At 44.7% G+C, this 62,481-nt stretch overlaps 1 protein-coding gene, 1 long non-coding RNA gene and 1 pseudogene across 4 annotated transcripts; 2 read left to right on the forward strand and 1 right to left on the reverse strand.

Annotated features, from left to right (window-relative positions):
- The first annotated feature begins 14,022 nt into the window (after window positions 1-14,022).
- Window positions 14,023-20,697, forward strand: Alox15 (arachidonate 15-lipoxygenase). Of its 2 annotated transcripts, XM_003466277.4 has the most exons (14): window positions 14,026-14,424; window positions 14,624-14,825; window positions 14,985-15,066; window positions 15,149-15,271; window positions 15,387-15,490; window positions 15,631-15,791; window positions 16,619-16,762; window positions 16,921-17,130; window positions 18,539-18,625; window positions 18,807-18,976; window positions 19,067-19,189; window positions 19,619-19,718; window positions 19,822-19,989; window positions 20,101-20,697. In XM_003466277.4, the coding sequence occupies exons 1-14, from the start codon at window positions 14,290-14,292 to the stop codon at window positions 20,278-20,280; spliced, it is 1,989 nt and encodes a 662-aa protein (XP_003466325.2). In that variant the 5' UTR covers window positions 14,026-14,289; the 3' UTR covers window positions 20,281-20,697. The 2 variants fall into 2 exon arrangements, with proteins under 2 accessions (XP_063098040.1, XP_003466325.2); XM_063241970.1 differs by having other exon boundaries at window positions 14,023-14,424; window positions 14,624-15,066.
- Window positions 17,112-30,188, reverse strand: LOC111755726 (uncharacterized). 2 transcript variants are annotated; one of them, XR_002790295.2, is made up of 5 exons: window positions 26,687-30,188; window positions 26,010-26,065; window positions 19,255-19,390; window positions 18,873-19,093; window positions 17,112-17,762 (listed from the first exon to the last, which is right to left on the reverse strand). It is a non-coding gene; the product is annotated as an uncharacterized LOC111755726 (long non-coding RNA). The 2 variants fall into 2 exon arrangements; XR_010045143.1 differs by lacking the exons at window positions 26,010-26,065; window positions 26,687-30,188 and having other exon boundaries at window positions 19,255-19,825.
- Window positions 30,189-58,858: 28,670 nt separating this feature from the next.
- Window positions 58,859-60,291, forward strand: LOC134474358 (major facilitator superfamily domain-containing protein 8-like; annotated as a pseudogene).
- Window positions 60,292-62,481: the final 2,190 nt, after the last annotated feature.

Raw genomic sequence — 62,481 nt, forward strand, 5'->3', positions numbered from 1 at the left:
TGATAAGAGGGTCTATAACTTAAGAATTAAGAACATAAAAGAAGAAGTAGGGACACAAACAAATGAACTACAAAAGCTACTCACAGAAATAATCCAGGAGAATTTTCCTAACTTAGCAAAAGGTAAAGATACTCAGTTGTATGAAGCATACAGGACCCCAGCCACCTACAACCCAAACAGAGCAACACCCAGGCATATAATAATTAAAATTCCAGAAATCCAATACAAGAACAGAATACTAAAAGCCATCAGAGACAAGAAACAGATCACTTACAAGGGAACACCCATCAGAATTAACAGCAGACTTCTCGGCACAAACCATCAAATCACGAAGAGCGTGGGGGGGGGATTAATTCAAGCTTTGAAAGATGATAATTTCCAGCCAAGATTGATATATCCTGCACAACTATCCCTGGAAATTGATGGAAAAACAAGGTGCTTCCAGGATAAAGAGGAACTAGGGGAATATGCAACCACCAATTCAACTCTACAGAGAATACTGCAAGATATTCTAAAAAAGAAAAATACGAAGAATCCAGAAATAGTGGCAGAGAGGCCACAATGAATGGAGCAGAAAACAAAATGAAGAAGACAAACTGACAACTAATGACAGAAAAAGAGCTCAACAGAAATGAGGCAGAGAAGATTGGATGGTAGGAACAGCTGCTTTGGAGAAAATGACATCTTAAGAGGAATACTGATTTAGTATCATCTTGTTTTGAAGTCTCATCAAGCTTTTGTTCTTCTCTCTCCATTGGTCTAAACAGGTGGTATCTTATTGGATTTTATTGTATATGATAGTATAAGCAAAACCTTTTATAGACAAGGAGATTATACAGAAACCATTGTTCATTTTCTGTTAGTCGATTCTAAATACCCTGTAATACTGTCATTCTCTTAAATGGTTTTACATTGTTTTGATATATTTGATGCTACAGTATACGAAGTTATACTCAAAGATTTCAAGGAAAGAGACAATATGGTAACTACTTTTATGTCGGGATAATCTTGTGGTGAAACACTATTTTGCTTAAATGGTTATGTTTTGATCTGCGCTGTTTCGCTGTTATGCCCTCTTTAATCTCAATCTCCATTTTATTATTTACTTTTTTTATCCTTTTAATTAAGGGAAAAATAAATTTAAAAATAGCAGGATATATTATAGTAACCCACTTCGACTTTCCATTATCTTGATTTAAAGCCCTGTATTGCTCTCACCATCTTGTTTTGACTGATGTTCCTCTATTCTGTTTTGCTTGATAGTACCAGGTTCGAAAGTTTAGGCAACAGCTGTGAAGATAGTAGGATTTATTATGACACCCGTTCTGGTTGAATATTATCTACTTTTGAAGACCTATAATGTCTCCAATGTTTTGGTTTTGTTGGTTTTGTTCTTTACTGTTTTGTTCAATTTTATTATAACTAATGATGTAGGCAATTCTATTAAGAGATAGCGGGAGGCATTATGGTAACCATTATTGATCACCTTGTATTATGCTTTTACATTATCTATTATGTCCACTCTTTTGATTTGATTGACTCTGTTCTGTTATGTCACATTTGGTTCTACTCTCTTTCAAAAAAGTAATAAGAACTGTGGGAGCAACAAAACTCAAAATGTGTAATTGTCATTGTACAAAAGACAGGAAAAGAAAGTGCTCTAAACGATATAACTGCATGTATATATAAGTGTATAAGATAGATAATGATATTACTGAGTTTTGTTGGATCATTGAACAGAACTGTTTGCAGTCTCACTGTTGGAATGTCCACTTTATAAGCTTTAATTTTGTAACTTGAACAATTATTTCTAAGATGACAAAATGTAATCCATTAACTAGTGATTTCCTACTGTTTATTTCTTTCTGTAAATCTGTATAACTTGTACCCTTTCTCTGCTTTTTTTTTCTTTTTCTCCTTAAATAAAATTAAAAAAAAAAAAAGAAATGCTGTCACTGTAAAAACCGGCCCCCGACACGCCCTTCTGCCTCGTCCTCCGGCCTGTTTATCCCACGTAAGCCCTGGACCACCAGCAGTCAGGCCTGTTCACTGGATGCTGGCAGCTGCTGTGGGAGAGGCTGGCCTGTCTTCCCACGCTGGTCAGCTGGCTCCCGGCAGCACCGAGGGACACTGGCCTCTCCACTGCAGCTGCTGGGACCAGGTGAACGGGCTCTGAACACGGGGAGACCGGCCCTTTGGCTGGGGCTACAGCTCAATGGCACCGCACCTGCCTGGCGAAGTGAGGGGTCATGAGTTTGATTCCCAGTTTTAAAAAAATAGCTTTTGGTGTTGTCTTTGTACACTTGTGGATTCCTGAGGATTTCTATTTATGGGCTCGTGCCGTCGTGAAAAGAGGTAGCTTTAAACTTCTTCCCTTCCATTTTAGATGTTTTTTTTATTTTTTTCTTGTCCAATTTCTTTGGCTTCAACTTCCAGCATAATGTTGAAGTGTTGTATAAGGTGGGCATCCTTGTTTATTCTTGTTATTTTTTAACTTTTGAGGCACTGGGCATTGAACCGCAGGCCTCATGTGTACTAGGTAGTGACTTACCACTAAGCTCACCTAGAACACATGTGTCTCACCCTGCCTGGCGGGTGGATTTATTATGATTATTATTATGATTATTATTATTTGTACAACCTGCCTCCCTGGAATAAATACAAGTTGATCATGGTGTGTGATTCTTCTGATATGCTGTTGGATTTGTATGGTTAGCATTTTGTTGAAAATTTTCGCATTATGTTCCTAAAGTATATTGATCTGTGGTTTTCTTTTCTTGGAATGCTCATGACTTCGTGTTTGCCAAGCAGGCACTTATGCTGCTGAGCTAAACCCCCGGATCCAAAGAACCCACTTTTAATTTTACTGTTTTTAAAATTTTTAAAAAATTTTTGTTTCCCATCCAAATTTTATCATTTCTTTCCCTGCTAGGTTTGGGTTTGGTTTGCTGCTTTTCCCTTGTCCCTTGAAGGGTAAAACTGGACTAGATCCGTGCACGCTGCGGGGCAGGTAGAGTCTCTGGTAAACGCTAACGTGTTCTTGGGAAAGAGCACGAAGCTGCGCCCAGCTGATGGGGAGCTGGCGGGGGCCGCGCTGTGTCCTTCACTAACAGCCTGGAGCGGAGCTTTTGTCTCCTGAGCTGGGATGGGAAAGACAGGGAGGAGACGTTGGCCTCAATTCCACACGGTCTCACTTGTTCTGGTGACTAAGGTCTAGATTTTCCTCAGTAAATGTTTCTTCATTTCTTGTACCTTTGGGACCCCTTCCAGAGACTTTATGTAGTTCCTTAAAAATTATTCTCGCTAGTTTCGTTGGAAGCAATCTACAGCTCTCCTTTTGCTGTCTTGGCAAAAGATGACATTTTCCATGTCTCCTACATTTTCAGTTCCTTCACACAAAAGTACTCGCCCGTCTCTTTGCAGCCCTGCGGGCGGTTGGAGGGTGACTGAGTTCTATTAGTAAAGGTTAAACTTCCACAAACTGTGTACTCAGCCAAGAAGAAAACTGGCTCTGAGGAGCTGAGTGGTCTTTCTTCTTCTTTGCTTCCCATGATTCTGTAAAAGTTTCAGCGAAGGCATGGGAAGGACCAATCCCAGGGTGCAGAAGTGGGGAAAGATACAGTGGACAGAAAGAGCCAGTAAATTCTACAGGGTGGAAAACAAACGTGGGGAGACGTGGCCGACGGCGTGGAACAGAGGAAGTAGCAGACTAGAGAAAGAAGTCTGCTTTTGGGGAAGAGTGAGTGGGTCTTTCCTTCAAATGTCTAGACGTTGTCAGGAGTTCAAGATTTAAAAATTATAAGGAATGGAGAAGGGAGCAGTGGAGCTAAAAGTGGGGTTCACGTGAGCTGCGTTCAGCGTTTCCCTGTGGTCCCTGCCACTGACAGGCACTGGGCAGCTTGTGTCTGTTCACAGCCCCAGACGCAGGGCTTTCCCGGGCCGGGACTGAAGATTCTGGAAAGCACCTGACGAGGTGTGGGTGCTGCTGCCCAGGCACGCTGTCTGCTGAGGTTTCTGTTTCCTGCAGAGGTTGCTGATCACTTTCCAACAACCACTGTCTTTTGTAAGAGGGGACACTGGAAAATAGCCCAGCTGTGGGATGATGATAGTGATCGGATCGTGTGACGCAGTGAAACTCTCAGGCCCTGCTGGTGGAGTGTAAATTGATAAACTGTCTTGAAAAACTGTGTAGCAATATTTCCTAAGAATGGCCTCATCCATAATGAATGACTCCACAGTTTTACTCCTGATTATATCTATTATATATAAACATAAATACGACCTAAAATATGTGTTTGCTACGTGTAATTTGCTGAATACATTTGCATGTAGTTACGCCATTAATTACGCTGGTGTAGTCTGCTGGGGGATCCTGGGGAGCAGCAGGGCCGGGCCAAGACGTTGGGCCTGGCAGGCTGAGGGGCTTTTAAATTCTAGTTTTGTTTATTTGCTTGTTTTTTGGTGATGAGGACAATGTGATTTTCAGGGACAGAGGAAGAACTCGTTGAATTTTTAGGTGACTTTACTGTGGAGATGATTTCTCTGGTCACTTGAGGGTAATGCCCAGGGTGGGGAAATTTGTCCTAACCTGAGAAAGTTTTCAACCAATGCAAGAAATACGCACAGATGCTAGAGGCATGGACACAGCTGTGAAATGTAGGAACTGAGTGTTAGTGGGGATTGTCTTCCAAACCCTCGCGAAGTGCCTCCTCGTTTTTGTGAGCCCGTGTGCCCCTGCGGGGAGCTGAGTGCGTGGTGGAGGACAGCACCACGGGGTCACCTGCCTCTGTGGCTGACAGTCCGCAGAGCCTGAAGAATTTCCTGATGAGGGCAGCAGGGCAGTGGAGGGCACAGAGCTTTTCCTGCGAGCCCTTCCTGTATTTGATCCGCTTTTGTCGATCTGATTTGTGCTCTGTAGAACCAGCAGCGTAGCAAAGGAGGTTCACAAATCGTTCACTGCTCTCCTCAGTTCCTAAACGCGTTGTTTCCTCCCCGAGGTGGGCTGGTCTGAACCATTCTCTGCGTAGTCAATGCTCTCTTAATTCTGTGTCGGACTTTCTTGTGCATTTCTCTGGGAAACTACACAATAAAATGCAATCTAACTGCCACCAGAGGAGCATTCTCCTGGGGCTGGCTGTCACCTTGTTCCTCCTTGGCCGGGATCAAATGCCCACCACTTATGCTATATAAGGCGTTAAGTTTCCCCACCAGTGATGGCCAAAGAGTTGGTTTAGTTTTTCCCACGACGCATAATTTTGTGAAGGCTGAATTTTAGGTGAGAGATTTTCCTTCTGAGTGTTTCCAAACTCCAGATGTGGGTAAAACACTCACCTCGTTTCCAACTGGTCTTTTCATCATCAAGGGATTTTAACTGATATATTTTAATTTGCTCACAGCATCAGGTGGTAATCTGAGCAGATTTAATATCTGGGTGATTAAGCCCGGCGTGGCGGCTCACCGCCTGTAATCCCAGCACTTGGGAGGCTGAGGCAGGAGGATCATTGCGAGTTTGAGACCAGCCTGGGCTACAAAGTGAGCTCAAGGCCAACCTGAACTGCATAGAAAGATCCTGTCTCAATTAAAAAAAAAATTTAAAAAAAATCTGGGCGATTGCGGTGAGGTCAGGACTAATTTATAAACTGCAGAATTTGCAGATTTATCTGCTAATGAATTTCCTTTTGCTGCCACAGTGTTACTTACTGCCTGTATAAGCTTCTCTTTTGAATATGACCCGCTCTAGGGGGTAAGAATCCTAGACTAGGGGGCTGGAGATTTAGCTCAGCGGCATAAGCACCTGCCTTGCAAGCAGGCAGTCGTGAGTTCGATCCCTGGTACTGATAAAAATAAAAAAGACAAAAAAAAAAAAAAAAAGAATCCTAGACTATAAGTCTGGTGAGAAATCAGACCTCCGGGAGGTCGACCACCTTTTCTCCTTATGACTTGTGTCCCAGCTGTGGTTAAACATCTTGGCCTTCTGTGACACACGAGTCATGTAACACCCAGTGGTTGTATCAGTCTACATTTCCACCAACAGTGGAGAAGGGTTCCCTTTTACCCACAGCCTCTCCAGCATTTGTTATTGATTTCTTGATGACAATCATGTTTTCTGGGGTGAGATGGAATCTCAGTGTTGTTTGAATTTGCATCTCTTAAATAACTAGTGATGTGGAACGTTTTTAATATATTTGTCACTTGTATTTTTTCATCTGAGAAGTATGTATTCATCTCAGATGCCTTGGGGGGGGTACCGGGGATTGAACTCATGACCTTGTGCCTGCCACGCAGGAGCTTATGTCACTGAGCTAAATCCCCTGCCCCAGATGTATCGGGTCTGACCTAGATCCCCAATCTCCCAAACGAGTGTACAATGGAGGCTTAAATAGAGACCAGGGGTATGATTTTAGGGCTCCCACAGAGTCAGAACCATTTAGCTGAGCTTGAGTTACCAAGCGCTAAGACAAAGACTTCTCTGCATCAGCCCACTTTTATTAGGACCAAGGACAAAAGGCGGGGAACCTGAGGAAAGCACGGGAATGAGCAGGACCTGGGAGTCACTTCCAAGACTTCTCCAGGTAGTAGATTAAGCCAATTTAGGAGAACTGTCTTATCTCCAAGATGACATTTATGGTAGGATGGAGACTGCAGAAGTAAAATTTCTTTAGCTGCTGTCTTAATTTACTTAACTAGTGTTGGAGTCGAGTGTCCACAGCTGTGGCCTCATCTTGCCCTTTGGGGTATCTCTGGCCTCACAGGCCACTACAGGCCTCAGCCAGGACCAGCGATTCAAAAGGTTCACTTACTATGACTCAGCTCCCATCGCCAGGCAAGGGGCAGAGGCCAGGACAGACTCACAGATAAGCATAGAAAGCCAATTAGTAAAATTTAAATCTGCTCAGAGCCGCCTCGCAGTGGTCTCCAACACCGATGCCCACTTTTAGATTGGTCTTTGAATTAGGGAGGGCCTGAGTTTTTTCAATTCTTTATATGTTTATGTTCTAGATAGAAGTCCTTTGTCTGAGGTACAGTTGGTTAAAATATTTTTCCACTCTGTGGGTTTTCTGTTCTTTCTGTTGGTGATTTCTCTTCATGTGCGAAAGCTTTTTAATAAATGGGTTTTGTTCATGACCTCTCTACCTACACTTACGTCCAAGATTTTTACCTGCTTTCTCTTCCAGTAGATTTAGGGTTTCTGTTTTAATATTCAGATCTTTGATCCATTTAGATTTTAATTTAGAACATGGTGATATGCGTGGGTCTAGGTTTGGTTTTTGGCATGTGGAGAGCCAGTTTTCCCAGCACCATTTATTAAAGAGCCTGTCTTTTCCTCCAATGAAAGTGTTTGGCACCTTTGCCCAAGACAAGGGGCTGAGAGTGTTTGCAGGTGTCTGCGTCCAATCTGTTCCTCAGGTCTGTTTATTTTGACAGTAAAATGGTAGGTGTTTTAAGTCAGTAGAACAACATAAAATGTGCCCCAGCCCCGTATCATCTGTGGTTGGACCAGTTTTGCCGTTTCCATCACCGCTGCGGAGCGAGGAGGAAAATCTTGAGCTACAGTGTGTCACGTGGAGGTGATGCCACGGCGCTCCTGCTCTTCTGTGTCTAAGACAGGACACCTCACAGATGTCAGAGTACACAGACGAGCAGGGAGAAAGGCAAAGTGTGGGCTGTGAGTTTGAAGACAGAAGCAGAGGAAAGGGAGGGTTTGTTTTAAAATCTTTTTGAGCCGGGCTCTCGCTCTGCAGTTCAGGCTGGCCTTGAGCTCACTGTGTAGTCCAGGCCGGTCTTGAACTCACAACGATCCTCCTGCCTCAGCCTCCCGAGTGCTGGGATTACAGGCGTGAGCCGCCTCAGCTGGTTTGAAAGGAAGGTTTTGGAAGGATCCAGTGTGTTGCTGAGGCTAAGTCCCCCTGTAGGGCTCAGGTGCTGTATCTTTAGTCATATTCCATAAAGAGAAATGCTAGAGATGGGAATGGAGGTCCAAATCCTCAAGGGCCCCAGCTTCAAAAAGTTCAAGAATTCTGCCATTGTTTTAGATAAAGAATCACTGAGGGCCGGCTTGATACACGTGGAGACAAAGACGGTCTTTCAGGGAGCAGAGCCTGTTCTAGATAAGGAAACGGGAGGCAGCAAAATGACATGTTCTCTTTTGAAACTCGCATTCTGTTTGAGTTAGACCTTCTGGTAACTATTGGTATGTGCCAACAGATGATCAAGCGTTCAGCCTTCCACCAGTATCCTGTTAAATGGAGAAAAACTGAAAGCTTTCCCTCTAAAATCGGGAACAAGGCAAGGAGGCCCGGTGTCCTCACACCTTAACTGTGACTCTGACTGTATGGCAGACATTTCTCCAGTCACATGGCACGGCAAGTGTGATTAATTCCCAGGTAGGAGCTGGTGATGCTCACTGATCAATCGGAACAAAACTGTGATAGTGTTATAATTCAGTAAGTGTATGTAACGTATATGGTCAAACCTAATTAATGTTTCTATCTCCTTATATTTGGTTTGTGTTTGGAGTCTTCAAGCGCTTCTGTTGTCGTTATTTATAAAATACGTATTATATAGGACCTCAGAAAAAAAGACAGAGGGAAGCAGCGTTTGCAGGCTGAAGCACTTGACACACTCCTTTTTCAAAGCAGGCTTTTCCCGGTAAATTTATCTGCCTTTTGGTTGTATTTCCTTCCCGTGCCGAGGGCCAGAGGGTGCTGGCCGTTGTGTTCTGCTGTCCCAGCGCAGCTCTTGTATCTCGCTCACATCCTGCCCATCCTGTTAGTCAGCCCCTTGGAGAGCAAACTTCCTCTCAATCATCTTCATTTAAACGTGTCACCTGTTTTCTATTGGCAAAGTGGCAGAATATGAATTCCTAGAGCACTGAGTGCAGACTGGTGCGGTAAGGTTTTGGAGACAATTCTGAGATGGGCCACGGGGAGGAGAGGCAGACGCCAGCCCTTTCCTGTGAGCGGTGGCCATCCGGGACCGCAGGGGAGGAGGACGAGAAGCCAGCAGGACGCCGAGCCCTTGTTGCGAGTTGGTGCCACGTGTGGGCTGCCAGGAGGAGAACTAGATGCCAGCCCTTCTGGCACGCAGGCTGAGGGACAAGCAGAGCCGAGCGGCCCCACTGCGCCTGTGAGCACAGGCGAGGGGCCGGCGAAGTGAAACACAGCTTAACGCCGTAGGGTTCAGGGTCTCCCTGGCCTTGCAGGCCTGCAGCCCGCAGTGCAGCCATCTGCTCAGAGGATCACAGTACGCAAGGAGGCATCTGTGGGGACCTCCTTCTGAAGGGGCAGCCACTGTTAATTCCGTATCACCTTATTTTGATGTTCTGTATTATTTCATTGTTTTGTTTTGCTGGGTTTTATTCTGTTTTGTCTTGCTTGACATTATCATGTCTGATGACATGGGCAGCTATTTCAAACATAACAAGACATATAATGGTAGCCATTTGGGATTTACTTTACCTTGTTTTGGAGTCCTGTATTGTTTTGTTTTAAGGTCCTGTTCTGTTCTGTCGTGCTTGATTTTACTGTGTCTGAAGGTACGGGCAGCTGTTTTGAGGACAACAGGAGGCATTCTGGCAGTCACTGCTGATTTCCTGTCTTTTTGTTTTGAAATCCTGTGTCACACTACTTTGTTCTGATTGGCTTTATTCTGCTTTGTTTTGCTTGGTTTTATTCTTTTTAAAATAAAAATTACAAAAAAGGAACAGTTCTTAGATCTTAGAGTTCTGGGCATTGCCTTTCATTCCTCTTCTTCCATTACATCAAAGATGAAAAGGAGAAGGAGTAGAGAAGAAGAGAAAGAGGACCTATTTGGATGTCTTCTGAATCTGAGGGCATGTTTTCACACAGCCATTTGTTTTTGCTTGGTCCTGGAGGGGTTTTTCTTCTGGGAACTGAACTCAGGACCTTCCACTTGCCAGGCAGGCACTTGTGCCTCTGAGCTAAATCCCTGTTGTACTGCCCAAAAAGGCCCCCTGAGATGAAAAATGGGGCAAGATGACGTCATTTTAAAAAGAAGCGCTTTTATTTTAGCTGGCCCAGCGACACAGTGCAGATGGAATTTGCAAAGCTGTGTGACTGAGTTAGAATTCTGATTGATTTTTATAGTTCATTTATGATTAGCTCATTGGTCATTAAGGACATAGTGATGAGAAGCAGAAACAAGGTGGGCCTATGTTCCTCTTTGCTTGAGGTCAGAGGCATTTCACGGTGGGTGGTTAGCCAACTCATAGCCCTTGGTCTGCCAATTCCAGGAACGTTTGTCTCTCGTACAGGGAACAATGGTTGACACAGCATCATTTGTCCCTTACAAGGGGAACAAAAGTTGACACAGCACACAGGTTACTTGGGGGGGGGGCGATGCATTACAGAACAGCATAAGGACGCAGTCAGTTTATCTATAACTATGTGGTTGGTGCTTGGTTACTAGGGTAATGAGCTCAGCACAGAATGACAATAGTGCTAATAACTATCCTTTTAACTATTTTTGCTAATAACTATCTTTTAATTAACTATTTTAATTTTTTGGCATCTTAATACAACAATCCCCAGCACTTTTTTTTAACATTTCAAAATTTAACTTCTTTAATTTTTCTCTTCCCTACTCTGTCCATTTTATTAGTACTGATGTCTTATTAATCTTTAGATATTTAATTGACTCTATGCTACTACCTTTAAATTATCCTCTATTGTTGTATAGTTTTTACATTTAATAGGTATTTATTGTATTGCAAATCTCCTCCCTATTGTTTGTAGCTTTTATTTGTTCTTAGAGTATGGCAATGTCCAGTTTATGTTCAATCCAGTCAAAAAAATGGGCAGCTCGCTTTCAGACAGGATTATTATCTTGCAGTAACTTTCCAAAATGCTGAATACGAAGGGAAAGAAGAGGGGAACCCGGGATGTGTTCTCTAGACCTTTCAGAAAGCCACATAATGCAAATCCACAAAAATGGTGCTGCTGTAGACATTAAGCGAATGGGTGCCGTGCAAAAAATAACACTACACAACTGCCACCATGCAAATCTGGAGGAGTCTGCCGTGCCGTGCAGCATGCTTCTGTCACTGCTGTAAACTAGCAGTTAAGGACTCACTGCCAAGAGGGTTAAGATGGGTACTGAGCTTATTTTTTTCTTTTTCCGGTACCGGGGATCCAACTCACGACCGCCAGCTTGCAAGGCAGGTTCTTATGCCGCTGAGCTAAATCCCCAGCCGAGCATCAAGCTTATTAAACACCAAGGAGTCAAGGCTGCTTCCTGAACCGTGTCAAGGAAACCGATCAGAAAAGGAAGGAAGCCAAAGAGAAAGGTTCCTGGGCTCAGCTGGGCACCGGGCTGCTGGAACCCATTCCCTGCGAATTCACGGTACAAGCTGGGGATGGAGCTCGGTGACTCAGCACCTCATTAGCAGCTGGCTGTCAGAGGCCCTATTTAAACATAAAAAATTGCCCTGTGTTGTAAGCATGGTTTTCTTAATTGAACAGGTGTGTGGTGACTTTCCCTCAGAAACAAATATTTGGAGCAGATTTTCACTGTCCCTAGGTAATAGTGTGTGGCCTTTACTCTTCAGTGTTTTTCTTGCTGAAAGATACTGCAGAGATATTGTGTAGTGTATACAAAAATGACCAAATATTTATGTTGTTTTAAAGATCCTGTAAATCACCATGCGAAAAGAATGTATCAAAATAAATGAAAGTCACTGTACGGTACTTCAGTTAAATAAATTGTTTAAAGCACATAAGCACACACAAAAGGCAACTGAAATGGATTGACACTTCTCAGAAGTACAGATACACGAAAAAATGTCCAGCACTTCTGGTCGTTATGAAATGCCGGTGAAAACAACCCTGAGGCTCCATCTTTATAGAGAATGGCCGCCATAAAAAACAAGCCACCCAGTAATAACAAATGCTAGTAAGTTTGCTGGGGAGAAGGAACCTTTTTTACAAGGTTGACAGAAAGGTAAACCAGCACAAGCACTATGGAAATCAGTATGGAGGTGCCTCAAAAACCTAAAGCTAGAAATTGCTTTCAACCCAGAGAGTCAGAGACATCACATCACAGTGACACAGCACAGCCACGTTCACAGCAGCACCACTCACAATGACCAAGCTTGGAAGGGGCTGTAGGCCTACCAACTATGAATGGGTAAAGAAAATGTGGTCTGTATGCACAGTGGTGCACTGTTCTTCCAAAAAGAAGTGTATATTTGAATCATGTGTAAGAAAATGGAGGTTCCTGGAGACCATGAGGTTACAAGGAATTAGACCCACTAGGTTACACAGTTTCCCTTACATGAGCTCAAAAGATAATTTAAAGAGCAAAATAGGGCCGGGAATTTAGCTCAGCAGCATAAGCACCTACCTGGCAAGTGTGAGGCCGTGAGTTCAATCCCCAGTACCCACATAAATAAATAAATACCAAATAAAAAAAAGAGCAAAATAAAAAGCAGATAATAGAAAGGAGGGCAGTGGATTTTTGAAGGCGACCAAGAGAGGGCTGAAGGAGGAGTTAAAGGAAGAGAAGGAGAATTTAAAAGCTCAAGATGTGTTACATACATGTATGAACTCTCCACATGACTGTGATCACTGTGTACTACAAACATGTACTAACTTGTTTTAAGCAGATGAAATATACTAAGAAATAGCTATCACAGACACCTACCCAAGATAGGCACTTTCATTCAACATACTGATGGATGTCCCAGCCAGAGCAATGGAGCGACAGAAGGAAATAAGGAACATCCACACTGGGGAGAATCAAATTGTCACTGCAATGAGACGATCTTATATTAAGAAAATCCCAAAACCACTATGACCACTGCATGAATTCAGCACAATTTCAGGGTCCACAGTGATTAACGCGCCATTCAAATAGCCAAGAAATGGAAAAAGTTTGTCCATCAACTGATGAATGGATAAAGAAATGCAGTACGTGTGTGGAGTAGGATAACCTGCAGTCCTAAAAATACTGAAATTCCGTCATCTGTGACAACATGGATGCATGTGGAAGACATTATGTCAGGTGAAATAAGCCAGGTGAGGAGGACAAGCATTGTGTGATCCCACAGACACTTGCAATCTTCAGAAGGTGTTCTCTGGCAAGCAGAGGTGGACCGGGGCTTGCTGGAGCTCGGGAAGGACAGGCTGGGAGAAGGTCTGAGGAGCGGTCGGTCAGTGGGGAGGAGAAAGGCACAGTACCGGGACTACAGATCGTGCACTGGACTTCTAACTTCAAGAAGCAGAGGGAAAGGATCATGAAAATTTTTACCACAATAAGGATGAGTCTTTGAGAACATAAATACGTTAAACCTGATTTAGAAATTACACCATGTACACGCGTTACCAGGGCCCACATGATGTGTACAACTTTTATGCTCTTATGGATCAGTTAAAAACTAAACGCAAGAAGGAGAGAGAGACAGAGAGAGAGAGAGCCAGACAGAGAGACAGAGAGACAGAGAGACAGAGAGACAGAGAGACAGAGAGACAGAGAGACAGAGAGACAGAGAGACAGAGAGACAGAGAGACAGAGAATGGGAGCAGGGCAGCCTTCTCCTTTACTCAGAGGCTTCAGATCGGAAAGGAAGTGGAGCTCGGCCAGGACCCGGGCAAGGAGCGCCTCGGACGGGCGCAGCTCTGGGAATGAGGGGAAGAAGCAACCTGCAATAAGACAACGCTACTAAATAAAAATGATCGAAAACCCGCGAGCTCAGGCCAATAAACTATCAAGCAAAACACGATTAAAAAAGGATGCCAAATTCATATTTATACTTCAACTCTCTAGATTGTCACTGCTTGGTTCTTTACCTTCTGGCCTCAATTCCTGTGACTCCTGATGGGATGGGGGGCGGGGGGGGGGCTGCATGCAGCAGAGCTGAGCGCTGTAGAAACCCTCTGGGCGCTGACTTGAGCAACAAATGGGGATTTGTTGGAAGGCCCCTGGGTACCTCACAGAGCCGGGCCTGGAAAATCCCCGGGGGTTTACCATTTCTTTTTCTTCCTGGTCACCGTGTTGGGGAAGGGAGCGCGGCCCACGGCTGGGCAGACCGAGCAGTTTACCTGCCGCCGTCTCATTCACTGCTTCCCACCAAAAGGGCGGGGTGACCCTGGCGATGGCTGTCCAGCGTCGTGTGCGCAGCTCCGGGCTGGGTGCGGCGGTGGCACCCGGAGGCTGCTGGGGAGGCGCCCCGGGCGGGCGCAGAGGCGGGAGCAGCGGAGGGAGCCGTGGCCCGGGGCGGGTCTCGGCCTTATAAGTGGCGACTTCCCGGGTCCCCGGCTAGGTCCCGGCAAGATGGGCAAGTACACGGTCTGCGTGGCCACGGGGCACTCGCTCTGCGCGGGCTCACTCAACCACGTGCGGCTGTGGCTGGTGGGCGAGCACGGGGAGGCGCCCCTCGGGTGGCTGCTGCCGCCGCGGCCAGGCAGAGTCAGTGCGGCGGGGACCCGGGGCGGGGGGGGGGCAGGGGGCCGCAGGGGGGCGCAGAGGGCGCCCTGCGACCGAGGACGCTGAGGCTGTGAGCGCTCACTGGCCCCGACTGTCCCGGGCGCGGGGGGCACGCGGGGCCAGGCTCCCCCGGGGGCCCCCGGAGCCGGCTGCCCGCTCTGAGCTGCGATCTGTCGCTCAGGAAAGTAAGACGGAATTCGAGGTCCCTCTACACTTGGGGCGCCTCCTGATGGTGAAGCTGCGCAAACAGAAACTCCTGCAAGACATCGACTGGTTCTGCAAGTGGGTCGCGGTTCAGGGCCCCGGGAGCGCGGACAAGGCCTTCTTTCCCTGCTACCGCTGGGTGCAGGGCAACGGGATCGTCTGCCTGCCGGAGGGCACTGGTGGGCGCTGGGGCACGCGGGTGCGGCTGGAGGCAGCAGCGGCGGGGGGGGGGGGGCTGTGCTGGACAGTAAATGGGAACGAGGGGGAGACAGAAGTTACAGGGTGGGGCTGGGGAGAGTCCGGGAGGGCAGGCGCGAGCCCGTGTCCCCGCCCCGCAGCCCGGACGGTGAGTGACGACCCCCAGGGCCTGTTTAAGAGCCAGCGGGAGCAGGAGGTGGAGGACAGAAGGAGGGCGTACCGGTGAGTCGCAGACCGCCGCGGGCCCCCTACCGGATCCCAGACCCGCTGCCCGCTCACTTTGCGCTCCGTGTTCTTCCTCCAGGTGGGGCTCGTGGAAGGACGGATTAATCCTGCCGATCGCGGGGCAGACGCGGGAGGACCTCCCGAGGGACGAGAGGTTCCTGGAGGATAAGAACATGGACTTCACCTTTTCTCTGACAAAAGGGTGAGAGCCACATCGAGGTCGGACACTTGGTTCTTAGGCTTCAAGGTAGAATCTTTCTCGATCTTCGCGCGCATTTTTAAATTTTAAGTTTTATTTTTTTTGTGTGTGTGTACAGGCTGATGGATTTGACTATTAAGGGACCATTGGACCTTGTAGTTTGTGTAAAAAGCCTGGAGGATTTCAAGCAAGTGCTCCCTCGTGAACGGACTCTCCTGGCTGGTCAGTCACCGCGCCCTCCCTACACTCCCCTGCACAGTTCCACCCGAGGGATCCGAGAGGCCGGCCGGGAGCGCAGCAGCCGTCGGGCAGCGGGCGGACGGAGCTCAGAGCTCACACGCGCGGTTCCCTGCTGTCCTCAGAGCGGGTCTGTGATTGCTGGAAGGACGACGCCTTCTTTGGGTACCAGTTCCTCAATGGAGCAAACCCCATGCTTTTGAGGCGCTCTAGGAGCCTTCCAGCCCGGCTGCTGCTGCCTCCAGGGATGGAAGACTTGCGCACACAGCTGGAGAAGGAGCTTCAGGTGCCGGCTTCCTCGGTGCACCACCGCCCTCGCTGGCACCGGCTCTCCCCCCTCCTCCCCCCCTCCCCCTCCTCCTCCCCCTCCTCCTCCTCCTCCTCCTCCGTCTCCTCCTCCTCTGTCTGCTCCATGTACACCACCGTCACCTGCATTCTCGTTTACCTGCACTGAAGGCCTCCATTTGGGCACCAGATCGTTCTTTGTAGTAGGGCACTGTTCTGAGTTACAGGATCTTACTACTGGCCCCTGGGTTTACTTGCCAGGTACCAGCTGCGTCTCCCAGCTGTGATCCCAGATGGTCTCCAGACACTGTCAGATGTTAGGCGGGGCACAAGATCACCCCTGCTGAGAGCTGATCGGAACAGTCTTTCCTGAATCTCCTTTCCCACCTCTCCTTCTCACCCACCTTCATGTCTTCTGAAATGTATCTCAGTCTCAGCTTTAAAAATGTAAGCTGCCAAGGGGCTGGGGATTTAGCTCAGCAGCATAAGCGCCTGCCTTGCAAGCAGGCGGTTGTGAGTTCGATCCCTGGTACCGATAAAAAAGAAAAAGACAAAACAAAACAAAATGCAAGCTTCCGCCTGGAGGGGAACAGCAAGGAGACTGAAAGAAGCCTTGGCGGGCTAGACCTCTCCGTGTGGGAGGAGAGGATGAAGGAAACGATGTGTGAAGTCAGGGGGAAAATATGGAATATTAAATCCCACATTCAGAGCTTTGGTTCTGGGGCAAACAATTGGTGTTTAAAGTGAGCTGCAGAGGCTGAGGAAGGGTTCACCTTGAGAGATCCAGAAGTGACCCCCAAACCTCTGTGCCTGCTCGGGTCCCTACAGGCAGGCTCTCTGTTTGAAGCTGATTTTTCCCTGCTGGATGGGATTACGCCAAACATCATCATTTTCAAGCAGCAATTTGTGGCAGCCCCTTTGGTCATGCTGAAGCTACAGCCAGACGGGAGACTGTTGCCCATGGTCATCCAGGTAAAAGGGCCCTGTTTGCTTTCCTGTGGGTTGGGGGATCAAACTCACAACCTTGTGCTTACAAGGCAGGTGTTTTTGCTGCTGAGCTAAATCATGTGTACTGATCTCCTCTGGGGACTAAGACACAGGCCTTCAGCTGCCGCGCTCTCTCCTGCTAGCTCCAGCCACCGCGATGGGGACAGCCTCCGCCTCCGCTCTTCCTGCCTTCAGATCCCCCCATGGCCTGGCTCCTGGCCAAGATATGGGTCCGTAGCTCCGATTTCCAGCTGCACCAGTTACAGTCGCATCTGCTAAGGGGACACCTGGTGGCTGAGGTGATTTCCGTGGCCACAAAGAGGAGCTTGCCCAGCCTACATCCTATCTACAAGGTACTTGTGAATCTCTGTCATTCTGCATCTAACTACCCTCCCCTCACACTGCCAGGCTCAGCACCCAGGTTCTAACAAGGTAGCCACCAGGTTAGGTTGGCCACAGTCTTAGTTGATATGTGCGCGCGTGCACACACACACACACACACACACACACACACAGAGGCATGTCCACACGCAACAGTGTGCTATTTGCTATGAGTTGAGGAAAGAGAACAGGTTTTACAAAGGAGATGGGGTTTTTTTGTTTGTTTTTGTTTTTGGTACCGGGGATGGAACTCATGACCTCACACTTGCTGGGCAGGTGCCTATGCTGCCTAGGAGCTGGAATTTTGCCCGAGGAAGTTGTTAGGTAAGGGGTAGCAGAGGTGAGGGGTGACAGGGGTATGGGTAATGGTGATGTAAGGTGAGGCTGAGGTACAGGGCTGGGGGTGGTGGGGGTGGGGGTGGGGGTGGGGGTGTTGGAATGTTGGGGAGGAGGAAAGGGAAGCAGGAGAAGATGAGAGGGAAAATTCTATGACTTGGTGGGGAAAGGAAACAAGAGCCCCGTTTGGCCGTGGGGAGTGCCTAGTACTTACAGAAATCCATTTGGAAATGTCAGAAGAGCCACTGCATAGAGGGGCCTGGAATTCCTAGAAGAGGTCAGGACTGATTAGAGCTACTGGGAACAGAAGTGTCTAAAACCACTGCACTAAATAAAATTTCCCAAGGTTAGTAAACAGCAGAACATATGGCCCGGGGTGTAATTCTAGGGTGTCCCGGCCTTTACAAATTGAGCAGAGAAAGTGGCGTGAGAAAGGCACAAGAAAAAAGACACCAACTGTGATTAAACAAACAACATGGTTCATGGCAGCCAGGAGAAGAGTGTTTCAAGAGCAGACAGAGCTATCTGGCTCGGGGGCCACAGACGTGCGCGGCAGGTACTGGATCTGGCCTTGTCAGTGTGGAAGCCTGCTTGGTGTGGACTGGACAGTCTGTGCCCTGGACAGGTGGCGGCAGGGGCTTTTGAAAAGAGGAATTGAGAGACCAAGAGCCTGCTGGAGAGGGCGGGGCCAGGCAGATTCCTTCCGCCGGTGTCAGTGCTGGGCATGTTCGCATGATGTGAGGGGTGGGTGGAGCACTAGGAATTCAAAAGGAGATGGGCTCATGCTGGAGCCTGCTGGATTTTGTGGTGTGAACCAGGAATTCCTACAATTCTGAGGAAGATGATGAGAAATCAGTGAACTCCTAAAACTTTGATCTTGGAAGATCCAAGAAATATTTTTCTAACTCTCTCCCAGGTTTTACCTCTCACCACGACAGCCTCTCCCTTTTCCTGCTTCTTCAAATGACCAGCCCTTTCATTTCTCTTCCCATTTTGGATTCTGGGAAATCTCATTTGTGCTCCCCCTTTTTCCCTCACCATCAGCTCCTGATCCCCCACTTCCAGTACACCATGGAGATCAACGCCTTGGCCCGGAGTAGCCTTGTCTCTAAATTTGGAATTTTTGATCTGGTATGGAAGGGCTGCATGAAAGGGAGGAGGGTTCAATGTTAGAAGAATTTCAGTGGTGGTTTCCTGCATCCCGTCTGCCCCCAAGTTCTGCTGCTTCCACCAGAGGCCTCCTGTGATCCGCCCTGCGACTGAATAACGGCCTGGTTCTCACCTGGTGTGGCCAACCCTACTCTGTTCTCAGGTGGTGAGCACAGGGAGTGGGGGCCATGTGGACATTCTCCAGAGGGCCTCAGCTCACTTGACTTACCGTTCCTTCTGTCCTCCTGATGACCTGGCTGACCGAGGGCTCTCAGATGTCAAGTCTTCTCTCTATGGCCAAGATGCCCTCAGGCTGTGGGGGATCATCAGTCGGTGAGAGGGGGTCAGAGAGGGACACGCTGCGGACACTGCAGGTCCTGTGCTGGCTGCCTGAGACCCATCTCCTCCTTCCCTCGGGAACAGGTACGTGACTGGGATGGTCGGGCTTTTCTACAAGAGTGATACAGCTGTGAAGCAGGACCCCGAGCTGCAGGCGTGGTGCAGAGAAATCACCGAGGTTGGACTGCAGGGGGCCCAGGACCGAGGGTAAGGCGTCTGTGCCGCCCGCCCTTACCCCCTTACCTTGTCTCAGCCCGCTGCCAACAACCCACCTTTCCCACAGCGTGAGACACTTTTGATTCTCCTGAGCTTTCAGGAATCCTAACAGCCGCTCCTGATCTCTCCAGCCGCTCTCCTTACACATCTTCGCAGACAGCGTGCGCCCTTCTCAGGCAGTGTGAGCCTTTTCTGGAATCGCATTATGATTTTAGTCATTTTCCCTTTCTTGTTCCTGCTCCTCCCCTAGAGCTCCCGGGTCCACTCCAGGTGCATTTACATTTCCGTGCACTCTCTGTGAACGGTAGCATCTAGAGGTCAGGGCGACGTCCAGTTCTTTCGTGTACACCCAGCTGACTCCTGCTGTAGACCTGTCTCCAGCCCTGGTCTCAGGTTCCTCACTCTGCCCATGTCACCCAGGTTTCCCCTCCACTTAGAGTCCCGGGCTCAGCTCTGTGACTTTGTTACCATGTGCATCTTCACATGTACTGGTCAGCATGCGTCCACCCACCTCGGCCAGGTAACCCATGTTCCCTCTGGCTGCGGGGATGCAGAAGATGGGAGGGAGGTGTCCGAACGTCTGAGCTATAACTTTGGCTTCTGCGTGGCTGTCCTACCCGCAGCTGGACTGGTACTCCTGGATCCCTAATGGCCCTTGCACCATGAGGAAACCCCCACCTACCTCCAAGGATGTGACAGAAAAGGACATACTGAAATCACTGCCTAATCTCTACCAAGCCCGTACACAGAAGACGATCATCAAGTTCCTGGGGAGACGCCAACCTGTCATGGTTAGAAGCAGGCACCTAGGTCATGGAGGTGGTAGGGTGGGGGTGGGGGTTGCTGCTTGGAGCATTCTTGGTGAGGAGCCCAAAGGACTGAGCCATCTTGCCCCACACCAGGTACCCCTGGGGAAGCATAAGGAGGAATATTTCTCAGGGCTCGAGCCCCACGCTGTGCTGAAGCAGTTCCAGGAGGAGCTGGCTACCATGGACAAAGACATTGAGGTCCGGAACGCATGCCTGGACCTGCCCTATGAGTACCTTCAACCTAGCAAGGTGGAAAACAGTGTGACCATCTGAGAGCCACCCGCTCACCCCAGAGCTCACTGTATCTACACTGATTAACTTTTCAAATTCTAGTAGCATAGTACAATCTCTAGATAGTTTGCTTTTTTGTTGTTGAATATTCTTCTATTGTTAGCAAAGATGAAGTTTTTCTACCGAGTAGATACTTGGTTTATCTTAGAATTCATGCTGTAATTACAGGTCTCTGTTCCATGGTTAAGGGTGGGACTTCATTTGTCCTTTGCGTTTGTCAATATTTAGTTTGCATTAGATGTTATTATTACTGTAGCTAAGGTGGCAGAGCTATTGGTATTAATTGATTGGCTTAGGGTATCAATATCTGGGTTACCTTAGGTTATTACCAATACTGTGCCCTGTTCCTGGAACTCTGCAACCTCCCATCTCAAGTAAACTGAGGTAGTTTTATCTTAAGACAGAGTGGAAGACCAGTAATTAACCACACCCAGAGGAAATCACTAAAAAGTAGACATTAAAGAGATCTCCATACTATCTCCGTCCTAGAAATAAAGCCTTCAACTACCATCAACCTGAAAACCTCAACACACACACACACAGAAACATGAGAAGACAGGAAAATACCCCCCAAAAGTCCCAAGTCCCCCAGTGCTCATCTATGCAGCATTACAAAGAAGGAAACCTTTTGGGAACACACCCAAATTATTTGAAAAGATATCAGGGGAGATAACAAAACGGTTCAATAAGGCATTTGGAAGACTCATAGGAGATATACTTAACAAGATATCTGGCCAAAAAACAAATGATCTCAGAGTCTACAGAAGACACTAATAAAAATTGAGAAGAGCTAAACAAAACAAAACATGCATGACTAGTAATTGTACTCAGGTTTCCAAGGGAAACAATGAATACAGGACATCATTTATAGGATTATTCTATAACATTCATTCAAAGGGTCAAATGCAAAAGAGGGCAAGAGATTTGTCCACACACCAGAGACCCCCAGAGTCCAGCTGAAGGCCTGAATCTCACAGTAATGTCCTGCACGTTTCCAGCTGAAGACCTAGAGCCCATAGTAAGGTCCTCTGTGAGTCCAGCTGGAGGCCTGGAGCCCATGACAGCATCTCATATGAGTCTGTACCAAGGATCTGCCCTGGGAAGGCCCAAAAGTCAGTGGTGGAAGCTGGAGAGTCTGCACCAGCGGGATGAAGGGTCTGTGGCCAGCAGGCTGAGGGTCTGCGCCGGGGCCAGGGGCCAATGCCCTGGGTAGGGGTAGCACTCACACCATCTGTGCCCTCCTCTTGCACAGCCTCGGGATGTTTACAAAGTGAGGACCCTGCCCCCTGCTAAGTCATTTAATTAAACTTTTAAACCTTTCAAGTTCACACAGTGCACAGCCTCCTAGTGTGGTAAGGACATGTCTTCATACACTGGGCTGCAGCCCTGCTGAGTTGGTTAATTTGTAGACTTCTCAAGTTGACACAATGTATCAACCATTACAACCCTCAAGGTAAGGACCAGAGCTCCAGCCAACCTCAGTGCTACACCTGCCCCAGGGCAGCTACTCTGCATACAGTAGAAGGGACAGAAAGAACCCTGTCTGCTCCTCTGGTCACTTTTGCTGTCTTCTGCCCCTGTGAATGGTGGCTCCTCTGCCATTCATGCTCCTCAGCCTCTCCAAGGCTCCTCTGGGCTTGGAGCCAGCTGATTATGGACTGAAGCCTCTATAAACTATGACTAAATAAACCTCTCCTGCTTTAACCCTCAGTGGCAGGTATTTTGTCTCAGCAGCGAGAGAAAAAAATAACACGACTATTGCAGAAAAGAATTAGACTCCTTAAGAAGCTCCAAATAGAAATTCAGGAAATTAAAAGTTCTGTCTGTCAAATGTAATGGCAGCGGAAGTGACCAAGGTGAGTTCAGAGCATCTGGCCTTGAAGACAGGACATTATTGGATTAATGAGAAATACTTTAACACAACCAGACCCCTTCTCCCAAAACATTAAAATGGACCCAATAGCTTCCAGGTGACACAAAGAAGACTACTCTAAAAATGAGAATTAGTGAAAAATTAGAAAATAGCACAAATGGCATAAAATACCTGTTTACTGAAATAATAGCAGAGTATTTTCCAAATATGGGGAAAGATTATAATGCACACATAAATAAAGCATATAGAACTCTAAATAGTTATGCTCAGAAAACAACCTCTCAGGGCCGGGGATTTTGCTCAGTGGCATAAGCACCTGCCTGGCAAGCATGAGGTCGTGAGTTCCATCCCCGGTACCAAAAAAGAAAAAAGAAAACAACCTCTCCATAACACATTACGGTCAAAATTCTAGGGTTCCAACACAAGGAGCAAATAGTTATGTCGTCAGCCACATCTGAAGTTATAGCAAATTTAAAATTCCTAAGTGCAAAGGAATATTGTAAGAGCTTTCAAAGACAAACATTGGGGTGAAGACCTACTTCCTGGAGGGCGAAATAGATACAAGAATTACCTGAGATTTTTCTGTGCACAGATTCATCTACTCTTGACATTTATCCATCCATACAATCATGTATTTCAGCTAGCTTGGGTTTCGAAATATTTATTTTATAGTTTGAATTGAAATATAAGAGTGCTTTACATATTTTATTGTTTAAATATAAGGAGAAAATATTTAGATTTTACACTTCATCTTAGCTGTATTGTGCAAAATAATGTAGTAGAGTAAAATTTTAAAATAAACTTATTTTAAAGTTGATTTACAGAAGAGTTACAAAGAAATTAAGAGAGTTCACAAAGGCACCATCTGGCCTGTACCCTCTGCCTCCCAGTAGTAACATTTTGTATTACAATGGTACTCTTGCTGAAATTACTCAACACATGCGAGTACATTATCGTTAACTAGAATTTAAGTAATTGCTTGTTTTTGTATCTCAGAATCTCATCCAGGACACAATGTGACATTTATTTCTCATTATTTTTTGGCTTCCATTTTCTGTGTCAAATTCTCAGATTTTCTAATTTTTAATGATAGTTTTGAGAAACGCTTGTTAAATATTTTGTGGAACATCCAATGGTTGGAATTTGTTCAATGTTTTTCCAGTGATTAGTTGGAGATCATGGCTCATGGAAAGACCTCAAGTATAAAAAAAAGTCACTCTGCGTTATCAAGTCATGATAACGAGTTCAGGCAGGGCTGCTGGGAGAAAGGAACCCTCCTGTGTTGCTGGGGAATGTCAACTGGTACAACCATAATGAAGTCAGTATGAAGATTCCTCAAAACACAGAAACTAAAAATCCCATTTGGCCCAGCTCTTCCCGTTCTAAGTATCTTTCCCAAGAGTTAAAGATGTCTTATCACAGTGATAAAAATCCCTACCCATGCTTACAGCAGCTCAGTGCATGACAGCTTCATCTTGGAAATAGCCTACACGTCCATCACGGATGAATGGACAGAAATGCGGTACTCATGCGTGGACAGATACGCACCTCTGCAGCATAAATAGACTGAATGTGCAAGAGTCTTTAAAAAGGAGACAAAGTTGTTTTTTTTTAATCTCCCCTCTTTTCTGTTTCATGCTAGAGCTTTACTGGCCTTGCTACTGTTGCTGTGACCGCAATACTGGGCTTTCCTTTCTCCTACCAAATGGAATTTGACCTTATATTTTGCTTAAAATTCACTTCTGTCTTAATTTCTGTGGTTCTTATTTCCCCAGTCATTAGACAGGGATAGTGATACCAACCACGTGGGGATGCTGTGGTGACAAATGAGGACCCTATATTTAAAGCGCCCCATAGAGCGTGACCTCCTCTTTCTGCAGTGGCTAGGACTGAGGGCTAGAGAGAATATGTATTTTGTTGTTGTTTGTTTATTTTTGTTTTTTTGGATTGGGAATCAAAACTTAGGACCTCACAGACAGGACCCCTTGCCAGACAGGAACTGTGCCACTGAGCTAACCCCCCAGCCCAGAGTATATGCTTTAACGGTAGGAAAAGAAGGCAGAAATGGAGGGGAAAGCTTATCAGGAGCCCTAGAACGGGCTGAGAGGTACAATGCTCCTGGGGAGGGGATGTGGCAGAGGGACGGCCAGGCTGGCGAGCTCCACACGCGAGGTTATTGCGGGTGACCCAAAGGACATGGCGATCGAGGAGTCATACAAACATCAAGCCAAAACCCATTTCTTGAGCCAGCTCCCTCTGCTCCGCCGGACCCTGTGTACCAGAACTGTCATTTGGCTTCGGGAGGCTTAAGGAAACCCTGGAAGGGATATTGGCCGATAGAAGGAATTTTTGTTCCAGGAAAACATTTTTAAAATTTTATTTCTTGGAATCTGAGTAAGAAGGAAAGAAACAAAGCGAAGCCTTTCCCTCTCATTTTTCCTTACCACATATAATCAACTTCATTGCTTAATCAGATCTTTTTATGTGTAAGTAACCCAGAAAGGGGTAACAGAGACCAAAGGTGAAGAAGCCAGGCCCGCGTGGATGTTAAAACAGGGAACCGTGAAGCAGTGCAGGTCCCAGCGTGTGTTATGGGCAACCCTGGGCACTCAGCTGCACAGTGGGCAGCAGGACAGGAGTGCTTGACGGGGTGGACGGGGAGGAGGAGAGAAAAGCCAGACAGGGCATCTGCTGAGGAGTGAAAGGGATTCTTAGTGACAGACACCCTCACGGGAAGATGCGCACGCACAACCGCCCGGCCGTGGTGGCCCAGGCTTGTAGTCCCCGCACCCGGGAGGCTGACACCCGGGTCTCAGAGGCCAGCCTGGCTGCAAAGTGAATTCCAGGCCAGGCTGAACTGCAGAGTGAGACCCTGTTTCAAAGAGAAAAAATAAATAAATAGCAAAAACAGGAATAAAATCGGTATTAGAAGACAACAAAGTTGAAAGAAAAAAAGATAAAAGACTTTTTAAAAAGCTAAAAGAGGAAAAATGGAGGAAAAAACACCAACCCGCCAAAACCTCATAAAACAAAGATAAAAATAATCCTAAGTAGAAAAATTTTAAAAAGCAAAACCAAACTTCTTGTTACTTAGTGAATGGTTCCCTCCAGGATCTGCAGTCCTGGGATCCAGCCTGCCAGGATTCTCTACGCCTAGCTTTAGGGATGTGGGTTTTAGAGGTGCCCCAGCACCAGAGGCACCCCTCGTCTGTTCCCTCCAGCTTGTGGTTACCGTCCAGGCCAAGGTGTGTCCTTCGTGGCTGGGGAACACGGTTAGCCCTCTGACCTCTGCAGGACGGAGGTTGCTGTGTAGGATTCCAGCAGCTGTCAGACCTAATGCCACAGTCATGGGGTCTGATTATGTTTCTCTCCTCAGGTACTGATCTCATGGGGATCAGCTTGGTTGGCTAGTCCTGTCCTGTGCTGCCCCCGTGCCGTGCAGAAGCAAATGTAGCGCTAGCTGGGAAGGGGAGGTTGGTGGTGCCCTGGGGTCGGGGCTGGGGAGGGGCACTGCTCATCCCGCAGGGCTGGGCTGCCCTGAGTGTGGGCATGGGCCCCTCATCGGTGCAGGTTTGGTCGCTTAGCTGCCCCCCTCATGAGTCCTGAGGCACACTGTACATCAGGATCACTTCCTTCTGTGGTCTCTCACCTACTTGGTCAGAAGACAGGGCACTCACGGGTGCTCAGTGATCACAGAGGGCCAGAGCCAAAAAATTGGCTGTTCTCTCGGCCCATATGTTTTTAGTTCTTGATTTATAAACCTCAGGAGAGACGGTAAATGAACTCACTGCGCCACTGCCTTGTAACGGGAGCGGTGAGCTCAGTGTTATAACTTTACCTGAATATCACACGCTGAAATTCCCACCAACCGTGGATGTTCCAGTAGTCAAATCTCTGAAATTTTAACAGACAACAGTTGGATAGTTTTGCACAGAAAACTTGAAATCAAGAGCCATTCATAATGTAACATGACAATCACGACAGCTTCACACCCACCTGGATGCCCACTGTGTCCTGAAATAGCCCTGACTCAGTTGTCCCTATCGAGCACATCAGAGGCTCTCACCTAACTTGGTGGCCTTTAACAGATGCACACACCTAAGCTTTTGTTAAAGGCAGAGGCCCGAACCTGAAAGGAGTCTCTCGCCATAAAAATTTGTGTTTCACATCTTGGAAGGACTGCGCAGCTGGAGGCTGAACAGGTGTACACTTAACACACCACAAGGCAGATAATGACCGATGGTCAAAGCCAAACGAAAGCTTTGTATCAGAGCACCTTCAAATCAAAACCTTATTGTCTCGAAAATTTAATCTTTTGACAGTGACCAATGTAAACATGCCGCAATATGCATTTTAAGTAATACTTCCGGGCTGTTTCCCGGAAGGCTCTGGAGATCACTGGGGCTTCCTACTGATGAAAAGGAACTGGACAGGTATGTCCAGGCAGCTACTCTGTATTCATGCAGGGAGTCTTGGCCCATGATTCCTCAGGCCGAAGGGCTCCTACTTAGTTACCTTTAACAAATTTCTGATGACCTTAGAGAAAACCATTTGGCGACCCAGGTGGAAATATGATTTTTAAATCTACAACCCGAGTTAAATTCTAAGCAGATGATCTGAAAGTACAAAAGAAAAAAAAAAAGAGAAAAAATTATTGAACTCAAATAAGAAACAGATGTTCACAGATAGGACAAACAAAAACTAACACCAAACAATCCACTTACAATATTACGGTGCACTCAAATATATTTTTGGCCAAATGGAATTATAATAACTCTTTTACAATTTTAGAAGTTTGTAATCATAAACAGACTGGTCGGAATTTTTGTAGGTCAGTTGGCAGAGATCTCTTATAAGAAGAATTTGAAAGAAAACCTTTTATCTATAAATAATATAATTTTTGTATTTCATTTTAAGAGTGCTGATAACTTTTGTGTCCCTTTCTTTTGCATAGATTCCAGATCAGTTATCTCCAGGTGCTCTATCACCTCCTCAGACCTTTGACTCCTGTTTCTGGTGACCGTCTCCTGGGCACCCTGGGCCAGTGTCTTTAATTGGTCCCCAGTCAGGTACAGCCCCATCTTGTCTGTCGCCGTGGTGCAGTCTCTGAGGCATCCCTGCCCCAGGACTGAGCATCAACTTTTAGAAAGGTGGAATCAACTCCTCTGGGTCTGGGCCCATGACCCAGCTGCTCAGCGTGGTCTGGCACCCAGACAGGCCGTTCAGTGTTCTCTGGAAAGACACGAGCATACCGTGAGCCCCATATTAGCATTCGGATGGGTCTCTCCATTGTGCAGGATGAAGATCTTGCTGAAGGACGCTTCGTAGCTTCTTTGCCTTTACGTGACTGAATTGTCCTTCCATTGCTGTGGTTTTATCTCAGCAGGACTTAAAAGTTAATGGTATATGGTTTTGAGGGTCCATTGTGAGGGTTCTCCTTTTGCTTTTGTAGCTGAATGTGGGGCATATGGTGAGCACGCTCAGCAATCCCTTAACCTAGCGGATTGCTGGGCATTCCCACGGAAAGGGAAACATGGAAAGCTGTGCAGAATGCTTGGAAGGCAGCACTTCCATAAGCTGGGCCACTGCCAGTCTGAAGTGCCTGCAGGCAGCCAGGGGTACGACAGGCGTCCAAGCAATGACCAATGGCGTGCTTAGCTGCTTCACCACTGTGAGCAGCAGCAGAAACGCATCCTCAGGAAGCAGCTACTGAAATGTGGGTGCAACATAAAGGGCCGAACTCAGGACCGTGAGTGAGTAGCATCCACCTGAGAGATGACGGGGTTAACCCTTTATAGGGAGGAGGGAAGATGTGTGCTGCATGAGCGACATTGTTTAACGAGTTGTCACGCCTGTTCCCAAGTTAAAAGGGACTGTTGTGCAAGGTAGCAGCATTGTGAAGGAAGGTGGCCTCGGAGGCAGAAGCCTGCTGAATGGCGCCCGACGGGAAACAGTAACGAGCTGGCAACCTGCCTGTCCACTGCAGCGTTTAACCTGAGCGAGAGGCCCTGGCTGCTGGAAAAGGAGCATAAGCGACTGATAAAACAGGGGAAATTGTGCAACCGAATAGCTAGTTGGAAAGTGTGCGACAAATGCGGAAGACCCTCAGGCCTGTGTGTACAGTGGCAGCTCCAACGCGATGCTTGACACCACAAAGGAGGGCGCTGTTTGAGAAGAGCGCGGTTATTGGAGGGTAGAAATAATCTTGCAGGGCTCACATAGCAGCCTGTAATTCGGTCTTTTGAGCAGAAGAAAAATCATATCCTGCACTTGGGCACCCGAGGCTACTGCTAGCCACTTCTGCTTCTGGCTGTGGCTCCTGTCCCCTCTCCTTGGGGCTGTGGCTGAGTCCCCCTGGCAGCATGGTGGCAGCAGCTCACCAGCCTGAGGAGAGAACTGCTGCCCCTTGGCTGTGCCATCTGGCACCTGCACTTCGGGCTCCATCTCCAGGCTGGCTTTGCTGTGCCCCCTTCCAGGGTGATGCCTCCTGTGCAGCCACGGCTACTGTCATTCCTGGCCTGACCGTCCTCTGTGGCTCGTGAGGCCCTAGGATGGGTGTGAGGTGCAAGGGGCTGTGGGCTGGTGGCAGGCGGGTGGGCATGGGGGCAGCGGGGCATCCAGGGTAAATCTGCCTAGGGCTGGACTGTGGGGCCCTCTCCGCCGCACCCCTGCCCCTCCCTCCCACAGCACTGCACTCCGCTGGGCTGGTTGTGCAGGCGACCAATCCATGCACAAATCAAAACACTTCCCTTCCACGGTAAATGATCCCCATAATTAAACACGTTTTAGCTCTAGAAATTCTCAGGGTGGAGGATGGTGAAGGATGAAAACTAAAGGCACGACTCAGAAGACGGAGAGCGCAGCTCAGCTGGGGGCCGCTCTCCTGACGGGAAGACAGGAACTGCTCGCTGACCATTTATCCGTCCCCTTGTCTGGCTGATGTCACATCAGAGTCCTCTGCCAGCAGCCTGTTTGCGCGGATTGTCTCAGTCTTTGCAGGTTCTCAGAGCTGGGATAGCTTCTTCACAGGCTCACCTTGGGTGCCTGCATTCAAGGACTGGCCTTGGTTTACGCTTGCACGTGTGATCGGTCTCCGGCCCCAGTCATCCCCACACCCTCTTCTCCCATTTGAGTCATGAGATGAACAATTTCATCACATGCACGCTGTATGAGTTGCTTTTCTATCACTGGGACAAAATACCCCCCCCCCCAATACAAAATTTAAAGTCAAAGAAGTTTATTTTGGCTTACAGTTTCAGTGGGTCTGGTCCATGGTCAGTCTGAAGGCAAAAAAGGCATAGCAGGACAGGATGGCAGAGGACACAGCAGCCAGCAAGCGGAGAGAGGAGAGGGATGGCGCCTGTGGCTATTTTGAAATAGGGGGAGAGGATGCAGCTGGTAACAGGAAAGCAGTCTGAGGTTTCAGTGACAGGAGAAGCTGGATGAAAGATTTAACATCTGAACTTTCCTCTCTGCTGAGTGCAAGGCACGCATTAACGTCCTCTTTACCCAGAAATCAGGGGCAAATGTGGAGAGCCCTGTTGATGGTTGGAAGTAAACAGCAATGCCGCACAGGAGCCTTTTGAGGGAGATGAAGTGATGGAGAAGGTACAGACCAGCTTTCTGAGCATACTGATTTATTTTTTCCATATCCTTAAAACACAATGATTGTTAAAGAAAAACCCAGGGAAGTGGTGACCTTTACAGCGCTTCTTTCTGTTTAGTGGTGGTAACTTGATGGATTCCATGTGATGGTGTTGTCATGGTTTATGTCTAAAATGTCCCTTAAGCCTCATGCACTGTCAGTTGGGGTTTTGGGAGTGGCTGGATCATAGGTGTGTGATACTGGATTAAGGCGTGATAACTGGATTACCCCATTAATTAGTCTAGCATAGTTCTGGTTGTGAATGATGGGCCGGCCCACACTTGGGTGTGGGTGGCACCACCCTGTAGGGCTGCAGTCTGGATGGGGTAAGAGGGAGAAGAAGGCTCATTGCCTCCTGCCTGCCTTAGTGTGGCCTGTCTCCCCTCTGCCACGCCCCTGCCACGCCCCTGCCACGCCCCTGCCACACCCCCTGCCATGCCCCCCTGCCTTGCAGCCAGTTAACTATGGACTGAAACTTCTACACACTGTGAGCTAAAATACACTTTCCTCTTTTGATTTTGGGTGTTTAGTATTTGTCCCAGCAATAAGAAAGTACCTAAGACAGCCCTGCAATATTTTTTTCCAGTTAGAGTAGTTAATACACCCAGAGTAACATGATCTCCAAAGATAAAATAACTAAACACTTGTGGAATGTGTCTCCTGTGGGAAAGAAAGTCAAGCAAATTAAGCCTACAACACGTTCCATCCAAAGCAGAGTTATTAGAACACATCAGCCATAAATTAGAGTTAATGTTAGAAACAGACCTTGAGGTAATAAATGAAGATATTAGTGCACAAAACAGGAAATTCTAACAAAGAATCAAGTACAATATTAAAATACTAAATATTTGAAATAAAGAACATAGTAGATGCAGTAAGTATCAGGGCTCTGGGTAAAAGTCAGTTTAGTGTGTGCCTATCAAAAAAGAGCAGGAAAACGTCACAGCTTGTACCTAGACGTCTGCCCAAAGCCTCATGCAGTCATAGGTGGGACTTTCTGGAAGCTGGATCTACATTCGTGCTGCTGGGGTCAAGAAGGTGATGCTAGCACTGATTCACAGTGTGATACTAGCCTTGAGGGTGGCTAAGGGCAGCCCGCCTGGGTGACACATGATGGACAGGATGGCTAAGGGCAGCCCACCTGGGTGACACATGATGGACAGGAAGACTGTGGATCCGTCTTTGGTCTCTTGTCACTTATTTCTGCTGCTGCCCCTCTGCCCTGCCACCTACCTTTGGAGCAGGACAACTATGAACTGAAGTCTCTACAAACTGTGAGCCAAATAAACCTTTCCTCTTTTAACACTGGGTGTCAGGTGTTTCGTATCAGCAATGAGAAAAAGTAACTCAGACAGGGAACATGTTCACTCTCCTCAGTTGTCAGATCAGGCAACAAAAAAACTTAGTCTCCACAAAAACTGTCTTAACAAAGTGAGTGTGTAAAATCAACACACAAAAACCAGTTGGATTTATACACTAATTAAGTAAAAAGGAAATTAAGAAAATATTGCATTTAGAATAGAGTTTTAAAAAGGAAAAATATTTAGAGCAAATTTGTTAAAAAACATGGGAGATTTCCCAAAAAAGCTGCAAAGCACTACTGAAAGATATAAAAGAAAACTTCAGTAAATGGAAAGACACGCTGTGCCCATCGATCGTTAAGTCTTGATGCTTTTTAAATGGTGGTGTGTTTTGTGTCCCCTGAAACTCATGTGTTGAAATTTAATGACAGTGTTGAGGGTGGAGCCTTTAAGAGATGGTTAAATCAGAAGGCGAGTCCTCATGGACGGAATTAGATTCCTTCTAAAACGTCCTGCGGGAAGATACTGAGAACAATGCGAGGCCACTTCCTTTATGTTCTCTGCAGAACTCATTCAAGGGGTCACCTTGAAAGCAAAAAGCACCTCTTACCAGACATCAAAACTGCCAATACCTTGATCTTGGACTTTTGAGGTGTCACTACGGAGAAAATGAATTTCTCTTCTTTATAAATTACCTGTTCTCAGATATTTTGTTATAGAAATACAAACAGGCGTTACTACATCCAAAGAAGTTCCTTATAAAATCCCTAGTGGTGTTTTGTTTTGCTTTTTAAAGAAACAAGAGAATCTACAATGCTCCTGCCCATGCATGTCACCATCTCCTGTGAGGAATCCTGGTGACACAGGACACCCCCGTGGGTGAGCCAGTTCAATGACCTCACTCTGTTTTGACTTCCTTCTCTGAAAAGTCTCCTCTAGACCTTTAGCACAGTTGGGACTGAGGGGACTCCTAGTCAGAGATCCTTTTCCAGCTCTGATGTGTCGCTTTGAAGGTCACATGTTTAACCATGACTTTCCAATCGTTCCATAGGGTCCTACTCTCTTGCTAGGAATAGATTTACTAGCAAAATTTAGGGGGATTCTCAAATTCTGGAAAAAAGCTAAAGTGGATTTTACCTATTATATTATACCAGGTCTCCCTGCCCTAATTAGCCAACAGGTAGATTCTGCTGCGTGGTATAATAAAATACCTGATTTAAGAAAACCCCTCTTGCCCTACATATCAGAAAAGAGGAATTGTTTGGGAATGTCTTGATCTAAAAGGTAGGCCAAGAACTCTGCCCAGAAAAGACAAAAATATATCTATATAGACTCTAAATGTCTTTCTGGTGCTACATACATATGCAGGAATCTGGAAAGAAACTAATAAGCAATCATCTATAAAGCACAAACAGGAAATTTTACAACTGCTGGGGCACGGATGATGAGCGTCTTAGAGCTTTCAGTGATAACACACAGCCCACCGCATCACGCATGCTGCTAATGTCCCGGAGATGACCCATCTCTCCAAGCAAGTTGTCCAGCATTGCAAGGGATCCCAAAGGGATTTGTCCAAAACCTCTTTTGAAAGTTAAAACACTGATGGGGAGGCAAAAAGAATTCCTTCAAGACCCCAGCCTTATTCCCAGTTCCTGAGAAACCTTCTGGTCCTTCCTCAAGGGATGTTGTGACAAGCTATAAAAATCCTACACATGCAACTGTCAGTAGAATTTTCACAGGATGAAAAAGAAAACTAATTCTCAGAACCTCAGGGGACCTGAGGTTCCGCTCCAGAATGCAGGACTCCAGCACTGCTCTGGGTGCAGGTAGGTAGAGTCACTAATGACCCTAATTCACTAGGGCTTAGAAGGGCAGTAGTGCTGAGGCTCCTGTTTCCGGTTAGATCCACTGTGTGGGCAGTTACCTTGTCTGTGGCTCTCAGGCTCCTGACAGTTTCCCTAACCTCCCTCTTTGCCTGGCTGTGTCCTCCAGGAGAAGCATGGAAGGGTGACCTGCTCCTGTTTGGCTTCTACATCAGCAACATAATAGTAGTTACTTTCTTTCTCTCATCGAACAGACAGCTGAATAGTTACTGGTTTGTTTGTTTGTTTTTCTGTCTTTTTGAGGCAGGATCTCACTGTGCAGTTCAGGCTGGCCTGAGCTCACTTTGTAGCCCAGGCTGGTCTTGAACTCGCCATGATTCTCCTGCCTCAGCCTCCCGAGTGCTGGGATTACGGGGTGAGCCACCACGCCCAACTCAATAGTCACTTTTTTCTTGTTGTCTTCTGTTAGATTTCCTTCTTCAACCCTGCCAGCGAGCCACAGCACCCCGGAGTACTTTGAGGGTGTGTACTCCCCAGTAGGTAGGGTCTGTAGCCCCCTCCAGCTGGAACCAGTCATAGAACGTAGGAAGCTCCATTCTCTCCTAAGGCATTATGGGAATACGTGTGTGTCTCAGGGAGAAACGAGACAGGAGATTAGGGCGCTAAAAAGCTGACTGGGGAATTAAGTGTGACCTGTTCAACATGACAGCCGCACTGAGCTTCTGTCGCTGTGTGCCTTCTCCCCTGCAGGGCAGCCGTCCTTTTGCTGTAGGGTGTATTTCTTTTCCTGCTTTTACCTGATACAAACTTGCTCTGCAGGGCCTGTCTCTTTTCCTATCTTTAATAAAACTTTGCTACCGTTAAAAAATATTTCCGTGATTGCAGTAAGACTGAAACAATAGATTAACAAGGTAGAGACAGATCCATCAAATAACCTGTTGGTACTACCCACCCCTTGACTCCCTGGTCTCTATCTTACCAAGTACGAGCGAGCGGTGTTTCAGCTCAGAACTTGCTTCATTAGAGATGCGTAACAGACGCAGAGATCATAGACACCTAGTGTGTTTGCCTGGGTCACACAGAAGCCTTCCTGGGGAGGCTTTGCAGAGTGAAAACTGAAAGGACTTGAAGAGTACCAGGAGGAGCAGGAGGGGGCTGGAGAGATGTGGAGGGGAGACTTGAAATTTCAGTAACGGCAGGATGTAGGAAGTGTGATTAAAATTCACAGCGAATGTTTAAATGTTTAAAAATTTATTACAGTAAGAGACACGTTTCCATTCCTCCACCCTCTAAGGCTTCCCTTTCTGAAGTACTGCTGGAGTCCCCTGCCATGTCTTTAGTCAAGCTGCCATGGCAGCCTCCATGTCCTCAATTGATTGCAAAGGTTCACCCGTCACGGTCATTGTGACTTTGGGGAAGAACCAGAAGTTATAGGGCACCAGATCTGCTGATTTTTTTTTTTTTTTTGTCTTTTTCTTTTTTATCAGTACCAGGGATCAAACTCAGGACCACATACTTGCAAGGCAGGTGTTTATGCTGCTGAGCTAAATGCCCAGCCCCTGGATCTGGTGATGTTTTTTACAAGCCTGCCCCTACGTCGGCAGCCTTTGGCACCAGCACTCACTGTATTTCTGGTCACATCTGGTAAATAAAGACATGAGAGACGGCTTTCAGAGTGATGGGTTACTCTGCCTGAAGCAGGAGGAGTATTCTGAAGTAGACTCGTTGCAATGTGCCTTTTACTGCAATAAATTTTTAACCTGTGCATTCACCACACAGTTGTCACAATTTGTTAATGACTTGTACCCAGAAGTCTCTCAAAGTCTCGTGCAGTCACAGCTGGGGCTTTGCAGAGGTGGCTGGCCCTGGAGAGTGTGCTCCTGCATGAAGGGTGTGAGGCTGGGATGGATGGATGGTGCCACGGTGGAGTTTGGGTGCCCCGGCCCTGGGTGTGAGTGGGGGCCTGGCCGGTGGCCGAGGTGGCACAGCCACCTGCTGTGGCCGCTTCTCCCTGGCCACCTTCCTACTTTACAGCTGCTGCCCTCTGCCCGCTGTGAGCTGTTTCTCCCCTGTGCCACCCTCTGCCTTGAAGCCAGCCAAGTAAGGACTGCAGCCTTTGCAAACCCTGAGCCGAATAACCCTTTCCTCTTTTCACTCTGAGTGTTAGACATTTTGTCACAGCACAGAGAAGTAACTAAGACACCTTGTGTGGAAAGAAAGTAAGCAGCCCACTGGTAAATCAGGCCCACTGAACTGTCACGGCTGACTGGGGGCACCTCACGGCACTTTTACAATCAGGCAGAGGAATAAGGTTGGGAAAGCGAGCTGGAAGCACAAGGAGGCTGGCAGTCCCCCGCAGTCCCCCCCTTTCCCGTTCCCCTCTCTAGCTCTCTCTCTGCTTCTCCCCGCTGAGATTTCCAGCAGCACCCTGACTTCCTCGGCAGCAGCACAGCTCTGATGCAGGCTTTCCGGCTGCACGTGCCTGGGCTCCCTTGGCCCAGTCCTGTCTCAGGGCACTGTGCCCTCCAGGGCTGACCGCTGCTGCCAAGGTGGGCGCCTACACTGCGTTCTCCGTCCCGCAGGTTGGACTGCATGGTGGGCGTCTGCAAACTGTAAGCGAAACGACCAAGAGTTAGGGTACCAAGATTTTTCTTTGGGGTGAGAGCCTACCCTAGATCACCTAACCCAGGTCAGCATTTCACCCGGCCTCTCGACCGCCGCTGGACCGTGAGCCCGTTATTCCGCTGATGGCCCGTAGAGGGCGCTCTGCTTAAACCATGGGCACTAACCTGGGGAGCCTCATCCTCTTCCCAGAATCTCTGACCTCTGTCTAGGTGAATTACATTATCCCTTTGCAGATTGACTGGAAAAACAATCCAGGCCAGGGAGATAAAAACATGTGTTATTTTACAATCCAGTCTGATGACGTCTTTTCCAGGTAAATATGTATATCTGCAATATTGATATACATGGACTTATATACCATATCTACTATCTTCTTATGAGTATAATGTCTCACCATGCTTTTTCTTTTTACTTTTCTCTGTTCTGTCTCATGGCCAATGTTTTCATATAAACTTTTTTCCTTTTCTGAATTACAAGCTACTGACTACTGCTTTTGTGTTTATGTCTGATATTATTTTTACATTTTAATTCACAAATCTAACTACATAGCAAATTTTTCTTTTAAATCTAAATGTTCTGTCATCCATCAGATGATAACTATATCTATACATGCACTTATTAAACAATAATATTACCTTTTATTGCCTAGAATTTTAAGTCACATCTTTATTTTAAATATACAAATAATTGTGATTGTTTCCTTACAGTCAGTAGTTAACTAAACCCCTTAAGTGGGTTTAAATTAATTAAATTGAGAAATATATTTTATATATTTTTTGTTCTGGAATCCCCCTTCATGCCTCTGGAATAACTTTCTTTCTCAATGAGGTACATCTTTTAGTAGGCCTTTTACTGAGAATTTCAAATAGTTAAAAATGTATCATGTTCTACATAAATTAATATGTATCTACATAAATAAATATGTATCATGTTCTACATAAATTAAAATATTTATATAATTTCATTTAATATACTAGTTTTATAAATTGCATTTTTTCATATGTATCCATTTCTCTTCTTATAAATGATAAAGAACAAAGAGAATATAAGACCTGTCTTTGAAAAGTCTAAGAGAAATCATGCAAGCTCAAAATTATGTGTAAATATGTCCAAAAGCAATTGACCCCGAACACCTGCACAGACGTTCTGAAAGGAAGAGTATGTGTGGGACTCTATGATTGGAGGAACTCGGATGTCACCAGTATAAAGGGAAAATGGCACCCAGACACATAGGCTGCGTCCTTTGGTGGTCGTAGCAAAGGAAACCAAGCCCCCTTGGACTTGCTAAGATTTGGAGAAAATGAAGGGAGACACATAAAAACACACTTGAAGAAAACAACACCTTCCTTGAGCTGCACAACACGGGGAAGCTATTCCTATCCCTTCACTGCCTAGTGACCACAGGAAATTTCTGCAAATAGATGATAGAGAAGAACCTAATCATTCAGATGAGAGTTTTAAATAGGAACTAACACAGCATTTATGTAAGATAGTACATACTTTTAAATGAGAAGTGGTTCAAAAGCATTTTTACAGAACGCATTCATCAGTAATGTGTTTTAATTAATTAGATAAAAACTCACATCCTATGTATATTGAAATACATATATTTTGTGAATGCACACACACACACACACACACACACATATAAAATGAATTAAAATCATTTAAAACAATCACCACTACAAAGGAACCCTACTAAACAAAGTGTGGAACAGTAATGTGGGGTGAGGTGACTAAACCACCTGCAAGTTACCACGAGGCTAATGGAACTCAGGAAAGCAACGGGGTCGCCTTTCAGACTGAGTGAGTGCCCCACGCAGGCTCAGGAGCCAGCAAACACAAGATATTTTAAGAGAACAGTGGTGCATTGCCGGGATGGAGTGAGGCGAGACACAGGGAGGTCAGTTTGGAGCTACACTGTGAGGGGTGAGAACCTGGGACAGCGGCCGGCCGGCAGGGGGAGGTGAGGACACCCTGTGGGAGAGAACGAGGGGTGAAGATGGGGACAGCATGTTAGGAAGGAAGGGGCCAGGGTGGGGGCAGATTAGAGCAGGGCAGGCTCGTGGAGGATGTGTAAGGCGACCTAGACGGCAGGCAGCCAGAGGATGGGTGGCAGAGAAAGGTGGACGTAGTCAGGCTGGGAAAGTCAGTGAGAAGCCAGGAGGAGGCCAGCGCTCCAGCACACGACTGTGGGGATGTAAGTGGATCAGTAAAATGGGAAAACTCGGAGAAGGAACACTGTCAGACAATGACTAACCTTCACTGTGGCCAAGCTCACACGGTAGTGGTGGAGGGTGACTATAAGGGGAGGATTCCCACAGGTCACAGGAACACGGACTCGGGGGCTTTGAGAGGAGCTAGATACTGGGGAGGAGACCAAGGAGACATGGGCGTGGAAGAAGAGATCTTCAAAAGCAGTGAAGCGGAGGGAAGAGCAAGAATCCCAGGACGGAGGCTTGAGATGCACCTCTAAGGGTGAGGCAGAGGAAGGGAGAGAGACAACCCGAGGCTCAGGGAGACCAGCACGGGATTAGGAAGCCAGTGGTAACAGAGTTCGAGGCTTAGGCGGGTAATGGGGACCTAGTGAATGTAAACTTGTGGAGCACATGTTTTGAGTGCATAGCTACACAAGGGCACTCATCGAATTTTTGGGAGCCATAACGAAGAGCAGAGGGCATTCTGTTACACTGTGTGGAGTTTTACAGTTAGTAGGTGCTATTTTTACAGTGTCCGCCCTCCCCCACTGTGGCCAGAGCAGGGCAGCGAGCCACTTGGTTCTCCACATCCTTCCCTGCCCTCGTCACCTCCCTTGCCTCTTCTCAGTCAGTGCCTTCACCTCTCCTGCAGTGACCCCTAATCTCCCCGCTGCAGCCTGCTTGGGTTTCCTCACAGTGCGGTCAGCCAGGCTCTGTCAGGAAGAGAGTGGACTGTCCCAGCGGCCAACATGAAGAGAGCTGCTTTTCGATGGAAGGCTTGGGTCTCATGCCAGTTTCTTCCTATCTAGTTGTTCCCATCTTTAGTGACATACGCTTCAGGGGGACTTCTAAGGACACAACGATGTGTCTGCACTCTGTGAGATCTGCCCTGAGCCTCTGCATCTTGGTATTTACAGGCAAGAGAAGAACATGAACACAGTGACACCCTGCTTCAGGGAAGCACAGGGGCGTTTAAAAGGCTTCTGGCAGGCACACCAGGACAGTTATTCTCCCCATGGGACAAAAGAGCCAAGGCTCAGGTGGCCTTCAGACTGCAGGCACCTAGAACAGCAATTAGAGCTTATGGCTTCCAGGTCAGTGCTTTCTACAGCGTCTCAGGGCTTTGTGTCGTGTGACTTCTTTACTATTCAATGTTAAATTATGTTTCATTAAATACAATTTATTATTTAATATTGTCACGTCCTTGGCTGTGTCGCTTTCCTTTGTTACTCATGAACAAAATTTAAGTGACATTATCATCACACTATCGGGACATCAGTTGGCTGGAAACCTTATTTTTACTGTAATTCTAGGCCGTCTTTAGCTTCTCGTCACACCCACACCCACACCCACGTAAGGTAGTTAGACCCTGCTGACTGCTCCTGTGGAGGTCATCTCTTAAGTTCTCTTCTTTCCTGCTCTCACTCCCAGATCCTCCTCTCCTTCCTTGCTTTCTGAAAACACATTTCTTCAGCATCATGATCAGACTATTTATTAGGAATCAACAGCTTGGATGCAAAGGAAAGAGAGTCTGTATTAAGACTCTTGGCTGAAATGGTTTATCATTTCCCCAGAACAGAAACTAAACCAACGTCGTGTAAGCACGTAGGCACAAGCACAGTGCTTTGTCTGCTGCCCAGGCCCACGGTGCGGTCTAACCACCTTCCCTGTGGTGGCGCGGCCGTGCTGCTGCTGTGCGTGGCCGCGGCAGCTGTGGCCTCTTTGCCACCTCCTGGGTCTCTTCCGCTGCTATGCTCTATTTCCTTCTGTTGCTATCAGAGTTACTGTTCCTTCCTGAACCACAACAGCCACCTTGATTTTGTGGTTTAGCAAAGCACTGACCTTTCCCACCCCAGGAGCAGAGTTCCTGCCTCCCTTCACGGGTCCAGAACCTGAAGACTGATTATTGCAGTTGCCAAAATCACAGTAGCTTCTACTGCCTCCAAAACTGCTCCATCACTGCCAAATTGGCTTTATGATGCCCACTTCCACCGTACCCACCACCACCACAGCGGCCACCAAAGCCACCTCAACCACTGGTTTCCTCTGAGACCAAAATTTTCTTTGCCACCAAAAGCACCTTCATGACAACTACCAGAATTTTCAGCAGCACTTTGAGCTCTGTGCTAGGTGAAGCACTGGCCATCTCCTGCCTGGACAGGGCTTTCCTCACGTCACAGCTGTTCCCGGTGTGGGATTTCTGCATGATGGCCTTACACACAGATCATGTCATCAAAGGTTACAAAAAGAAAGTGCCTCTCCTCCCAGCGCCCTGGTCAGTCATGGTTCGCTTCACTTCAACTTTCCTATGCTGCTCAGAATAACCTACGTGACGTTCTTCAGCATCTTCTTTAAGACCACCGACGAAGACCTGCTTCACAGTGAAGTGGGCACCTGGTCTTTGAAAACCATCTCCTGAGACCACCCTCTTTGGCTCCACGGCTCTTCCGTCCACTGTGCGGCCCTGCACGCGTGGCTGCCCCATCTCCTCCACAGTGGCGTCAGCTTCACCTCCTCCCTGGAGCACGTGGTGTTTGGGTCTCTCATTTCCACTGAGTCCGTGAGTGACCCCCGTTACTCACAGTGGCTTCTCAGGCTCGCATCAGCTGTGTCAGAGTTCAGCACCCTGATCAGAGCCTCCACAGCTACCTGGGCTCCTCGGGAGACTCCAAGTCACATGACACAGTCAGAAGAGACTTTCAGAAGGGGCTCAGTGCTGCCCACACCTCCTCTCCTCTCTTTAAACAGTTTCTTGTATTTCTGAGGGCAAGGGAATAATTCCTCAGACTCATGTAATGGAAAAGAATCAGAGAAAATAGCATGTAAAAAGCTGAAGATCAGCTGAACTACTATGGGACTTGATCTCCTGTCATTAAAAGTAAAATTAAAACAGAGAGTTTGGAAAATACGTGAAACAACCAGTTGTCAAACACTGGAAACAGGCAGCGCAGGGCCCTGAAGCAAAATCAGTGTGAGGGATCTTGAAATTGCCCGGGTTTTCTGTCCTGAGGCAACTTCTGACCTGCAGCTCAAGAAGGGGACTCCCGGCAGAGCTGCACAGAATGTGGGAGCAGAGGTCAGAGGCGGGGAGACTGAGGCAGAAGCCAGTGGGTGGAGTAGCAGGAGGAGGGGACGGCACAGAGAAAGCTCCAGAAACCCGCACAGAGCTCTGCTTGAATGTTTGGCTGAACACCGGTCTGGAACGGGGAAAATCCAATCAGGGTAGGCAAACAAGTGCCAGGAAGGGAAGAATTATTTGCAAGTCTGGAACTCACGAATTCTCTGGGCTCACAGAGGGCCAGAAGTTTCTCAAGCACCCACCAGAGTGGAGTGACCCCATTAAACACAGGGGGCATCCAGTAGTCACCAAAGCATCACCCTGAGCTCTTGAGATAAAAAGCCTTGTGTGCAGACTATTCTAGATGTACCCTAAGCCAGTGCCTAAAAATAAGACCCAAAAGATCAAGGGGATCCGCAAGTCAGCTAACCGTTTGACAAACCAAAGCACATCACTCTTTAAAGACACAAGAAAATCAAGCACTCGACTATGTAAGATTACTTGGGAGGCTGAGGCAGGAGGATTGCTGTGAATTTGAGGTCAGCCTGGGCTACACAGTAAGTTCCAGGTCAGCCTGGCTGAGAGTGAGAGCCTGTCTAAACCCCCCCCCCCAAAAAAAACTAAACTAAACAAAAGGACATAAGATTTATAATACCTGGCACTCAATCAAAAATGACCAGCTAGCCAGTCATGATGACACACGCCTGTAATCTCAGCGCTGGGAGGATCACCATGAGTTTGACGCCAGCCTGAACTACATAGAAAGACCTTGTTTCCAAAAAATTATCAGCTACACAAAGAAGCAGGAAAGTCTCTTTCCAGAAGAAAATGTGGTGAGTAAAATCAGACCAGATATGAGAGAGATGATAAAATTGTCAGAAAAGCCCTTTAAAACAGCTACTATAAATATGTTGGCTCAAAGATTTAAAGAAAAACATACAGGTAACAAAGAGAAATGAAGAAAATTAAAAATAACTAAATGGAATTTCAAGAGCTGATAAATGCTATATACAAAACATTTTACCAATGCAATTAATTGGTAAGCCCTGGTCAAACTGTGGTCTGATTGTCACTTTAGGATTGAATCTAAAATGTTGCTTTGGAGAAGTCCTCTGGCTTGAGGAGGACATTTGTTTCCCCCAAAACGATTGTTCTTCTTAGCCAAATATGGCAGCTCACATTTGTGATCTGAGAAGTCTGAGAGGCCGAGGCAGGAGGATCTCAAACTCGTGCCCAGACACCAACTTAGCAAGATCGTTACCCAAAGTAAAATTAAAGAAAAAAGATATGGGGCTATGGGTTTAATCTCTAATAGGTGCAATTCCTGTAGGTCTGGAATGGAATATCTATCTATCTATCTATCTATCCATCTATCTATGTTTTACAGGGTCTTGCTATGCAGTTCAGGCTGGCCTGGAACTCACAATGTAGCCCAGGTTGGCCTTGAGCTCGTGGAAGTCCCCCTGACTCAGCTTCCCCAAGACTTGGGGTTACAGGCGTGCCCTGCCACACCTGGCTGGAACAGGATGTTTGAGAGCGGGCAGTTCTGTGTTCTTGTAAGTCTTGCAATACCCTTGCTGCTCTTATCTTGGTGGTCTTAGTTTGAAGGGGAATGACACAGGACACAGGACAGTAAATGTAGGGATAATAAACCTTGTGTTCAAGTTCTTAGGGTGACACTCCTTAAGTGATTAAAAAGTTCATACACAGAGCTGAGCAGGGTCTAATTTAAGGCTTTACAATAATAAAAGTAGACAGAAAGCGAGGGCAGAGATGCCAAGACCGTCTGCTTCAGTTATGCTCGGTAACTGAAGGCCCAGTCTCTAGTTCCTGTCATAACATGAAAAAAGATTCAGTTTCACTCGTAATAAGACAAAACAGAGGAAACGACAACAAGGTACCACTTTCCACTAATCAGACTGCCAAAGTCCAGGGCTAATACACTTAATTCTCTCTTGCTCTGTGCCATTATTATTTTACGTGCTTTAGGAATTCTGACGCACATGTTTAACCTGCTTGTGTGCATGATAAGACAACAGAGAACTCACACCCACGTGCTGCAGGGGGAACATGCGCTGGACACAGCCCCAGGTGGGGGGGACTGGAGCTAACAGGATTATAAACGCAGGTGTTACGGGACCCAGCAGTGATGCTGGTGAGACCTTATCCACAGACTTGCACACAGGCTAATGCTTAGAAGGTTAATCACTGCCTTGCTATTTGCTTTAGAAGAGAACTGAGAAAGAGTCTACACGCCTGCCCGCAGTGCCTGGCTAAATACATCACAGTGCGTCCACACCACGGGGACAGTCTGCGGCTTTAAAAGGAAGAGCAAGTTCTCTGCGCTGACCTGGAAAGTTCCCAGGCACGCATGAAAGCAGCGAGATTAACAACAGTATGTTCGGTATGCTTTCTTTTTTGTGTGTTCATGTTTACGGTTTGCTCGTGAGACGCCTCTAAAACAATTTACAAAAAAGTAATCCCATGCTTTCCTGGAGAGAGGTGTGTGAGACTTGGACAGACAGAGACGGAAGAAGGAAAACATTCGATTTTATTCCTTTGTTATTTATCAAAGTGAAACCAGTACATTTATAAGTTCTTGGAGACAGAATGTATTAGAAGGAACTTTGGGGGGAAATTGCCACTAAATACCTGGAAACATAAAAATATCCAGTTACCTTTTCCCATTGGTTTCTCTCCTGGAAATTTATACTTCAGAAATAATTCAAAGAAGAAATGTACAAAATTAGTTTTAACACTATATTGCTACTAAATGCAAAATTTAGGGGCAGACGGAATCCTTGCAGTCTATTAAGTGGAGCAAATGAATTTCTCAATAACTTTAGGAGACAGTAGCCAGGCAAGCCTTGTTATAAACACTAAGAGGAATCAAAGCGGACACCAGCGGCAGTCATCTGCCTAAAAGGGTGGGCAGCATGGTGTCCGGCAGGGAACGACTAGGAGAGCACGTGGGACAGGACAGAGAGCACAGGACAAAGGCAGGTGCATCCGGACGCTTCGCCCCTGACCGCGATCGTGGCTACTTGACGGCTGATCAGGTGGGACGGGAGGAGCGATTTAATAAACGGTTCTAGGACAGGTGTAAGTACACAAATCTAAAACCTGGGCCTTTATATCACATAGTTTTAAGTAGATAAAAACTTTAAATGTTTGTTTCAAGTAGGTTAAATGTCTAAATATCAAAGATAAAATTATAATGGTTTTAAAAGAAAATACAGACATGACCAGGATAAACCAATACACATCAGCTTAGACCATCAATGTTAGTGGTCCCAGTTCACCAGTCAAAAGACACAGATGGACAGAATGAATCAAGAGGCAAGATCCAAATGAAAATATAGGAGAATACCCATAAATACAGGGAATGACTTAAAGATACAAATAGTACTAATCCTGAAGAAAAGAGTGATACAGTGAACTACACTAAAATCAAGAATTCTGGTTTTTGAAAAACTATCTAGTTATTGAAGATTGGTGATTGGAATGGTGGGGTTATTAATTATATTTTTTAATTTGAGTTTCTATTTTGTTTCAACATGGCCACTAAAAAGATTTTTATAAGAGGCATATAAAGAAAATTATGAAATAACTAATAATATGGGAGAGAATATTTGTAGCACCTATATTCAGAAAAGTGACAGTAACTGGCATATAAAAACAGCTCTAGTAAATCAGTATGTGGGAGACAACCTGACAGTACTAGGCAAAGCTCTAAAAAAGAGGACCAAGGGTCAATAAAAAACTTTCTTTTTTAAAAAATAAAAACATCCAGGGCTGGGGATTTAGCTCAGCGGCATAAGCACCTGCCTCGCAAGCAGGCGGTCGTGAGTTTGATCCCCAGTACCGATAAAAAAAATAAAATAAAATAAAAAAATAAAAACATTCTTAACCTCATTAGGAATGAGAAAAAGCGTAATGAGAACACCTGTGATACACAGTCGTGTGCTTCCGGGATGGTCACAACACCACGGATGCCAAACACTGAGAATGTTTATTCCTTGCTGGTGAGACCAGGGCACCTGAAAGCAGGAACCTGAAGGTTTTCACAAACTGTTTTAGAGAAATTTAATACTAACAGAAATTCTGCTGAGTTTGAAAAAGAACCCTTCGGTCAGGCCCTGGGGAGGAGTGTCAAACCGTCACATAGCTCGTCACGGAGCCCACCTCAAAGGCCGCACCGGTGTGCCTCTGAGTGTCCATCCCCAGTACTCGAACAGATGAGATGATGAGCTTAGCTGAGGTTTCAAAATGTCTAAAGTAGCTGAACACGGTGGCCCATGATTGCAATCCCAGGCCCGGCTGGGGGTTTGAAGCAGGAAGATCCCAGGTTCAAGCCCAAGCTGGGTAAGTTAACAACTTAGTGAAACTGTCTCAAACTGAAAAAATAAAATGATTTGGGTTGTACTTTAATCCCCAATACTGCAAAAATAAAAATAAATAAAGTAAAATTACTAAAGTAATAAGACTATTTGGGGAAATACTTGAGAATAACAGTAATGACAGTACGGAAATCGTGGAGCTGAATATATAGGCATATAAAACCTGTAACTTAGAGTCTTAATTCAAAGACTTCAATTTGATGTGTATTAATTCACAATTAGCTATAAGCTGTTGATGTTCGGTGAGCTCATCTGAGTAGAAACTGAACTATTGCAACAGACCCTGGAAACTGATGAGCTCTTAGGCATTTCTGCTCAAAAAATAGATCCTTTCTGCTCAATTTTTCTGTAGATCTATTAATTTAAAAATGTAGTGTGGGCCAGGAGGAGAATCAGAACTCCTGAGACCAGGCCATGGAGAGACTCAGGCAGCTCATTTACCCGCCCTCTTTGTAAGCGCCTGCGGCGTGGGCCTGGAGGAGAACCATTACTTCTGGGCCTACTGCCACATGGGCTGAAAATCAAGCACTCTTCCCCTCTTTGCCCCTCCATAGCTACTGGGGATAGATGTCTCAGCATCGCTTGGGAGGATGACCACATGCAGTATAGCAAATACGGGGGATTTCCTTCTATCTTCTGTTTGCAGGCATAGGTTGTTTTCACTGTTTTGTTTTGTTATGTTTCTTTTGCTCTATTCAGTACTCTCAATTGGTTTTATAATGTTCTATTTTTGGTTCGATTTTGCTCTACCTAACTGACTGGACAACTATTGTGAAGTCAAGGAGATATACCATAGTACCTATTACTACTATCCCGGTATCCTACTGTGAAATCCTGTACCAATTTCACTGCATTGTCTCAAATGGCTTTGTTCTGTCTTGTGCTGTTGCATTTTTACTACTTTCAAAATAAAATTTAAAAAAAAATTTAAAAATGCATACACTGGAAATAGATAACGCTCTTTTTAAGAGAAACATAGAATCAATGTGTCATGTGTTCAACAGATATAGACCACATATGATAAAATTACTGGCCTTGATTCTTAGAAACAAAACTAGATTTGCTTTATTTTCAGAAAGACAGTAAGGAGGGCCAGGGATCTAGCTCAGCAGCACTAGTGCCTGCCTGGCAAGCACAAGCTTGTGGGTTCGAACCCCAAAGATGAATTACTGTTTCTGTTTAGCTAAACTGAGCAAGCGCATAGAAAAAGTGGATGCACTCGAGAGATGTGCTTTTTGAGCAGTGAAAGAAACAGATGTCAGCAAACTGGATAGCTAGCAGTGGTTCCTTATTGGAGGAACAGAATTGCTCTAATAGTACCTTGCTTCTACGTAAATGACTTAAAATATCCTGAATGGCAGAGTTGACTATGTACAGGATTAGTCTCAAGCAGGTTGTCATGGTTTATGTCTGTGTCCCCCAGGCCTCATGCATTTGCATTGTGCATCTGTGATTGGTTCAATATCTAGTGCTTGGATTGATGGTGTCAGTGCTCCACCCACATAAGGGTGGAGCCAGGATGTGATGTAATGGCAGGAAGAAGGCGTGTCTTGCTCTTTGCTGGTCCCTGCCTGCTGTTGGCAGCTGCCATGAACTGCGGCCCAGCCATGCCCACCTGCCTTGGAGCTAACTGAGTGTGGACTGAAACTTCCAAAAACTGTAAGAAATAAATTTTTCCTTTCCCAACTTGGGCTTCAGGTATTTTGTCTCTGCAACGAGTAAATAGCAACAAGTAAATAGTAACTAAGACACAGGTTATGGGCATAAATTGCTATTGTATTTTTTATATAATTTCACATCAATATATTTCAAAAGAAACTCAATCATTCTCCAATCCTAGTTCAGATATGTTTCCCATTCAGATCCTTGTTTGATGCCTGAAGGACTTAGACATTTGTGGGGATGACAATTATCCCGGATTTTCTTAAGGACACCAATTACCCTACTAAGAACATGTGAACTCTTCCATTTCCTAAAGACAGCTAAAAATCTAATGAAGGTTATTTTATAATGTCTCTAAAAATGTGAAAAATAGTTGCGATTAGAATTTCTGCACATGAAAAAGGTGGAGTTTTAAATGAAAAAAATCTGAATAACATAGCCAATAAAGATGACTTTTAAAATATTCAATCTATGAGATTTTCTTTTTAATATTTTGATAATATAAAGTGCAAAACACTGAGCAGGCATCACAGTCCTGGGTGTCCTCCTCCCAGATCTGCTTTCTCACACTTTCCTGATGTGTCAAGGAAACATCAGGAAACTCCTGGGAACGGGTAGGCAGTGCTCTAATGAGACAGTCACTCAGGGTGGGAATCAGGAGAATAAAGATAACGAATAATTATCCTGCCCCAACAACCAGAGGCCAGGTTCAATCTGAATTTCTGTGGAATTTGAAGTCCCAGAACTGGCACTCCACCCTAATGCTTCTGGATTTCTGGGATTATTCAGTACAGATATGGATCTGATCATGTAATGGCTTGTGTCCATAAGCCCTGCTGAAGTCTCATAAAAGTGGGTTATTTTTTTCAGACATAACAGTGTGTGCCACTGGAATTGATTCTTGGTGCAATGGTAGGCTCAAAGACTCTAGGATTAAGGGAGTGAGTGATACCTGCCCTGGTTAGCCTGAATAAAATCACAGGGGCAGAAAGACATTGTTAAGGTCCCTTGTTTATGACCCCGATATAGTCTAGATATTGGCATACAAGGAAGATCAATAGATGATAACAACTATATCACCTCGGTAAGAGAAGTACAATCAGTAATAGAAACAGCACCAAACACAGACTGGAAAACGACAAACTATGATAACTAAAAATTTGCCATATTTGGGCTGGCGATTTAGCACAGCGGCATAAGTGCCTGCCTTGCAAGTAGGCAGTTGTGAGTTTGATTCCGGTACCGATAAAAAAAAAAAAAAAAAACTAAACTAAAAAAAAAATTTGCCATGTTTAAGCCTAGGTAAAAGATTTATAATTATAAAACACAATCTCAGATAAATCAGAAAATTATATAGAGTAAAGATCCCCTCAGTAGAACATCTTTACCTTAAGGGGACAAAATTTAAAAGGGAGAAGAGGGAAAAAATAGAGAAATGAAAGAAGGGAAAGAGATTAGAAGGTTGAAGTACAAAGGAAAATTCCCCAAGTCTCAGGGAAATGGCAAAGAAGACAGGAGGGAAGGAAAGAAGGAGAAAAGAAAAAATAAAACTAAAAGCTGTATTCACGTGCAGAAAACAGAAACAGAGGAGGCGGGACCCCCAGACAGACTCAGAGGCCAAGCGTCAGCTATGACTGGAAGACATCTCTGAAGCCTTCTGGGAGGGTGACACTCCTGGCAGAAGGGTGAGGAGCGGAGAGAGAGCGTCTCTTGAGACTTGGGGTCCGGATGCTGGAATGCAGCACCATGAGGACGAGAAGGAGGAGGGAACACAGCAAGGATCTGAAGCAACAATTGAAGCCCACAGAGAGAGCAAAGAAACTCCAACAAGGAAGAGGAGGCGGCAGGTGGTGCTTCCTCCTCTGAGCCTGGAGTCACTGTGGGAGGGGTGCTCGAACCTCAGCCACACAGTGACTACTGGTGACCCCAGAGGTGTCCACAGAGAAACTCTCCAGTAGGGTGGAGCAGCGGATTCAGCAGACTGCAGTGGCTGGTGAGTGTCTGGAGGAGAGGACCGCTGGCTGGGAACCACCCTGAGAGGGGTGGAGAACTCGAGAGACACGGGCTCCATCCAATGGCTCCCACTGGGGGTCAGAGAGCCACGCTTGAGCCAGCAGGGACCCAAGTCCAAGCCAGCAGGAGACACCCAGGCTGCTGCAGGCTCACAGGTCTGGCTCCAGCCCCACAGCCAGAAAGTAGCCTGAACTTCAGTGGGAGGAAAGACTCGGGCTCACTGGGCTTATCCTCCACCCACCGTGCAGCTACAGCTGGCCTTCCGGGATTAAACAGCCAGGGTCTGGACGGTCTTTGTCTGCCCGGAACTCCTGAGGCATCCCTTGAGGTGGACCTTTGCTGCCTCTCTCGTTTCCTGTTGTTTGTTTTTATCTAAGTATGAACGTAGTGTTTGGTTTTTGTTGTGATTCTGTTCTAGTCTTATTTTTATATTTCCTTCTCGCTCGCCTGTCTTCTTTACCAGTGTCCCAAATTTGTGTTATTCTCCTTTGTATTCCAGCCGTGATTCTAATCTCTTCCTCTTCTGTTTCTCTATTTCCTCCCAACTCCTTTTAAATTTTCTTCCTTGAGGGTAAAATTGCCACATTAGGGCTTATTTACTGTGTACAATTTCCTAGTTTGTTTTAGATTTTGTTACATAGCCACAAATCTATTCCATCTCGTTAGAGGTGGCAAATTAATAGTTCCTTCAGTTTGTCATTTTCTAGGCTGTGTTTGATGCTACTGTTATTAGCAATTTTACCACGTTAGCCAAAGTGACATAATTGTTCTAATCAGCTGTTCTTCCCGGTATACCAAGACTGAGATTGCTTAAAGATCATGGAAAGTACCAGAGGCCAGTGCCAAAGAACCAGGAGCACAGACAAGTAGGCAGCAAGTTCTCAATAAGTTGAAGAGGTGGGATTTGCAACTGACTTCAAACTCAAAAGCCAGCCACACCTGGAAGACATCTTGGAGAAGTAATCATTTTCTAAGGGTCCTAATATCAGCAATAAAGCTACTTGCCATAAATAGTTTAGAAGCATAACCCAGAAATTAAACTAAATTGCTTTTTAAATGGAAAGTAAGAAGACACTTAAGATGTAATCCCAGACTTCCTGCTTCCTATCGATAAACCCAAGAGGCATTGAGGTGAAATAATCCAAGCCACCCATCCAGCCTCTCTGAAGTTGTAACAATAGAAGTCACAAAGCAAATGAACTTGGCTTTGAAAAAGTCAAATTAGAAATAACTTCTCAGATAACTACAGAGATGGTGACCATAATGAAAGATGCTTAGTGACTCTAGAGTAGATATAGATAAAAAATTAAAGAAGCTTAGGAAAATTATGGAACTATGAAAACTTAACATAGGAAAGAAATGGAATCCATGACGCAGATTCAAGCAGATATCCAGGATATTAAAAATTCCTCTGAAATTATGCATAGCAGAATGAGCCAGAGTGAGAGGATGGCTCAGATGTAGAAGACAGGATTGTGGACAGTGATGTGATAAGCAAGGTTTCTTTTTTTTTTTTTTTTTTTTGTCTTTTTCATTTTTATCGGTACCAGGGATCGAACTCATGACTGCCTGCTTGCAAGGCAGGCGCTTATGCCGCTGAGCTAAATCCCCAGCCCTAAGCAAGGTTTCTTAAAAGTAGCCTGGAACCATGAGAAATTAATCCAGTAGCTGCTGGATGATGCAAAGAACAACATAATACTGACTCAAGTCAATGAAAAAGTTGAAGATAGCATAAATGACAAAACCTGTTCACAGAAGTCATGGCAGAAAACTCCCCACACATGGAAAAAGAACTTGACATTACAGGCGAGTGAGGCATATAAAACCCCACTTAGTCATGATCATAAAAAAGTACACTAAGGCATACAGTAGTCAAGATTCCAGAAATGCAACACAAGAAAAGAATATTAAAAGCTGTTAGAGAAAAGAAACAAATCACCTGTAAAGGAAAACCCATCAGAATCACAGCAGATTTCTCAATACAAACCCTCAAGTCAACAAGCATTTGAAATGAAGTATAAGCCCTAAAAGTTTAAAAACAAGTGCCAATCCAGATTGATGTATGCTGCAAAATTAGCTTTCCAAATTGATGGAGGAAAAAGTTATTTCAGTGACAAAGAACAGCAGAGAAAATTCATGACTACCAAACCAGCACTCCAAAATGTTCTGAAGAACATGCTAGAAAGAGATAATAAAGATTACAGCCCCACAGACCCCAACATAATGAATCTTACCAGGCAAGCTGAGTAACTAAATAGAGGGAGCGAAATGAGCCAACAACAGGAAAACAAGATGACAAAGAGAAATCAATCATAGTGGCTGTAACCATCAATGGTAATGGTCTCACCAGTCAAAGGAAATGGTAGGATGGATCAAGAAATAAGACCTAACAATATAATGCATGCAAGAAACATTTAATTAAAGAAGAAACTCATGAACTGAAAATCAATGGATGGAAAACAAGTCGGTGTGACAGGAACACAGAAAAAAGCAGGGGTAGCTATTTTACTTGCAGACCAAGTGGATTTCGAGCCCAGACTGATTAAAAGTCAAAGAAAGTCACGATATACTTGCAAGGGCAACAATCCAAGAGGAAGAGATAACAATAAAAAATATACATGTGCTGAATAACCAGTGCACCCAGTTATATAAAACAAATGTTAATGGACATGAAAAAAATCAAATAAGCACTAATACAATTGTGATGGGAGACTTCAGTACCCTACTGGCACAAATTCATCAACTAGACAAAAACTATGAAATATTAGAACTGAACCAAACTTTTGAGTAAAAGGAGTTAGTAGATGTTTACAAAGTGTTCCACCCACATGAAATATGTATTATTCTCAGCTGCACATGGGATGTTTTCCAAAACAGACAACATATTAGTTCATAGAACACACTTAAGTAAATTCAAAAAAACTGAAATTAACCCATGCACACTATCAGACCACAGTGTGATGAAACTGGAAATCAGTGGCAAAAGAAAACACAAAAACTCCCTAAACACACAGGAAATAAATAACACTCTCCTGAACGACTATGGATCACAGATGAAACTAAAGAAGATACGAGTTTTCACAATTAAATGATGATGCCAATACAACCTACCAGAATTTATGGTACACAGTGAAGGCACTCCTAAAGGGAAATTTATAACAGAGAATACCCATATCAAGAAAACAGAGAGAGCTCAAATAAACAACTTAATTTTAAACCTCAAACGTCTAGAAAAAGAAGAGCAAGTCAAGCCCAAAGCATACATGGGGGAGGAAATTATAAAGGCAGAACAGAAATTAATGCAGTGGAGACCAATAAGCCAATACAAAGAATTAATGAATTGAAGTTGGTTCTTTGAAAAATTAAATAAAATCGACAAACCCTTAGCTAATTTTATCAAAAAAGGGAAGAAAAGACAAATCCATGCTATTAGGAATGAAAAAAATTGAAATCACAACAGATCCTATGGAAATCCAGATCATCTATACCTACTACAAGAACCTATATTCTAACAATCAGGAAAAATCAGGCGAAATGGACAGATTCCTAGATACACATGAATTACAAAAATTGAATCAAGAAGATATAAAAGTCCTAAATAAGCCAATATCAGTCAATGAAGTTGAAGATGTAATTAAAAGCCTCCTAACAAAGTAAGTCCAGGCCCCGACAGATTCACTGTTGAATTCTACAAGAAATTTAGAGAAGACCTAATGCTACTATCTCTTAAATAAAATAAAAAAGGAAGAAATACTCCCAAATTCATTCCTGGAAGCAAGCATTACCCTGATATCAAACCCAGAGAAGGAGCCAACCAAAAAAGAGAATTACAAGTCAATCTCCCTAATGAACATAGATGCAAAAATTCCTAGTAAGATACTGACAAGCAGAATGAAGCAAATCACGAAGAAATTACACACCATGACCACGCAGGATTCATCCCAGGGATGCAGGAAAGGTTCAACATATGCAAATCAATAAATGAATACACCATATTAGCAGAACCAAGGACAAAATCATACGATCATCTCAATATATACAGAAAAGCATTTGATAAAGTCCAACACTCATTCATGATTAACAAGTCCACAGAAAACTGGAATAGGGGGCTGGGGATTTAGCTCAGCAGCATAAGCGCCTGCCTTGCAAGCAAGCAGTCGTGAGTTCGATCCCTGGTACCGATAAAAAGGAAAAAGACAAAAAAAAAAAAAAAAAAAAGAAAACTGGAATAGATGGTCTTTATCTCAATCTGATAAAAGCCATCTATGACCAATAGCCATCATCATACTAAATGGACAAAACCTGAAAACTTCCACTCTAAAATCAGGAAAAAGTCAAGCATGTCTACCATCAACACTTATTCAATATCGTTATGGAAACATTAACATGAAAAATAGACAACAGAAAGGAATAAGTTTAGGAAAGGATGAAGTTATCATTATTTTTGGATGACATGATACCCTACATAGAAGATAGCAAAACTATACCAAAACTAATTTAATAACAAAATTCAGTTGCATAGATGGATACAAAGTCAACACTTAAAAAAATCAATAGCCTTCTTTACACAAAAAAACAGTGAGAGGAAAATTAGCAAAACTCCTTTCATAATAGCATCCCCCCAAATGAAACATGTAGGAATAAATCTAATGAAGAACGTAAAAAGACCTCTATACTGAGAACTATAGTACTCTGAAAAGGGAAATTGAAGAGGATATCAGAAAATGGAAAGATGTCCCTTGCTCTTGAGTATGAAGAACCAATATAGTGAAAATAGCCATACTTCAAAAAATTTTATACAGGTTTAAGTAATTTGATCAAAATTCCAACAGTATATTTCACAGAATTAGAGAAAATAATCCTAAAAACTAACTTGGAAACATAAGAAACCTAGAACAGCAAAAGCAAATCTAGGCAACAAATACAAGGCAAGGGAAATCACAATCCTCAACTTGAAACTATACTGCAGACCTACTGTGATAAAACAGCATAGTGCTGGGGGAAAAAAGGCCAAGGATCAATGGAGCCAATTAGAAGATGCAGAAAAAAACACAGTCATCTTGTCCTTTAAAAAGAGTTCAAACATATTCACTGGCAGAAACATAGCTTCTTTAGTAAATGATTCTGGAAAAACTGGTTTTCCACATGCTGAAGATCAAAACTAGATCCATCTCTATCACTATGCACTAAATTAAAATTGAAATGGAACAAATATCTAAATATTAAATATTAAACCAGAAACACTAAATTGCTAGACGAGAGAAGAGGTAGAACTCTTGAAGACATAGGTGTAGGCAAAGACTATGAACAAAACCCCAGTTGCATAGGAAATACTACAAAGAATCAAGAACTGGAATTTCATATTAGTGAAAAGCTTTTGCACAACAAGAGAAACTGCCAACAGAGTGAAAAGGTGGACCAGATTGGGAAAAACCTTTGCCAGATGTTCCTCAACAAAGAATTAAGATCTAGAATACATAAAGACCCCCTATTTTAAAGATGCCCAATCCAAAAATGGCCATCTGAAATGAATATACACTTCTCCAATGAAGAAGTACAAATGGCAAATAAATACTTTTTAAAATGTTCAACTGCACTTGTCATTTGAGAGATGCAAACTGAAACAATGCTGAGATTCCATCTCATTCCAGATAGAGTAGCTGTTAACAAGAATCAACCAATCACAAATGTCGGCGGGGCTGTGGGGGAAAAGGAACACTTCTTGGAGATTCTTCAAGAAACTAGGATGAGAAGTTCCAGCTACTCCCCTTCTTGGTATCTTTCCAAAATAATTTAAAAAGCATCATACCACAGCAACACATGAATATAGGCTCACCCATAGAGCAGCAGTTTGTAACAGCTGGATCTTGGAAACAACCCAAATGCCCATCAAATGATGAATGGATAAAGAGCCCATGGAATTTATGCAACAGAGAGCTACTCACCCATAAAAAGGGATAAACCTGAGACATTTATACCTAAATGAGTACACTTTGAGACCACAGTCTTAAGTGAATTAAATTGGACACACATATGTGGATAGCATATGGTCTCTGGTGTGAGAAGCTGAAAGTGTAAATAAGAACCAACATAATACAAATCATGAAACAGGAAGAACTTGTTCAGAAAGAAAGGGGAACAAGGGATGGGGAGGGAAAAGAAAAGTGTGAAAAGTAAAATGAAACACAGTTTTGTGAATAAGTAGGGGAAAAGAGGCTGAGGGGAGGGAAGGAGAATGGGAAAAGGGAAATCAAGATGTACATGTACAAGTACAAATCTATGACGAATATGATCATTCTGTATATTTAAACTGTACCAATAAACTTAATTTTTAAAGAAGAGCTCTTAGGACCGGGGATTTAGTTCAATAGCTCAAGTGCTTGCCTGGTAAGTGCAAGGCTGTGAGTTTGATCCCCCATACCAAAACAACAACAAAAATAAATGAATAAATAAAAAGAGCTTTGACACTAGTAATAAAGCTACCTTCTATAAAGAATTTACAGGCCTCAATGTCGAAAACAAGTTCTAAAATGAAAGAAAGTGGAAAACACAAAATCTAGATGCAACCCAGCACCCCCAGCTCACCCAATGCAAATTCAGGAAGCCCTCAGGTGGAAGAAATCAAAAGCCACCCAGCTGAACTTTCTGAAGTGGTAGTAATGGAAATAACAAAACAGATGAATAAGTCTTTTGATGAAACTGAAACAGAAATAATTACATAGATAATTTAAGAGATGACCATAATGAAAGAAATGGTTAGTGAGTCTAGAGTAGATCTATATCTTTTTTTAAAACAGAGGAGTTTAGAAAAGACATAGAAACCATGAATGTCCAACATAGGAAAGAACTGGATTACGTAAAGTGGATTCAAACACATATCCAGGAGGTTAAAATTCTATTGAAAATATATACAGCAGAATCAACTAATGTTTGGAGAGAATGTCAGATATAGATGACAGGGTTGTGACTGGTGATTATCAAATGAAAGACCTTTAAAAAATAACAAGGGACCATGAAAAATCACCCAAGAGCTCGTAGATAATGCAAACAAGAATTATACATGATCAATTGGAATCAATGAAAAAATCAGGAGATAGTACAAAGGACATTAAAAAATACTTGTTCACAGAAGAAATAGCACAAAACTTTCCAAGTATGGGAAAAGAACTTGACATAAGGATAACTGAGCATATGGAACTCCACTTAGTTATGCTTAGAAAAAACTACACCAAGGTATATATAGTAGTTAAGAGTCCAAAAACTCAATACAAGAAAAAAATATTAAAAGCTGTTAGAGAAAAGAAAAAATTTTTCCTATAAAGGAAAAACCATCAGAATCACAGCAAACTTCTCAACACAAATCCTCAAGTCAATGAGAGTTTAAAGAAGTATAAGCCCTAAAAGAAAACAACCTCCACCCTAGATTGTTTTTTTTTTAATTTTATTTAAAAGGAAAAAGAGAAAAAAACAAAACAAAACAAAGCGGTGTAAGGGTACAAGTAATACAGAACTACAAAAAAAAAAAAAAAAAAACAAACAAACAAACAAAAAAAACCAAACCAACAATAGTAAGAAATCACCAGTTAATAGATTACATATTATCATCTTAGAGATAGTTGCTCAAATCACAGTATCAAAGAATACAAAGTGGACATTCAAACAGTGAGACTGCAAACAGTTGTGTTCAATGATCCAACCAAAAACATTAATATGGTCAGCTATTTAACACCCCTAAACACACTTGCTGTTGTATCCTGTAGAGCTCTTTTTTTCCCTTTCTTTTTTACAACAAAATTTACACATTTTGGGTTTTATTACTCCTTAGTTCTTATTACTTTTTTGGGGGGGGGAGAGAATAAAGTCAAATATGGCAAAACAAAGCTGTCAGTCAAAACCAAGGATAGACATAGCACATGATGTAAAACAGAGTACAAAGTTATCAACAATGGTTATCAACAATGTCTCTTGTTTCCTTAAAAAGAATTGTCTATCTCATTAGATATTATAAAGTTGAACAAAACAGTAGAGAACAAGACCAATAAAACTTAAGCATTGTAAACATTACAGGACTTCCAAAGGAGACAATAGTCAAACCAGAATGGGCATCTTAGTGAATCTTATTGCCTTTAAAGTAGTTGCCTATACCCTCAAACTTGATACTATCATACAGAATGGAACAGAGTCTAATCAGTCAAAACAAGATAGTGGGAGCATTACAGGACTTCAAAACAATTTAATAGGAAATCAAAAAAAGTCACCCTAGATTGTTGTACCCTACAAAATTACCTGTCTAAATTGATGGAGAAATAAGATACTTCCAACATAAAGAACACCTAAAGAAATTTATGACCACCACTCTGAAAAGTTCTGAAGGATATTCTAGAAAGAGAAAATAGTAACAAAACAAGAATTTCAAGATTCCCAATAAATGAATCTAAGTCAAACAATTAAATAGAAGGGAAAGCAAGGTAATCAACAACAGGAAAAAATATAGTGACAAGAATGAGTCAAAACCGGCTGCAGCAGCCCCAGGGGGAGAACCACCAGCATCTCCTGAGATCCATGGCATGTTGGAGCTTAGGACGCTGGGAAACCAAGCAGCCAGCCTGCCTCCCTGTTAAGCAATAGTGAGCCTACCACTGCACGGGCTTAGAGTCAAATATCCCACTTCCCCTGCCCCCTTTAGCAAATGGGAACCAGAGATCTGAGCATCTCTTGGGAGGTTGACCATATGCAATATAGCAAATAAGGGAGATTTCCTTCTACCATCTTTTTGAAGGCAAATATTTTTACTACTGTTTTGCTTTATTCTGATTAATGGTACTGCTCTATTCAATATTCTATTTTGACAAGTTCTATAATGTTCTGTACTTCATTTTATTTTGCTATATGTGATTGAAAGAACTACTATTATGAAGATAATGAGACATACTGTGATACCTATTACTGTTATCCCAATAACCTGCTGTGAAAGTTCTGTACCAATTTCACTACACTGTCTCAATTAGCTTTGTTCTGTTGTATTTTACTACCTTCAAAATAATAAACAAACAAAAATAAAAAAGTTTTAAAAAAGTGAGTCAAAACCTATTAATTATAACCATCAGGGTGAATGGTCTCAATTCACCAATGAAAAGAAACACATTAATAAAATAGATCAAGAAACAAGATCCAACAATATGTTGCATACAAGAAACACATTTAACCCAAAAAGAAATCTATAGATTGAAAGTCAAAATATGGAAAACTATACTCCATGCAACAGAAACCGGGAAAAAAGAAGGAGACAAATTCTATTTGCAGACAAACTGAATTTAAACCCAAGACAGATCAAAAAAGACAAAGAAAGGCACTACATACTTATTAAGGGAACAATCCAAGAGGAAGAGATAATCAAAAGTATATATGCACCACATACTGATGTACCTGACAATATAAAACAAACACTAATGAACATGAAAACATCAAATATTCACTAATATAATTAGTAATTTTGAGCCTCAACCCTTCACTATCATAACAAACAGATCAATGAGAAAAAAAATCAACACAGAAATATCAGAGTTGAACCAAAATCTTGAAGCAAATAGACTTGGCAGATATATGCAGACTGTACCACTCAACAACCAGCAGCAAATGGGACTCTCCAAAATAGATCACAGATAGCTTGTAGAACACACTCAAGTAAATAAATGCAAAAGAACTGAAATTATTCCATGCACATTATCAGGAAATAGTACAATGAAATTGGAAATAAATGGCAAAATAAACCACAAAAACTAAATATGGAAATAAATGGCAAAAGAAACCACAAAACTAAGCCACAAAAACATGGGACTTGCAGAATTATTCTGAGGGCTTCAGGACATCAGGGACGGGAAACAGCAGGTATTGTGACAGTTGGGCTGTCTCTGTGGTGAGTCAGGGGATTGAGGTTGAATGTGAACCAGTCTTAGAAGACCATGCACCTGGGACCAGAGGACGGAACATCACAGAAACACAGATGGAGATCTATTAGGATTCTTTATCTGTTTTTCAGTAGAGTAGGGTTTTCTATTGTGATAATGTCAATATAGCCTTATCTCCAAAAGACTGATCGGTCAGCCAGTGCAAGTTTTTGAGCTAGGTTATTTCTCAATTCAGTCTTGGCCACCTGTATTTTGTTTATGGTACAGTTACAGGCCAAGAAAAGAACCTCTTATCACTTTTGTCTTTATTTTGGTGATGTGTCACAGCATCTATGCTTATGCCCACGGCTCAGCTCCTCACAATGAATACTCCATGCTGATTTCTTGTGGATTGATGAGATTGGGAGCAGGAAATGTAGTGGTTGTTAGGTTCCTATATTGCTGATGTTACTTCCTTTCAGGAAAGGACAAGTTCTCTGACAAATACAAGTAAATTTCAAGCATTAGTTTTCACTCTAGGTCCAGTTTTTCAGACTTGTTTGCACTCATTGGAGAAAAGGGTGTGACACGGCTTATGACTAAACTGAAGATAAACCTGTACACTGCCCCAGTTTTACTTGGCACCTTTCTGGGAGATTTAAAATTATTCTGATCTTCGCTGTATTAAGAAAACATCATGTGGATGACTCAGGACAACCGTGTAAAAATATTAATTATGAAGCAGCAAACACAGATACGGTCCAGGTTTCACAAGGAAATATCACTCGAATCACTACTGTGGCCACCAGTGTCTTGTGCACTCTGTTTCTCTCTGCCATTTTTGAAATTATTCTTACTCCATTGATAATGGATATGTGTGCTTGGACTCAAGAACAAACTGTGTCATAAAACAGGACCATACTTACTTCTCTTCGAGTTGAGGAAGTTGCTGTGTTCATGAGGGTTGAATTACTTTCCAAAATGATTGGTGTGCAGGTTCTTCTGCTGGGGGATTCCTTGTGGTATGGACTGTCTTCTTTACTGGGTACCTTGGGGAAATCAGTTTTCTAAACTACAGTGGAAAGATTTACGTCATAACAGAAAGTGCCCCACCAGTGTACTTGTTTTTAGTTGCCATGTGATAGTTCGCGCTCCACTTGTGGTTGCTTCTGTCTCTTAGCAATGCTGGTCTCCATGGTGCCCAGCTGGTCACTAGATGCACATCGTATAAATCAGCCCCCAGCTGAGAAGCCATTCTGCCTCTGCACTTCCTACTTGCTTACCTCATATAAGTACTAGACCATGAGAGACTGGGGCCTCATATTCTGAGAACAATCCCAATCAGTGCCCGTCAGCGTACGTGAAATTGCCTCTAAATCCTGGGTGTATTTTCAGTGTTTCTGCTTGTCACTGTACCTGGCGTGTCACCCAGGAAGACTGATCATGCCAACCTCTTTGATCACCAGCTGCGGCCTCATGAATGGAGCAAGGATTTCTCCAGGTCCTGACAGGAAGGTGCACCCTCAAGATTTCTGGAGTCCCCTCAGAGGGCTGGAGGAGGATTCCTGATTCCCTGGTTGAGTGGCTCCAATCAGACCCCAAAGGACAGAAGACACAATGTATCTATCTGTCTGTCTGTCCACTGCCTGCCTGATTCTGGGAAGACTCTCAGAGACACTCTAGTCAGTCCTGGTCAGTTCAAGCAAAGGAAGAGCTTGATCAGCTCTGGCAGTTAAGGTCTCCCTCAAGGGAAGGGGATTGAAATGTTTAACCTCTAAGTGCCTGTTGAATATGTGAGTGAGTTGGAAAGACAGTGTTAGCAATAGGCTGCTCTGTACGTGCACCAAGACCGGGAAGCACTGACTGTGGTGTAGACTGGGCCTCACCTGCAGTTCTATGGCAACTGACATATTGCATAGAGGCCTCACGCCCTGCTTCAGTAAGCTGCACCTAAGGCCCATGAAGGACCTGGCAGGCAGGCATCTGAGTGGCATCTCTCTGAGGGGCATCATTATCTGTTCTGCCATCATTCAAGGGTATAGAACACACAATTAACTAGTCAAAACCACAGTCCCTAACTGTAAAAAAGAGGACTTTTATGGAGTTAAAAATGAAACCACACTGCTCCCTCCATTTAAAAAACAAAAAGAAGAAAGAGGTCCATTCTTCCTGAGAATTCATCAGCCTGAGACAGATAACCACAACCTGAAGCTCTGAAAACTCTCGTCCCAGAGGTACAGACTAAAGACTTGCTTCTGGGCCTGGCCATCGACCATGCCCCTCACCCCCACCCCACTGCTGTCAAATGTCCTGGGAAGCACCAACAGGCACCTGCCACACATCAGCCTGACAGGCTGTTAATAACCTTGGGCAAGATCTCTGTGCCATCAAGAAAGACACCTTTTCTGCTTGCAAGCTGTCCCTTCAACTGGGGCAAAAGGCCAGCTCACTTAGACTCACTGGTCATAAGGGATAAGAGCTCTTCCACTGGGGATATAGCTCAGTGGCAAAATGCTGCCTGGCAGGCACAAGGTCAGGAGTTCTATCCTCAGTACCAAAAGTAAATCAGTCAGTCAATCTCCTTTTAGCCAGGCGTGGCGGCACATGCCTGTAGTCTCGGCACTTGGGAGGCTGAGGCGGGAGAATCACTGTGAGTCTGAGACCAGTCTGGGTTATGATGTGAGCTCCAGGCCAGGCCGGACTGCACACCGAGACCCTCTCTCAAAAGATAAAAAAAGAAAAAAAAAAAGAAGAAAGGAAAAATAAAAGAACTCTCAGTGTTTTCAGGGAGGCCTTAGCAGTCACAGTCCCCTGAGGGGGAAATATGAGGCTTCAGAACAGAACAATGTCCATAGACTGTGGAATTGCTAAATGCACCTCTCTTGCCTGTACACCATTCAGGACTCCCAGCTGCCAGCGCTGCCACAGTGCCTCCATGATGCTGTCTCAGGCTTCTGCCGGCCACAGCCTGCTGCATCCCTGCCTGGACCTGAAGAACGCTTCCTTCTGTCTTCAGTTAGCTCCTGTCAGCCAGCCCCTCTGCACAAGACCCCAGTTCTAGACTCAAAGGTTAACTGACCTGGACTCAGCCTCCCAGAGGTTCAAAACTTACTTCCTCTTTGAAAAAAGCACTTCTGATTAGTGACAGCCATTCTGCTGCTAGAAAGGCACAAGAGCTCTGATGCAATATGTGGCAGGAACCGGTTATAAGAAAAGCACCACAAATTTCTTGGAGCTGCTGGTTCTATAAGATCTGGATCCTTGAGTTCGCAGAAACAAAGATGCTCACTCAGGCTGTCAGTCCCTGGGAGTGCCCGGTGGCCTAGTGTGCAAATACTCGGGGTCAGTGCTCAGTGCTGCCTCTGCTCCTTGCCTCTGCACCCTAAAAATCACTTTCCTTCTCACCAAGAGAGCACAGACACTCACCTTAGCCCAAGACCTAACTGTCCACATCCATAACTGGACTGGGATAAACTGATCTGGAAAACGGAGCCCCTGACAGACGCGGAGTACACTCTGTCATTGGAAGGAAGCAGCTCGGTTAGAAATGAAGTCCAACAGGGCTATGGTCATCTTGGACAAAACTATTTCGGCCAAAACTCTCCTGCAGGGGTGATGTGCACAGCAGACTGCTTCCTATGCTATTTGGAAACCTGCCACCAACGATGCAAAATTATCTGGTCCAGAGGCCAAACATA

Source organism: Cavia porcellus, unplaced genomic scaffold (assembly GCF_034190915.1).
Source record: "Cavia porcellus strain 051 isolate PalLab524CR breed Dunkin Hartley unplaced genomic scaffold, mCavPor4.1 scaffold_32, whole genome shotgun sequence".
NCBI classification, from domain to species: Eukaryota; Metazoa; Chordata; class Mammalia; order Rodentia; family Caviidae; genus Cavia; species Cavia porcellus.

Coding starts and splice junctions, on each gene's coding strand:
- Alox15 (XM_063241970.1), top strand. CDS start 14,290: ATGGGCAAGTACACGGTCTGCGTGGCCACGGGGCACTCGCTCTGCGCG. Junction 15,067..15,148: donor GACAGAAGGAGGGCGTACCG/GTGAGTCGCAGA, acceptor TTCTTCCTCCAG/GTGGGGCTCGTGGAAGGACG. Junction 16,763..16,920: donor TGTTGCCCATGGTCATCCAG/GTAAAAGGGCCC, acceptor CTCTCCTGCTAG/CTCCAGCCACCGCGATGGGG.